The sequence below is a fragment of the Telopea speciosissima genome, chromosome 8 (genome assembly GCF_018873765.1).
Source record: "Telopea speciosissima isolate NSW1024214 ecotype Mountain lineage chromosome 8, Tspe_v1, whole genome shotgun sequence".
Classification (NCBI taxonomy): domain Eukaryota; kingdom Viridiplantae; phylum Streptophyta; class Magnoliopsida; order Proteales; family Proteaceae; genus Telopea; species Telopea speciosissima.
The window spans coordinates 18,290,742-18,362,830 of NC_057923.1; the positions used below are offsets into that span (position 1 = coordinate 18,290,742).

Below are 72,089 nucleotides of genomic sequence, written 5' to 3' on the forward strand. Positions count from 1 at the left end.
GCTCTTGACAAGCTCAAATGCTTCCTTCAAATGCCTCCAGCATCCAAGAAGGTCAATCATGCTAGCATAGTGCTCAGTTAGGGGAACAAATCCCATGGTCTTTCACCATTATACAGAAGTTACAAGCACACAACACACCAATGAAGGTAACTCCCATCAGGTGCAAACCCTTCTTGTTTCATCTTAGAGAAAAACTGGAGAGCTCTCTCACGATATACATCACCAGTCCTTGGATAATGGCATTCCATGACACAACATCCCTCTCAACCATCCCCCTTCAAAAACACAGAATGCTTTGCCTAGGTTCCCACAGTTGGGCAGTTGGCATACATATCAATCAAGCCATTGAACACTTGAGTACTGCATATCAGTCTGCTCCTTTCAATAGAGATGTGAACCCTCTTACCCAAACTATACAAATCAGATTCAGCAGTCTCCATTTCGTTGTACAAGCTAGATGTCTTCTTAAAAAGTCCCTTTTGAGAGTACCCAGGTATAATGATAGTCCATGCAACCAAATTCTTGACCGGCAAGTTATCAAGCAACAGCCTCGCAATGTCCATGTCCCCGGCTTTGCTATAACCAGATATCATGGTGGACCAAGGGACGACGTTTCTTTCAGGCATGTTCTCAAACAACTCAAATGCTATATTCATTTCTCCAACCTTAACATACCCATCAAGGCATCAACGACAGTATTCCAACTGACAACATCTTTCTCCGGAATTTGGTCAAACAGCTGGCGAACTTTTGTCTGATCACTTGATTTTTACCAACCCAACAATCATCGAATTCCAGGAAACGACATCTCGGTATTCCATTGCCGCAAACAATTTCCTCGCGGCTGCCACACCACAGGCCCCGCACTTGGAGTGGGTATCAATCAGCAAATTGAGAAGGAAGATATCGGCATAGAAGCTAAATTTCTCAATGTGAGGATGGATCATCTGGAATTGGCGAAGAGCAAATTGGCCAGTACAGGCCTTGAGAAGTAGATCAAATTGTCAGGCTCACGTCGTTCTTTTGCATGTCCAAGAAGATGGAATAGGTTTGGGAGGAACAAGAGTGTTTTGTTGGAACGGCCTTCTGTTATTGGTTAAGCCTGGTTTCGGTTAAGAAAGTGGTTCAAGAGATCTTCAGAGGGCCGTTTTGATCTCGAAACGACCCCAGATGGCCCAAAAAGGACGTACATTAAAGCCAAAGGCATTGAGTTATGTTGGGCTCGTCAAGACCTTTGAAATGATATATTTTTCGATATATGTTATGTTTTGGTTTGACCCTGTCTGGTTTGGCAATTTTTGGGTCGGGGGCATTTTTGTACCTTCTGCGTTAGGGCTTCTCTATATATTGCTCTTTTCTCTGGGAGGACTAGATGTGAGGGTTTGTAACATTTCAAAGATAGTAAAATCTGTTCTGTTGTTCGGCCGTGGATGTAGCTTCCCATCTTGGGGGTGAACCACGTAAATCCTGTGTGTTGTGCGTTGTGTGTCTTTTCTATTTTTCGTTTTTTTCTGCAAATCACCATTTCTGTGCATTGTTTTCATAACACCTTCGTCTTCAAACCCATGTCGGAGTTCGAATGAATGGACATTGGAAATGTATCTACAGTAGCAGCAGTGTAGAGCACAGATGAACCTAGCTGAAGTTGCAAAACCAATTATATTATATGAATTCTAATTCAAATTTAAATAGTTATGTTGATCTAGGTGAAGTAATCCGATTTGAGCACTGCTTTTTCTTACCCTTCCCTGTCTTGATAGAACAAGAGGAAGATAGGAGAAAAACATGCACAGACCAAAGAAGAAAAAGAAGGAAATTAGTTTAATTCGAGGAAGACCAGCCTCCATGTCGACGCAAACAACGAATCAAGTTTATAAGATTTTATTCGTTGGAGAAGTCATATTCTGATATCAATAGGTTATCAGATCTCAGCAAAAGTATTGCAAGAGATGCCTTCGGGTCTTTGCTTATAAGAATGTAGATCTTTTGCTAAACTTTCTACCCCCTCAAAAAAATAAAGGAGAGGGTTCTCTGCCCGCTGTGTTGTTGGAAAAAATTTTGCTGCAACACTTGTAACAGGAAGCAAGGCAATGAAATAATTAACTTTCCCTTTGGGTTCATAAATACCCTTTAAGATCCCATTTCCTTGGCTGCCAGCCCTGTTCCTGCTACAAGTGTAGTAGCAGTGAAATTTTGTCAACATTGTCTCTGGCACAGGGCCAATTATAGTGTGTACAGTGGCATTAACAAGAGGGGATTTTTCGCATTCATCGGAATGAAGTGGTCATTTCACATCTATTAACGTAACCACCTCAAATTCAAATTCAAATTTGAATTACAACGGTGGAGGCTAATTAAGTCCACAAAATCCTCTCCTCTTTTCTCTCTTGGTCATTAAGATAATCTTTGTAACAAATCCTATCCTTATCTCTACATGTATTTCAAAATTTCAAAATTTCAAATTGTAAACAACATACACAATTATAAATACAGAGTCTCCTATCAAAGCCAAGATACGGAGAATTCAATCACTTTGCTATTCTATCCTTTTGTGTGGGTGCAGTGACCATGCTACTAGGCAAGATTCTTTTCCCATCCAAAAAAAGGGAAATTTACACTTACCTCCCCTAAGGTATCACGTAATTATAAAAACATTTATCAGTTTTGGATAATTACTCATATCTCCTATTTTTTTTAAAAGTTAACAAATGCACCCATGCCTTTAAATTTGGACTAAAAACGTTAGAATTAAATACTATTGACCAATTTACCCTTGCTGATAGGATAGAATGAGCATTCGACCTTTTAGGATTTGAAAAAAAACTCAATTCATCTCCTCAGCGTAAGAATACATCTCCTGCACAAGATCATTTCCAGATGAGATACCTGCAACTCAACTTTCCACCAAGAATTCAATCTAAAACAAGTCAAAGTACCTATTGAGGCTCAAGAGTTGTGAATCAAGATGATCATGTAAAGTGATCATCGTCACGATCGTGGTGGTCATGGTGCTAGCCAAGCCCTTATAATTTGAGATCCTCTTCCTCTGCCAGCTCCACAGGAAGCCTGTTCTTGGACAGACTCATATGATGATGATGTTTCAGACCATGATGGCCATGGTTGCAGTGATTATGATGGTGAAGCTTAGGACTGATAAAAGGACAAGACGTAGAATCTCCTCCTTGCCCTAAGTGGACACTCAATCCAAAAAGCAAAACCAAAAGTAGCACTGCATGACTCTGATCCCACGAGACCCACATCTTCAAAAGCTTCTCAGAAACAAAAACCCGATTAATTAAGAGAAGAAAGAGACAAAAGGGCTTAAAGGGTTTAATCAGGGGAATCTTAAACAGAAGAAGAAGAAGAAGGATTGCGTTTGCAAATGCCTTCAATGGTTATGAAACAAATTGCAGCAAAGAAAAGAACAATGATGGTCACTATCACACCAAAGGTGAGTACATCCATTTCGCTTTCCCTTTTCCCCTCGTTTTCTATAATATATTTTTGGACTTTCTTTCTTTATTAATCCTAAGGTAAATTTAGGCAAATTATAGATATGGAGATTCTAGAATCTGGACAGTGATATGGGTGAACAACCTTGGATTCTAGAAACTAAAGATGTACAGAGTATTTCAACTGGTTGGGATTTTTAGTCTTAATTTGTTCTTGCTCGACAAGTAAAGTAAAGGAATATCCTATCAGCAAGGGTAAATTGGTCAATAGAACAGTTAATTATTTCTAACGTTTTTAGTCTCGGGTTAACGGCATGGGTGCAGTTGTTAAATTTTTTAAAAAGTACGAGGCATGAGTATTTATTCAAAACTGGCAAATGATTTTATAATTACTTGATACCTCCGAAGAGATACGTGTAAATTTCCTAAAATTTATACCACCATTGTCAAATGATTGTGTTCAAATTTGACTGGTAACCATTGCCCAAGTCTTATTGAATTCAAATTTAACTAGTAATATCTACGTACATACCAAATTTAGGTCGTAATTAATGTCTTGTAACGGGGAGTTGTGGATTGAGGAAATTACCTAGATATGCTCGAGATAAGAAAATTAATAACAAAATAAATAAGTTGGACTCTGTTTTACACTCACTTTATCTTGTAAATGGATCGATTCTCCTGGATTGCATATTGTGCCAAATAAAAGGCACCTTTCTCCCCCTCCCCCTCCCCCCTAGTTGTAGATTGTGGGCTTGTCTTAGCCTTCCCTTTAGCTTGTAGTTGGTCTGCGGGCCCTTAAGTAGGATAATCCAAAAAAAAAAAAATCTTTATCTTGTAAATCTATATGTTATGTAATTCCTTTTTTTAATCTCGTAGTTTAAAATAAGGTTCCACCAAAAAAATTAAAAAATATTAAAATAAGGGTTTTTAACAAATGCCCCCCATGAAAATGCTTATTTGTCTAAATTTCCTTTATAATTTTTCTAATTGCAAATGTTCTTTAATTTCAAAACATTGTAGCATTTTGGTCTAATCTGTAATTTGGGATGTTTAGACGTTATTTTTAAGGTATTTACCACAAAAAAAAAATCGTTATTTTTAAGGAATCTAATGACCAAAATGCCCTTCTGATAAAAACCCACTAATAAAATGATCAAATTGCCCTCATCTTCCCCAAATCGTTTAGGGTTTCCCTAAACGATTTGGAGAAGATGAACCCAAAAATCCTACGGTCATACCTTCTTCTCGTGCTGCTGGTTTTGTTCTCAGAGAGCTTTTGCAGACTCGTGTTCTAAGGTAGATGAACCCTGATTCTACAATTTAGGTTTTTCCTTTTTATTTGATCGATTATGCTTCGTCTTTTGCAATCTTGGCAATTCCTTTGAGTACCTCATTCCCCCCCCCCCCCTCTTTCTGAATCTCAGTTACAGAGTAAGATTTTCTTCTATTCTGAAAGAGAACTTGAGAATGAAATAACCCCATCTGTCTCAGGTGATAAAGTAGGACCAAAATGGGCGTCAAAATTTTGTCATCCTATGAACCCATTCGAACCACTTTTTGGATACTTTGGTAGTGTATCTGGTAGCAAGTATAATAATCTGCATTAATCAAAGATTTTGTGCCTCAACACAGAGTACATTATATCAGATTTTAATTTTTGACCCAGGCATAACCCTAAAAGTTTAGTTTCAAATGAACTGTTATTTGATGAAGGCCTGCTCCCAACATGGAAATTTCACATTGTTAAAGAATACAGGAAACAATAGACCTAAACTTCCACTTCCACTGCTTCTTCTTTTAGTTACTGTAGAGGAGTTTTTGAATGCCCCATGAGTTTGAATCCACTAGAAAGCTTTTGTCTTCCCTCTCTTTGAACAGAGTCTCTGCAAGAAGTGGCCTCTGGAAATGCTAATTATTCTATCAGAAACATATATTCTAGGACAACTTCTTCAACAAATGAAGTCCAGAAAGATTTTCCAGAAATATCACCATCAAATGCATCTCTTATTCTTTCTAGATTTGCATCAGTTCTTCAAAGATCTTCATGGCAGAGGTGGGCAACCCAAATAGCACATTTATGCTTCTCCTTTCTTTTACATGAATATGTAATCTGATCTCTCTAATTAATTTGGGAAAGATGAGGACAATTTGATCACTTTGTTCTTTAATTTTGGTGGGTTTTTATTAGAAGAGCATTTTGGTCATTAGATTCCCTAAAACTAATGTCTAAGACCCCAAATTAATGGATTGAATCAAAGTGTTATAATATTTTGAAATTAAGAGGCATTTGCAATTAGAAAAATTGTAGGGAGGCATTTGGACAAATGGGTATTTTCAAGGGAGCATTTGTTTAAAACCCTTAAAATAATTACCCCTAATAGATATTAGGGTTAAACCAATTAATTTGTAAAAGAAAAAAGAGAAAGATTATATACAAACTTCGGATCCTCTGTGCCACAGGGTGCGCCGTTCACAACCTGCGGTACAGCTTTAGCCACATGCCACACATGGTCTCTACTGTAACGCAAGATGTGTATCGTACACCCTGCAGTAGGATTTTTAGACTTATACACCCACTTACCCACACGCTCACAGCTCCTGACCTACTTCCCAACTCTCCACTCACAAGTCACCAACAAAGCTGACGGCTCATGTGAGTAGGTGAACAAAAGGGTAGGTGACTTTTGTTCGCTTGGCATCTACTCTGTTTTCCACCTTTCTCCTAATTATGTGTTTTGATTTCTTTCTTGCTTTCTCCTTTCTCCTTCCTTCTCTGTAGTTCGTTCCTCCGTTGTACTACGTTTCTCGTCTCTGCTTCCGATCTGCTCTCTCAAACATAAAAAAAATGGAGTCGAAGCTCTTAAATTCAGTAAGTCCTGCCGTTTCTACTCCTCGTTCTGTCAAATATTCATCGCCCAACTCCCTTTTCGTCACCCGGAATTGGCTGGATTCCAACTTCAGATGTGCCCGATCATGGTCACCAAGAAAATGTATTACATCTGTCCAAGCTTCTGCGGTTTCTGCTGCCAGGTATCGAAAAAGGAAAATAATGCCCCTTTTTTTCCTCATATGTGACTATTTTGTTTTGGTTTCGTCATCGTTGTTCAGCAAATGCTTGCTTTTTTGTTTTGCGATTCTTTTTTAGTGTTTCAATCTGTTTGTTGAAATGTTAAGCTTGTGATGATGAATTTCGAATAATTTTCAAACTTTAAGTGGTTTGGTAGTAGTAGTACTAGTTGAGTTAGTTGAAAACTTGAAATTGAAATCCCCCTGTTCTATTGTTGTGAATAATTTGCCTTCTTTGTATTCTCGTTTGCTGCTTTCTTCTGATTTGGTATCTATGTGCTTTTTTTTTTTCCTTTAAATTGTGGAAATTGTATGATAAGGGCCGCACAGATCGGATGATAATAATTTAGTCACAAGAGGAAAGTATAAATAACAGTCACGAACTAGTCAGTGGGAGCCCTGCATATTGCTTGTGACGAGCTAGTCGATTGGTTTAACAGTGGTCAAATCCATAACTCAATTGGACGAGGCTAGCTTTGCAACCTAGTTCTAGGATTATAAACTTATCCGGCCCATTATAAAGAAGAGAATGAATTGGTGGCCTAGAAATATATTTCTGTATATGTGAAAGATGGCTTATATACACATGGGGACATCACTAATAACTCGTATCTGAAATCTAGTGAAGTGATAAATTATAATGCTTTGAAGCATATCCATTGTCTGCTTACATGCTTCAGCATGATCATGCATACCGACTGAACCTGTAAATGAATCTCCATGCCCTGTACTAATACAGAAATCAAAGATTAGATAAAGTAAAACAAAGATTACCATATTGTCTAACTGACCTTAAAGTTGAAATAGAAGCTTTTCCTTTTTGGTTGACAGTTGAAGCTTTACCCAAAAGTAAATAAGTAGGTTGCAATAGTTACTGTCTACCCGGTATTTAAAAGGCTTAAGTGCAGAACAAAGATATCAACCAACAAACATTTATGTACTTCCTTATTTTGAATGCTAGCTGTACATGGTTTTAAATAAGTACGCGCGTATACATGTGTCTGTCTATACATCAAAAGGTTAAAACCAGTATCATCGACTTAGAAGGCTTATTTCACCTCATTCTGATATTATGCTTTCTTTGTATATAGATTGGAGAGTAAGAAAAGAGTTGATGAGAGCAAAAGCTTAACCCTGGATACTATAAGACATTCTCTGATCCTACAAGAAGATAGCATAATATTTAGCCTGTTGGAGAGGGCTCAGTATTGTTACAATGCTGATACTTATGATCAGAATATATTTTCCATTGATGGGTTCAAAGGTTCATTGGTGGAGTACATGGTTGGGGAAACTGAAAGGCTTCATGCACAGGTAAACTTAACCTTCCATAAAACAAATGAAAGAAATAAAAAGAAATTGATGCTGATTTCAGATTTTTTATTTGTTTTCCATATGCAATTTAGGTTGGCAGATACAAGAGCCCAGACGAGCATCCTTTCTTTCCGGAAGACTTACCGGAGCCAATGTTGCCACCTCTGCAATATCCACAGGTAATAATTTAGGTTCTGGTGTTAAACTTGAAACTTGGTTGCTGGCCAAACCAAACCCAATCTATTGACTTCTTTGTTGATTCTTCAAGTTTCAGTCATTAAAGTTCTTCTTTTTGTGTCACTTGGAATTGACTTGGGCCTTTCGTCTTCTTCCCAAATATTCTGACTGCTGTTGTGATTTAACTGGAAATAAGAAAAAAGAAAACAAGAAGTCATTCTTTATTTACTGGGTTTTGTTTTGCAACTGATGTAGCCTACGACCACATCTGGATTTAATTCAAGGATGACCCAAGTGTGATTTTCTAGGAACGGATTCAGAATTGACTTAGATAGATGATAGCTTAGATCGATTGGAAAACCTTACAGTGTCACTCCGGAAAACTAACCAAGTCTAGTGAGACCCCTAGTCCTTTGTCTGTTCAATCTGACTTGAGATTAGTTTGAATCCTTATCAAATCTCTAGTTTGTAGGCTTGATGTAAAGATAAATGAATCATTCTTTTCTTACCAAAATTGTTATTTTCTATACTAATTGGAGACCAAATTAGTATCAAACATCAGTTCTGTTTTGTTGTCTTAGCTAGATGTTTCTGATTGGATGTGAGATTTTCATTTCCCAATCAGGTTTTGCATCCCATTGCCGATTCTATCAATATAAACAAGAAGATCTGGGAGATGTATTTCAGTGATCTTCTTCCAAGATTGGTTAAAAAAGGTGATGATGGTAATTGTGGATCAACGGCTGTTTGCGACACAATTTGTCTGCAGGTAAACATTCTATCATTTTTGCTTTGTTCTTTTCATTTGTCCTATTTTTATTTTTTTTAATGGAAACAAGAAAAAATTTCTCTTGAAGTGATTGCAACTGTAGAAAGAGAAACTTTTTTATCAAGAAGTCATGGGAGAGGCCTATCCTGACTCTTTCCACATATGGGAAGTCTTCCATTGCTCAACCTAGCACTATCCCACAGGGTAACGTGAAACAAGCAACCTATTGATCTCTTTCAATTTTATTGGAGAAACCTTCAGGAGAGTAAGACCGATTATTAGGCACATTAGGTTAGAAACCATTGGAGACATGACCAAAGGTTTCACATGAACTAATGAAGCAAGGATCATTTCTGGAAATATCCAGTCCATCTCCCAGACTTCCTGGGGGGAGATTCTTCAGTTAAAGTTGGTGTTTCTTCTGAAAGAATAAGATATGATTCAGAAGAATATTGGAGGCAACAAAATAAAAAGTTTCCAGTGAAGTGGATAGAACCTCTGCAGAGCACCGTCAGCTTTTAATTTATATTCCCATAGATTAATATTCAGTGCCATTTAAAAAAATATATATTTTTGGGTGATCTTAATAGATCCATCATGTTATTTAGGTTCAGACTGTCAAAATCGATTAAATATTCATAACATTGTTAATCTTCCCAATGACACAAACTGGTGGAACTTCTAATTAGCGGTAGCGCAAGTTCAACTTCCTATCGTTGTGTTTTGTAATGATTTTAGTTCATAACTCTTCACCTCAGAGCTGGTTATCTTTTCTGGTGGAACTTCTAATTTGTGTTAGAACTAGTTCAACTTCCTATAGTTGTGTTTTGTAACGATTAAGTTCACTCTTCACCTCAGAATTGATTATCTTCTAATCGTGGTTGTAGGCACTCTCAAAGCGAATTCATTATGGCAAATTTGTAGCAGAGGCAAAGTTTCTAGCTTCCCCTGTTGTATATAAAGCTGCCATTAAAGCTCAAGTATGTTTTCTTTCCTAGGTGTTATGCATCTCATCTTTGTTATTTTTTTGAAAATTCTTCAATGCACTATGATGAAAATGGGTTTTAATACTCTACTCATTCTGGTGATGCTATTTGGTTTTGCAGGACAGAGATCAATTGATGGCTTTGCTAACCTATGAGACTGTTGAAGCTGCAATCAAGAAGAGAGTTGAGATGAAAGCCAGGACATACGGGCAGGAGGTGAGTGTCAATGGAGAGATGCCTGGAGATGATCCAGTATGCAAAATCAACCCTAGCTTAGTTGCCGATCTGTATGGAGAGTGGATCATGCCTTTGACCAAGGAAGTTCAGGTTGAATACTTATTGAGAAGGTTGGACTGAGAGAAACAACCTCCTAAATTAGGGGCTTATATTGTGATGCCAATGTTAATATGTAAGATAGCTATTGTTGAATATGATGCAATTTAAAAAATACAGATCCTAAACTTGTTCTATCAAGACATCAAGGTATTTCCCATTCGAATCCCTAGGAACATTCTGAATTTTTAAAGCGTAAAAACACATGCACAAAAACATCCTCAATGTTGAAATAAAGTTGATTAAAGTGAACCCAAATATCTCCCTGAAACAAAACCTTATTATGAACTAGAAATCAATAAGTAGAGAGACTGAGGCTGTGTTTGGTATGCATTCTCATTCTCAAGATGGAGAATGCATTCTTCACATAGAATGGGAATGCTGAGAAAATGAGAATTGCAATGTATCTGTAATTTGCCAAATCATATGCCAAAGCCAATTTGATGCTGGTGAGACAGTGAGTGCATCATGCTAATGCACACCATTAGGCACCAGGTGGTACATTCGTACTAAAGCATTTCATCTGACACCTTTCATGCAAGCAACAAACAAAGCAATTCCATTATAAGTAACTCTAAACAGAACAACACAACAACCAGTTGTTGTAGTTTTGAATAGGGGCCTCAGACATAGACTCCGAAAAATATCAACTTCTTGAGAAATAGTTTTATAGTTTTGGTGGACCAGAGAAGGGCTTCTTGCTCGATGGATTTGATGGGCAAATCCTTCCCTTCGGTTGATGGGCAACCAGGGTATCTGTTCATGACGATCTGATCTTCTTCTGTTTTCTCTCTTTTATTTGCTATTCCCTGATCTTTGCGGTACTTGTCCCAAAAGTTTTAGCCCCTCGCAGTTCTGAACCAATCGACCTAAGAATCTGGGATTTGGTTCTTTTGCTTAAATCGACTCAAAGGATTGAATATGGCTCTCTATGCTCGGCTGTGTTGTGTGATTAGATTGGAATTTCAGATCTGATTATTCCTTTACCGCTAGATCTAAGTTGATGAATTTATCTTTAAAATATTTTTTTTTTGTGGAATTGGGAGCTTTATATATATATTTTGTATAGAGGGGGGGGGGGATCGAACCGGGGAGGGGATAAGGTACCAGTCAGGAGATTCAAACTCGAGACCTCCTGGTGAGTATGGGCATAAAGCGCACCACGGCTCACCAACTGAGCTAGGCAGTTGTTGGTTTTATCTTTAAAATATTGCTTCTTGTTTTGGTCAAGCATGGGGTGGATTCAAGAGTTTAGGAGTAGAAGCTTAAGTCCAAAGTCTTGTGTTTAGACCGGAGACTGAGAATGCAGAATGAAAAAAAAAATCGCCTTCTAGAATGCAACCCATTCTAGAATGACATGGAACAAGGGTAAAAATGTTTTAAAAAAAAACTGATTTTTTGAAAAATACAGGGGTAAATCTGTCTGATCAGGACTGATACAAACCGATCCATATTCGATACGGATTACTAAAACCCTAACTGTACAATATACGTTTTCAAAGTACAAGATAGAATAACGTAGCGCGTGGAACTAAGGATTCCTCTGGTCTCATAATTAATCCGCTGACTACCCCTCCTCCTGGTCGTTTAAAACACCCATCAACGAACCAACGGCTTTTCAAAATTCTTTTCTGTCCCAACGGTTATTCGCCACTTCTTCGTCTCTTCCTTATTGATGCCTCCCCTTTCCCATTCTCCATTTGTCAACTCAAAGTATAGAGCCTTAGAAGAAGATATTTTCTCTCTTTTATCCGCCTCCACCAGCTTCACTCACATCCTGCAAATTCATGCTCGAATCTTCACCCTCGGACTTCATCAAAACAACTTCATAGCCACCAGACTCGTGAACCTCTGCTCCTCCACCTCTTCAGTCAACCATGCCTGCCTTACCTTCCACCACATCGCTAACCCTACTGTCGGTCTATGGAATGCTTTCATCAGAACACTCTCCCAGAAAAAACTCCCATTTGAAACCCTCAGTACATATACCCAGATGAAAAAAGCCCGAATCCCACCGGATAATTTTACTTTCCCCTTCGTTCTTAAGGCTTGTTCTCTCCTTTCCCCGACCCCGCCAATCGGCCCTGCTATCCATGGTGAGATTATTAGGACTGGGTTTGAATTTGATCCTTACATTCGGAACTCATTGATTGATATGTATTCAAAATATGGCTGTCTTGAGAGTGCATTCTTTTTGTTCGAAAGAATGACTGTGAGAGATATTGTTACTTGGAATAGCATGATTGCGGGGTGTTTCCGGAGAGAAGATGTGGAGAGGGGTAGGGAGCTTTTTGATAGGATGCCAGAGAGGAATGTGGTTAGCTGGAACACAGTGGTTTCGGGTTGTGCACATAATGGGCAAGCTTTGGAGGCATTGAGGCTTTTTAGGAGGATGCAGTCGGAATGGATCCCACCGAATGAAGTAACGCTTCTCAGCGTTATGTCTGCTTGTGCACAGGCAGGTGCAATTGAGATTGGCAAGTGGGTGCACCGATATATTGAGAGGAATAATATCAAGTTGGATGTGTACTTGAGTAATTGCTTGATAGATATGTACTCAAAAGGAGGGAGCTTGCAAGATGCTCGTAAGGTGTTCGATGCAATGGTAGAAAGGACTGTGGTTTCTTGGAACTCAATGATTGCTGGCTTGGCTATGCATGGATGTGGTGAGGATGCAGTTTTGCTGTTTGAGGATATGGACAGGACAGGTGTAGAACCTAATGACATTACTTATATCGCCATATTATCTGCTTGTAAGCATGCCGGATTAATTAAAGAAGGGCGGCAGTATTTCAAACATATGGTGGAAAAGCATGGGATCACACCTAAGGTTCTTTTTTCATTTTTGCAACTCTTATTGTTATGGTTGCTCTTTGATATTATTGCACTAAGATCATGCCTTGCTTTCCTGTGCTCTCAAACGAAACTCTTAGATATTGAGTACATGGAACATTCTTTATTTGGCTTTTCCTTCTGCTGATTCAGTAAATGGATTAAATGTATTTGGTTTTTGTCAAAGTCCCTGTATATTACCTAAGAATAAAAGGGGAACTTACGTCTATAAGAATTTCCGTTTGCCACCAACACTTAAAAACTCAAACCTATACATGGGCTCTCGGAAGGCCCATGTTCAAGCTTGTTTACTACTTTTTTTTACTTGCCCACCTTTTTTCTCTGTCCCTTTCTTTCAACTTGGTTGATTCCTTGGTGAAGTATTTCAGATTTATAAGCTCATGAAATATCTAAGCTTTCCAAGAGTAGTACGTCCCTGGCATTAGTTCGAGCTACTCTGAATCTTGAAAATTCTAGTTACAGTTAGACATGTCTGGTCAACTCAATTGTATGTTATTTGTTACTTTTAGCAAGTTTGAGGTGGTTGATTCATAATACTGTGAATACCTTATCCTAATTTGTTGGCAGTATGAATCTTATTCGATCATCTATCTATATATTTTCAGGTAAATTAGTGCTAATTACCTTCCAATTATTCTTTCCTTTCAACAGGTTGAGCACTATGGCTGCATGGTTGATCTCCTTGGTCGTGGAGGTTGTTTAATTGAGGCTCATGAACTGATAAAAAATATGCCCATCCCGCCAGATGCTGGTATCTGGGGTGCCTTACTTGGTGCGTGTCGAACTCATGGGAATTTGGAGCTTGCGGAACATGCAGTGGTTTGCCTCCTTGAGTTGGAGCCATGGAATGCAGGCAATTACGTCCTTCTGTCTAATATTTATGCAGCAAGAGGTCTTTGGGATGATGTTGAAGAAGTGCGGAAGAAGATGAAAGGAAAGAGGGTCCAGAAAACTCCAGGGTCGAGTTCTATTGAGGTTGAGAGTTCAATTCACGAGTTTATGATTGGAGATAGGTCTCACCCTCGCTCAAAGGAGATATATGAGAAGTTGGATGAACTGGCAATGCAATTGAAGCTTGCAGGCTATGTACCAGAGACAGACTCCGTGTTGCATGATATCTGCGAGGAAGAGAAAGAGAATGCTCTAAATGTTCACAGTGAGAAGCTTGCCATTGCATTTGGGCTCATTAGCACAGCCCCAGGAATGACTTTAAGAGTCATCAAAAACCTGAGAGTATGTAAAGATTGTCATTCTGCCACTAAACTAATATCAAAAATTGTCAGCAGGGAAATAATTGTCAGAGACCGAATTCGATTTCACCATTTTAGGGATGGAATGTGTTCTTGTAAGGATTTTTGGTAACATCCACTGCATTTTCTTTGGAAAGCAGTTAAAACACACAAATGATAGGCTACAATCCTTTGAGCATTTCAATGAGATAATTGATAATTCTTCTTCCGGATTCTTCAATCTCTCACTGCCACCGCATATCAAAGGGGCAAAAGAGATACAGTAGGACAACGAAGTGGGGTGAACGCCGCGAACCTAGTGTTGATGGGAAAATCCTGCTGACACCAGTGCAGAAGGATGCATATGATCCTGGATAGACTCTGAAGATTTTCAGTACTCTTGTATGAACAAAAACACCATCGAACGCAGGGGCCTTTTTACCCATACAAGCCATCAAAGTATCGGCTCTTTACCGAACAGATCATGAAGGACTATGCTCTATTCTAATAGAAACCAATGAACATAAGGTATCTAGACTGATGTAGAGGTGAACCACAGACTTTAGTGTTGAGCACTTCTGTTCTCTCCAATATTTATGAATAATGGTGAAAGTGAAGTTACAAACACTAAACTAAAGCCAAGCACTTGAGATTAGTCAAATTGCAATTCTTTTTACAAATTTGATCGCCAGGCTACTGAGGCTCTATGGGTAGAGGATGTTTTATGGGGCTATTCATATATACATGGCTAAGGGAAGTCTGGTTTCTATAACAAATGCTTTTCATTTCTTGTATCTGATGTTGATGACCTTCAAAAAGAGGAGGAGAAGAAGAAAGAGGAAGTCGAGGAGGATCTCTTGCACAGATGGATCTGCTGGGAGTCTTAACAGAAGTTGAAAAGTTGAAACTGAGCACTAGAGAAAGAGGTAATGACTGATGAATGATATGAATGGCTTTGAAGTATGAGTTGGCAGGCACATGACCTCACCATGTGAGAATGAGGGGATTTTAGATTTTTTTTTCTTTTTCCCAAGGGAATCTTAGTTGTTCACTCCTTAATGTCCGGTTTATTCAATAGAAAAAATTGTGGTGGTGGAATAGGTTTTCTATAAATTTTGAAAATCGAAGTGTTTGTTTGCATGGGGTTGGGTAAAGTAATAGACAACATGATTTTATGGGAAAGGTGGGAATATAGATTATATTATTATTTTATTGGAAAAGAGAATGCTACCTGGGCAAGTGCGATGCACTGCCCCTGCGTCCAGACACAGGGGCAAGCAAAATGACTGCCGTGCCCCTGGAAATTTTCACCTTTCCATCGGGGCACGAAAGTCATTTCGCTTTCTCCTGTGTTTGGGCACAGGGACAGCGCACTGTACACACCCAGGTTCTTTCTCCCTATTTTATTATTCCACTCATCTTTTACTATGGCTTTGTTTGTTTTGGCGTAAAATTTTAATCGCAAATTTTTCTTCATAAATGTAAAATTTTACATGTTGAAAAGTTTTCTAATGTTTGTTTCCATAAAAAAAAATTGCAAGACTTTCCAACAGTCAAAAGTTTACATCTGATTTCTTTTTAAGTGAAAATTTTCAAGTAAAATTTTATTTAAACTGAAACAAACGGAGCCTATTCTTTTCTTTCATTTCCTCTATTTCCTCTTAACCTCATTACTGTTGGGGTTGTGAAAACAACCTTCTCTTTGCAATGTGAGCGACGCATGAAACTGATATGTGCAAGATCAACAAGAACAAACAAAAGAAAAGAAAAAGAAAACAATCACACAAGAGACAAGAGATTTACGTGGTTCAACAATGCCGCCTACATCCACAGAGTGATCGATCTTCCACTAAGAACAAGAGAAGATAAACAATAGTACAACCCTTGAAATTTGATACCCAAACCCAAGTCCCTTGTACACCCTTTCTCTCTTCCCTCTTCTCACTTGGACACTCACCTCCTCTTTCTCACGTCACATTTTTTTCCCTTGGTGTCTCTACACTTCTATCTCTTCACTTTATTATACTTGGCATTTTCTCTCTCCTTAAAGAAAACCCACAAATTCTCTCTCCTTTAACTTGTTGGAGAAGATTTGACTTACTTTCTCTTTAGAGAAAGCCCACTCACACTTCTTCCAAAGAGATTCTTGGAAGACTCCACCAAGCATAATATCTTCAACCACCAAAATCACTTCCATTTTCTTGGAAGTTCCGACATTGTTGAAGATTCAACTCCTCCATTTACTAGAAGACTCCACCTCTTGAAGACTTTACCTTCTTGAAAACTCCAACACTTGAAGAATCTTTGTCTCACATTCAAATGGATGACCAAAACTAGACCATTGAACCAACCCATCAACCGGTCTAGATAAAAGCCAACCAAAAATCCTAACAATCTCCACCTTGGCTTTTATCATAGCCAATTGGAGACTTATTGAACATGAACTCACTTCTCAATATTATCAACAAAAGAAACCTTGCACATGTTCCTTCCAACTTGTGCACTCTGTTTCCAATCACTCATTGGGGTCATAGGAGTACCGTCAATCATTGTACTTCCCAACAATCGATACAACCCTTTACGTTCTTCACCTTTCATCATGACTAGATCTCCACATGAGACCTTCATTGCTCCACCTGCAAATGAAGTCTTAAAACCCTTGGAGTCCAATCGACTAATTGAAATTAGATTTCTACGCATTTTTTGAACATACTTAACATCACCAAGAATGTGAATTATTCCATCAAACATTTTTATTTTCACCATTCCCACACCCTTGATATCACAAGTAGAACCATCTCCAAGTGACACACTTCCTTTGGTCTCTTGGAATTTGTCAAATAATTTCCTCTTGGAGCAAACATGAAAAGAACTTCCAGAATCTAAAATCCACTCATCACAAGAAACAATATTCATACCTTTGGAAGAATGTGCATTCTTCTTTCCTCCTTTCAGACACTCTCTCTCATGTGTCCAAATTTTTTGCACTTGTAGCAACGTATGTATTTTTTGTTCACCTTCGGTCTCGAACTGTGCTTGCCACCAACTGTGACAAGGATCTCATCACTATTAAAATAGGAACAAATTTTAGTCACACTTGTTCGATTTGTATCATCATGAGTCCTCTCCTCTTTTCCTTTCTCTTCCAAATATTTTTTCCTCTCCGGACAATCCCTTTTTATGTGTCCTACCTTATCACACCAAAAACATATAATCTCATTAGTATTTTTACCTCTTGACTTGGACCGCGAGTATCCTTTCCTTGCAAATCTTCTGTCATTATTCCTTCCCCTCTGTTGGTTCCCATCACCAATGCTTGTGATTCTGAACCATTATTGGGCCTCTTGAACGTCTCTGTATCCAAAAGAGCTGTAGTAATTTCATCAATGTTTAATGTATCATTTCCAACAAGAAGTGTAGCGACAAAAGTATCATAAACAATTGGAAGAGAAGACAATAAAAGTAAGGCCTTGTACTCCTCTTCTATTCTCACATCTAAACTTATTAACTGAGTGACAATCTTGTTAAACTCATTGATATGATCAATAATATTTGATCCATCCTCCATTCTCAGTTGATACAATTTTTTCTTAAGAAACAACTTATTTGTGAGGGACTTTGACATATACCTTTGCTCTAAATTTTTTCATAACTTAGTAGCAGAGGTTTCATTCAAAACACTATACTTTATCTCATTTGCAAGACACAAGTGAATGGTGCTTACCGCTTTCATCTTCATCTTTTACCAATCCTCAACTGAGATTTTTTCTAGCTTCTCTCCAATCAACGGTCTGATTAAGCCTTGTTGCACCAAGATGTCTTTGACTGTGCTCTGCCAAAAACCAAAATTGTTCTTGCCATCAAATTTATCCACCTCAAACTTTGTTGATCCTGCCATCTTGTTGATCTCAAATCAACCTTCTCGAAATACCGTATGTGCTTAATGTCTACCAAGACTGCCGACCTCAAACTTGATCACCAACCGTCGACTCTGATACCACTTGTTGAGGTGTGAAAACAACCTTCTTTTTGCAATGTGAGCAACGCACAAAACCGGTATGCGCAAAATCAACAAGGACAAACAAAAGAAAAGAAAAAGAAAACAATCACACAAGAGACAAGAGATTTACGTGGTTCGATAAATACTGCCTACATCCACGGAGTGATCGATCTTCCACTAAGAACAAGAGAAGAAAAACAATAGTACAACCCTTGCAATTTGATACTCAAATCCAAGTCCCTTGTACACCCTTTCTCTTTGCCCTCTTCTCACTTGGACACTCACTCACCTCCTCTTTCTCACTTCACACTTTTTTCCCTTGGTGTCTCTACACCTCTATCTCTTCACTGTATTCTACTTGGCATTTTCTCTCTCCTAAAAGAAGAGCCACTAATTCTCTCTCCTCTAACTTATTGGAGAAGATTTGACTTTTTCTCTCCTTAGAGAAAGTCCACTCACACTTCTTCCAAAGAGACTCTTGGAAGACTCCACCAAGCATAATATCTTCAACCACCAAAATCACTTTCACTTTTTTAGAAGTTCCAACATTGTTGAAGACTCAACTCCTCCATTTGCTAGAAGACTCCACCTCTTGAAGACTCACTTTCTTGAAAACTCCAACACTTGAAGAATCTTTATCTCACATTCAAATGGATGACCAAAACTTTACCAAAAAAAAAACCAACCCATCAACCGGTCTAGATAAAAGTCAATCAAAAATCCCAACAATTACATGTGGGACCCGCAACTTTTACTTTTCCACCTGAGTTTGGGGAATTTGTCAGGCTGTATTTGTCTCTGTTTGAACCTAAAAATTAAAACAAAAAAGGCAATTCTTTTATGTTTTGAAAGTTTTGAGACCCAAACGGTAAAAAGTTTATTTTATTTTATTTTTATTTTTTGTCGTGCATCTTAAGTAGAGGATAGATCACCTACTGAACGAAAATTTACGTTAACCGTTCCTGTAGTTTCAAACTATTACATCTACTACCCTTGAAATTTTCAAAATTACATCTATACCCCTAAGTGTTAACTCTGTTAGTTTTAATTTGAAAAAGCAATTTTACCCTTTTATATTTGTTAAACTCGCCCCACCCAAACAATATTACCGTTGAAAAGGTAAAAGGCTCCTGTCCTGCAGTGGCGGGAGCTGGAGTGTCCAGCCCAATAAAACCACAGCAAAAACAGGGGTGGGGTGGTCATTTCATTGGTGGGTCCCACCTGGACCCCACATGTGAAATAACCACCCCACCCCCTGTTTTTAGGTGGTTTTGCTAGGCTGAACGCTCCAGCTCCTGCCACTGTAGGACAAGAGCCAAATTCGTTGAAAAGATAATTTTGCCCTTTTATATTTGTTAAACTCACCATTAAGGGTATTATGGACAAATATGGAATGAGGTACTATTAAGGATATTATGGGCATTTAGATAAAAATTAGGCGATGACATCATCCCTTAACTGTGCTAATCTAACGGTAGGGGCACGATTGTAAGAAGATTTCAAAATATAGAGGAGGTTTTCGAAATAGATGAAATTTTAGGGGTGGTAGACGAAATGTTATACCCGCACCCCGGGAGTATAATTAATTATTATTTCTCCCTCATGACGTGTAGATACCGCTGCCTTGTATGCTGGTGACCTGTTCTTGATGATGGTCAAACTCAGCTACAAAATTATTGACCATGATACGGGTTTGCCTATGGAGAAAACTATTCGGGGTCATGGGTGACGCACCATGACAATGGAGAAGTAAATTCTAGCCCTTAATGTATTTATTTACCCTTCCTTTCGATGTCCTCGAAATACGGGTCAAGGTTTGGCCACCTGGGCTATTTTAATTATATAGAGAATATTTTGTTTGTGGGTCCCACTTACCTTGGGAAGCGTGTGAAGGATTTATGACCCCTTATTATGTGGACCCCGCCCCTTTAGTAAACTTCTTTCCTATTTAGAATTAGTGGGTTGACCCATTTAGCTCTCATAACCCATATGGTTTAATGACCCATTTAACTTAGACCGGCCCATTTAACCTACTTGACCCATTTGACTAGTTGAACCTAAAAATGGGTTTTTATTCTATTAGTACCCAACCAAATGGACCATAAAGCATCACTTACCTTAAATAGACTAAAGGGCTTTTACTTCTCATTACTATTCTCACCTAACCTAAAACGTGGAGGAGAGAAAGAGGAAGGAGAGAAAGGGGAAGAGGTGTGGAGGAGCTTGAAAGGGGGCTTGAGGATCTTGCTTCTTGGAGCCTCAACGTGGAGTGTCACTTCCTTGAGGTAGGTAAGCCATTATGACCCTCTCCCTTCTTTTATTTTGGATTTTTGGGTTAGGAGATGGGAGAGAATCGATCTAGGGTTTACTTTGGAACCTAAATATCGATGGAAACTCATGGCCTTGATTTTTGTGGAGCTATTTGACTCCATTGGCTAACGTCAAAGATTCAAATCCCATCCCAATCGATAAACATAAGGTTTCTATCCTATTATGCTCTAAATGAAATCCTCTTGCTTTCCCCCTCTTGAATCCTTGGGTTGCATAGGCCTGAGGAGGTCTTACGACCCTAATGTGCCAAGGAGAAAGCTCTCTTGGTGTTTCCTTTCCTCCAATCTACTTGGAAATGGAAGCCTTGGTGAATAACTCTTTAATTTTGAGGTTTGGAGACACGCGATTTTACCTGCGGTTTCAAAACCTACGAGAAACCGCCCCTGCAACCACCCTGAGACCATCCTCTTAAGAAGCTCTCTGTTAAAGTCGATTTTACCTACGGTTTCATATACTTTGAGAAACCACACGTAAAACCGCACCTAGCAGAACCCTTCCTAAGCCCCTGTTAAGGTTGGATTTACATGTGATTTTAAGTTTGGGGATGAAACCACCCATAAAACCACCCTACTTTTAAAGTCTACAATTTAGGTAATTTGTGGGGGACCTTTTTGGGGATCCTCCCCTTTGATATAATTAATCCTATTCTCACTTTTTCACTAGGTTAAATCTCCCGTTTTTGCAACGTGCTACTTAATCGCGGCGACATCTTCTAGCTTCGGGATATAACACCTAGGATGAGTGGGTTTGGTTGGGTTTGGTTGTTTGGGCTTGTTATTAATATTTGCATTATGTATCATGCTATTAGTATAATTTATTAAGCATGTTTGTGTATTTACATACTTTATTAAATGATTCATATGATGATGTTGTGGTTGTTTTTCGTTTCTTATCGGGTTACGGTGTCGGTGAACGCCGGTGTCGGAACCCCGGATTATATATATAATATCTTTGATTGAATATCATATTGAATTGTATGCGCCGTGCCATGCTGGTAACTGGGCACTAAACCAGATGAAAAATTGATGCGTCCGGATTACCTCTCGGGACGATAGGAATTGCATGTAGTATATCTGTGGTTATGACCTGTACCCTTATGCTATGACCCTTACCAACAGGGGTTTAGGTGTTGGGTAATCAGTACACCGGATTCTGTGGAGGTAGGAGAGGGCAGTCATGGTAGTATTGGTTATCGGGGTCTGCCCTTGGGTGGTTTTGGTGGCTTCGACCGGCGTAGGCCCCCTGGTGACAATTGAGGTTCATTGTAGCGATAAGTTAAGTGACCCACAGTGTTTCCCGAGTTGTCACAGTAGCATATACCTTTGACTTAGCTGTGATGATAGGTGAAAAATTTATTTAACATATGCATGCATCATTGGACTATGTGAATTGTGTGTTTGTGCATCTCCATCCCCTCACTGGCTCAGTGGAGCTAACCCCCTCGTGTACACATTTTTTTTAGATTATGATGCAGGTACGGAGGAGTCAAAAACTGTGTTTGAGGAACATGATGATGGGTGTCCTTGTGACGATTGCACCTATGGCGTGAGGATACTTGGGACTTGTTCCCTTTTTGTTATTTTAGGGCTTAAAGCCCATGTATAAACATTTACTGTTATACCCTTGTTGATAGTTATTAGATGATAATGAAAAATGGATTAATTACAGTATTTATCATCTAGGCTTTGATTATCTTGTAACTATTTGATTTTATATGCTGCCGCAAAACTATTGATCTTTTGGAATGTAATATTCCCTTTCCGTACTCTAATATTATATGACTTTAATATTGGTTATGATTGTGCATTGGGACACTGTGCCAGTAACCCTGGTAGCTTAATGGAATGACACGCGTCGTCCTAGTCACCCCTTATATTATATTATATCCCTTGTCTGGGATGGGGGCGTGACACGTAATAGTTTAAAACTACAGGGGTATAAACATAAATTTCCCCCAAATAAATAATTATTTTATGGGGAAAAGAATGCTACATGGTCTGTAGTGCGTGGCTCCTGCGTCTAGATATATGGTTGCACGAAATGACTGATGCGCCTGTGTCTAGGCGGAGGAACTTCGCAACGCATGCGACTAGGTAAAAGTGTTCTCTATCGCTTATTTTATTAAGGGCAACAGTTTCCTCGATACCCCCGTTGAGATAAGCATTTCTTAACACCCAAATATTTGTTGTGTGATTGATCGAATGAGGACCAATAACCTTGCCTCACATGGGTACCCTCCCCTGGATCTCACATTGCCCATAGGTGTGGGACCCACCTTTGGAGTGCAAGAGCCATACCCCATGAACAGTATGAGACCCAACAGAGGATCCTAACTTTCGCTAAGTGGCAAAAAAAAAAAATTTTTGAAAATATAAGTACGAAAAGTGCATGGCCACAGGCCACTTAGAGTGGTTGAAAAGAAACAACCAAGATGCATGCCAACACATAGAAAGATATTTAGTTAAGGGATAGGTATTCGAGGAGAAAGATAAAAAATAGAAATGCATGTAAACATAGGGAACGTCTTAGGTTAAGAGAGTCTTTTTCCTTTATTAATTTAGGTTCTAAAATTTAACATATGGCTGATCCAAAGATGCATATGTCTATCTATCTATAAGAAAAGCCACATCATCCTACCACTGCCACACGTGGCTCAAAATGAACAATTGAAAGAAGTTATCTACATGGGGTTGGGAAGATATTTTTGTTTTTGGGCAAGAGAATGCTAACCGATCGTGTAGCCCCTGCACCAGCATAAGTAGGTAATGAAAGTACACACAGAGGCATTGGTTCGGATGTGAATTTTTATTGCATTGGAGGCTGAATGGTCTTTTCATGTACAAAGGCTTTGGATTGTTTCTAAGTGAAGGAACCATGCTAACCACGCAACGGATTAGGTTGACGATCTTTATCCCTTTTTGCTTTTAATTAATGATGAATCAAATCAATCACCCCATCCCTTGATAGTAGTTTTGGAATTGAAGATAGCTGAAAGGTTAAATGTTAGATAATACCAATAGAAAAATTAAAACTCCAAAGCCCTCTTGAGGCATTCACCCACCAAAAAAAAAAAACTTGAGAGTTGAGGGTTTTCCAAATTCCCTGCTCTATTGCTTTCCAAACAAGCAGGTTAGCGGTCTCTATGACCAGGATAGAATTTTTCTTTGTTTAGGAATCTCTCTCTCTCTCATAAGCTTTTATGTATGGACCACTTAGGTTATGTTTCGATGTCAGGAAAAGAAAATAAAAAATTCAAAAATTTTGAATTTAAAGAAAGATAGATACATAAATCAATCATTGCATTATTATCCCGATTTTTATCTCATTATATATTTTTTTCTTGACATTCAAAGATATCCTTAATGAAACAAATTTCATGTAGGTTAATATTTCATTTGGAAGAGTGATTTGACATTGGATTCCAACAACATGAGTTGGGTTGGCTTTATGTTAATTCTTCTGCCATTCATTTGTTTTTCTTTTAAATTTAAGGGAAATTTACGCATACCTCTCCTGAGGTATCAATTTATTATCGATGCATCCATCTTTTTTCACTATTTACACTTATCTTCTCTAGTTTTCAAAATAATTAACAAGTTAATCTAGGCAGTTAACTTAGGACAAAAAACGTTAGAATTTTAACTAAATTGATCAATTTTAATGTTAAAAATCTAACATTTTTTTGTCCCATGTTAACGACCTGGATTAACTTATTAATTATTTTGAAAAGTCGGGGAGTACGTGTAAATAGTATCAAAAGATGGATGAATCGATAATAAATCGATACCTCAAGGCAGATATGCGTAAATTTCCCTAAATTTAATTTTGGGAGGGGATTTATGCACGGTCACATATGGGAAGCAACCATTCGTAAAATAGAGGGATTTTGACAATTTTTGACTCCCTATGTCCCATTCTACATTTTGTGCGCAAATGTTCATAATGCACGGCCTTGAACAAAACCTTTTGGCTTTCTATTTTCATAACAATTCTCCAAAGCTTTGTATGTCCAAGTGACAAATTCTGATTGGTTTGATTTTGACAAGTAATTGAAGTACCATAAAGGGACATCGGTCTTGGACTGATGATTAGGACCATTGATCATAGTAGTGTCTAGGGTATGTTGGTGTCGAGTTCGAGACCCCTCCTCCCCTATCGTTTGTAACAAGGCAGGTCTCTGGAATAAGTGTTGGTCCTTCGTGGCCCCCCTAGCCCTTTCGACTTTCGTGAGTCTATCCCTTGTGGGTAACCCTTAGTGGCTAAATTCTAGCACCACCCACCCCCCCCCCCCCAAAAAAAAAAAAACTAGGTTTTTTGATTCGATTCATCTTTGACAAAAGCCTAGTGACTCAGCCTTGTCAAACCCGGTCAAAGCTAGTCATTTTTTTTTAAAATTTTTAATGCAATAAATATGTATAAATTAGTAGAAAATCAATAAAAAAATACACAAAAATATGAAAAAATCAAAAAAATAAATAAAATTAAGGAATCACATATTAATGCATAAAATTGAATTTATACCATTGAACAAGAGAAGGGAACCGAGGAGTTGAGGGTTCTTATTGTTTTAGAATACAGATTTACTATTTTACTCAAGTTAGTTCATAAGTGAACTGGTTTTATGGTTTTTTAAAAAACAACTAAACTCGTCAAGTTTGTCATGACTCGGGTAAAAATACCGAGATTTGTTTGACTCAGACAATTTATGGATCGTTATCCTCTGTTGTCCGCTGCCCGAACAACACCTGTTGTCCCCTCACATGGGGGCGAAATGACGACTTAACCTCCCTGCCCGAACACATTGCCTGAGGGAGGTTAAGTCATCATTTCGTACCCCATGTGAGGGGATAACACTGTGCTGTTTGGGTAGCGAATAGCAGAGGATAAAATTTTGATAATTTATTACCTAGTCTCGTCATATTTTATCTTAACCTAGTCTATACGATTTTTGACCATGTTTCCTAGAATTTTGACTCGTCTCAAGGAACTCACCCTAATCAAAAACCCAATTTTCCAACTACGCTGACAAGCCAACATCACATACTTGCAAAATGGACACACCATCACCATCACCACTAAATCAATTAGTACTCAATAAAGGACCAAGTCCCAAAGCTTATCGTTCTTAATTTTTCCCACATGGCATCTAGTTCTTGTTGTGTATACTTGAATTTCCATAGAAGTTATTCATGAAAAACCAAGGAATAGCTCTCCACAGTCCACACATGATGATGATGGTTCACACAGTTGACATTGGCCAATGCCCACCAAATAATTAAGACGTGTAGCATGTTCATTAAGGAATTCTCCTTCTCCTTGATGTGAAAAAAATTTATTCCAACGAGGAACATGCAAGGAATCCTTTTCCTTTAAAAATAATAATAATAATAATAATTATTATTATTATTCGTTGAAAATTACGGACCGAAGCTACCACGCCCAATTAATAATTTATTTACCCTAATGGAGCTTGGAAATCTAATCATTTTTGGGAAAGTATCACATACCTCCTCTGAGGTATGAGGAGGTATGACTTATGTACCTTCCCTGTTTTCCAAACTAAGTAACAAAAACACTTCCGTTAATTGTAGACGTTAAATGTTAAAATTTTTATTTAAGTATTCAAATTGCCCTCATCTTCTTCACCAAATCGTTTAGGGTTTCAAACCCTTCAATTCTAAACGTGAAAACAGGAGCTGATTCCGGCAATTAAGGAATCCGGCCAAGGATCTGAATGAGGCAGAGAATCGTCACAGTGGTTCCAACCTCTGTGCCCCAACCCTTTTAAAAAAAAAAAAAAAAAAATTTCTGCAACTTGCAGCCACAAAGCCAAAACAAGAATCGTGAAAAACACTATCGCGCAGGTCTCCGGCCACCATTAATTCGGTAACGTGTGCAGTTACCAGCATCTCAGGCCAAGGTTTTAATCGCCGGAGAGAAGGCTGTGACTCTGTCGCTGCAGCTCCAACTTGTTGCGCACTAACAGTACTCTCGACAGTTCGAACCCCAGATCTCAAAGGCCCAGAGTATAGACTATAGTTAGTTTATAACAAGAAGTAAAAAACGGCGATTTTGATCTTGATAAAGATACGGTAAATTGGTTTCGTTTATTTGTATATCGATTTTGGCTTCTGGGTTTTTTTTTTTTTTTTTTTTTTCAAAGTTGATAGTTTATTACCAGGTGGAGGGTCGTATTTTAAGTGAGTTTTTCAGTGGTTTCGGAAGGATTCAGCTTGAAAAATTGATGCTTTTGTTGGATCTTGGGTACTGGATTATTAGCAACTTTAGGGTTTTGCAATGTTAGAGATGCTGGTGATGATAAACTCTTGTTACAAAAGATAAAAGAAAAAAGAAAAAGGATAAGGGTGAAGACCACTGCAAAGGCAACGATACATTTCTTAAGTTGTTACTGTTGTCATCATGAACTGCAAGAACTGCGGGACATGGTTGATCTGGTGGCGTAACCGTTGCCGTCCACTTTCACGGGGATCTGATGTCGGCATCCCAGTTGCCGGAACACGGCAATCCTTCGCCAGTAACATCCAGGCCGTTGGTCCTTTGGTTTGGCCGCCGCTAAAGGGTGGGGTTTTGAAACCCTAAAATGGGTTTAAGGTTTTATGTTTTGGGGAAACCATTTGGGGAAGAAGATGAGGGCAATTTGGCCATTTGAATCAAAATTCTAATGTTTAACAAATTGGATGTTTTTGTTACTTAGTTTGAAAAACAGGGGAGGTACATGAAATTTCCCAAATCTTACAGGGGAAAAGTATACATAAGTCATACTTTAGGGGAGATACGTGATATTTTCCCATAATTTTTTAGATGGCAGGAGTATTACGTTACATTAGATAGAAAATAGCCGCGTAATTTGGAGATCGTCAATTCTCGTCTCAAGAAATAATTTAGAATTTTCATTCTTGTCTTGTCTATTTGAAAAAACTCATACAAATAAGTTGCTCAAACGATTACAATTTACTTGATTACGACTTACTCGTTTACTACTACACCCATATAAGGGTGTCAATTTGGGATCAGAACTAGAAACCGTCCCAATACCGTCCTGCTAAAACTCGGTATCGGATCATTCTATTAGTAAATGGGACGGTACTGGTATTTGATTTTGATACCGAATGATAAATGGGACGGGACGGTTTCGGGACGAGATTCCCAACGGTACCAGTATCGAAATACCAATTAGGTACCGGATGGTATTGAAACTACTAGTACAGTTTAAAAGAAAGAGTATATAAGATCCAAAAAAAAAAAAAAAAGGGTATAAGAATTACGACTCATTAGGGTTTCACTAATTGCCTTTTGAATACAAAGAGGAACAATAGGTCAACAGCCGTAGCTTGAAATCTTTCCTCATAAAACCTACTACAGTGCTACTGTCTCTTCCCTCCTCCCTCGACCAACTACATCTACAAGGTTCTTCTTTTTTGCACTTTGTACTTCGTACCATACTACCATGTGACATGTGTGATAAGTAGAGTTTTGATTGGAAAAATCAAAGAGGAAACACAACGGAATTCTTCCATTTTGTAGGACTTCTCTAGATTTAAAAAAAATGAGAAGCTTATTACATGTGATCCTAGGGAGTTTGAAAAAGTAAAACTATGATTTCATGATTTAAGTTGCCTTATAAAAAGCAGTAGACAACTTAGATTTCATGATAGTGAAAAAATTCCACAACATTAATAAACCCACCTTGTTAGAAACAATTAAACTCCTTCTCCCTTTTTCTATAATGCCTAAAACCGTTTAAGAACCGGTATCATTCCGTCCCGCTAGTAATTGGGACTGGGATCTAGGTTTGGTCCCGTTAACTAAATGGGACTATACTGGGATTGGCACTTTTGATACCGGTACCGGTATCGTCCCATCCCAAATACCGGAAACCGTCCCAATTGACACCCTTACACCCATAACCCTTAGTTATCTAACCGCACTTACATCTTACCCTTAGAATAACCGCATTTAACTCACGCGACTAATTAACCCATACTAGAGTAACTTCTCATGCAAATCAAGTCATGTAGTTTGAATCTTCAAAGGATTATTTGTTTCTCTGATTCTATGGGTCTTGTTGCTTGCTTGAATGATATCGCTTCTTCGCTCGATTGGGCCACTATTGTACTAATGAATAAATTATCACCTCCAATTTACGGGTACCTCCAATTCCTCCAATTCCTTTAATAGGGGGTAGTGGACTCCACCTTGGGCAGCGTTTTCGGGCAGAGGATAAGGTGGTCATTTTCATCCCCATGTGAGGAATTGGAGGAATTGGAAGGAGCAGCCCTTATGTGAGGAATTAGAGGAATTGAAGGGAGCAACGAATTGGAGGGGATAGCGATTCTGTACTAATAGATGAAATTCTTTCAATGTGTAGATGTTTTGCTAGCTGTAATTTTTGGTTTGTTTCTCGGGATTTTATTAGTGAGGCCCATATTTTAGCTCGGGTTGCTGTTGTACTTGGTTTGTTTAAGGTGTGGTGGGTTCGACTAACAATTTTCATTGTAAATCCTGCCATTCTCTCAGGTAGGAAATCACATTCTTTTTATCCTTCGTTGTTCGAATAAGATCGCTTGATGGAGGAGTTTCTCTCCACCTTTTCTTGACCACCCTCTCCCCTCCCCTCCCCTCCCTCCCCCCCTCCCAAAAAAAAAAAAAAAAAGCTAAGCTTGTCAGGCCGTTTGGTTTCGAGTATTCAGTTCAGTTTTGGTTCGGTCCAAGGGAGTGGTAGTGTGAGCTGAACCAAATCAATATAGATTCAGTTATAATTAACTTTTGATACTCAAATTGAATCTGCTCGGTTCGATTCGATTTTGACTTGTATTCAGTTCTACCTAATTGGAACTGAATTTTGATTAAATTTATTTAGTTCTTACATTCCATAATCAAATTTGAATATAATTTATTCGGTTTGATTTGTTTCGACTTATTCAATTTCAACGCCAATTTGACACCCTTACGCCCAACTCCTACCATCCCTCAATGTTCATTCCAATTAATAAGAAAATTTCAAATGTTCCAATTCCTTTTTCTTTTTTTTTTTTTGGGTAGAAGAAAATTGTTCCAATTCCTACTAACAAGAAAATTTTAAAATGATATCACTAGAATGGCAAGAAAAATCTATTAAGAAAGAAATTGACAATAAATTTACTCAATGGGCTGAAGTTGATACGATCATTCTTTACTTTATCTTGTCTTGCTTTTCCACACTTCCATTTTTATAATACCGATTTACTATTTTACTCAACTCATTTTCTAAGTAAATCGCTTTTATGTTTTTTTTAAAAGCAACTAAACTTGTCGAGTTTGTCATGACTCACGTAAGAATACTGAATCTTATTCGACTTGGATGATTTATGATCTAGTCTTGTCATTTTTTACCTTGGTCTAGTCTACACGACTCTTGACCAAATTTTTTAAAATTTTGACTTGACTCGAGCAACTTGCCCTAGTTAAAGCCTGATTTTTTTACTCTAACTAGATATATCTATCTAATTATATAAAAATTTATCTATACAATATGATAATGAGTACATATTTTTGTGTTAGATAAATAAACGGGAAGAACCTCGCCTGACCAATGGGGAACCTTTTCTTGTTCACACGCAAGTGGATATAGAGTGACCGTTACAGGGGCTCGTGTCCCACGCTACTAGCGGTTTACCATAAAATGGAAAGAAAAACTTCGGGCGCCACATCAGTTTTCCAGTTACGGTGGCCTGTCTATCTCAAAAGGTGAACTGAGGAGAGTGGTGTGGTGAAATTAGGTGTTGTAGAGCTCTTCTCTGTTATCTCACACGGAACGGTGGAGAGGGAGAGAGAGAGAGAGAGAGAGGGGACAGTAATGGAGAAAGCACTAGTAATGGAGAAAGCTCTAACGACAGTGGGAAGCTTAAAATCTGGGAGCTTTTGGATTTCCAAGAAAGCCAAGGAGGAGATCTCCAGCATTACTGGAGAGATCACTGTGAGTAATGAGTCTATCTATCTTCTTTCCTTCTTCTTTTATTTTGCTTGTCTGTCTCTCTGTAATTTCTACCTCTGAATTTATCTCTGTTTCCTGCCATAATTTTGGCCTTTGTTTCATGCAATGCTGTTTGTTGGTACACTACCCATTTGAGAATTCTCTCAATCTTATCTTGATTCTACAAAACTACCAGGTTTAAGAACAGAGTTCTATGGGAGACGGAAGAGGATTATAAGGTCGTCCTTATGTTCTTGTTGTTTGTGTCTTTCTGATATCTCCAATTTGATCTAGCATTCTTGTGTTTCTTTGGTCATGATCTGTTCATAGGATTCTGCTAACCCTTCGGTTCTAGTCCAAATAGTTTACTGGATCGGTGGTAATGAACAGCATTAACATGGATTGGGTGCATTGTTTGAATATCTCTTTGTTACCCTTCTTTCTGATGTTTTCAAGGCTGTTTTTTTTTTTAATAGTTACCCTAGTTCAGCCCAATCTAATTTTCTATGAATGGGTGTGTAAGGTTTGTTCAACCAATTATTTTATTATCTTCATCTTATTTCCTTGTAATTCCCTCTGTCTTGACACATCTGTTTTGATAGTTTTCATTCAGTTGGTATTTGTTTCAAGCTTTGACTTGTGTATTGCAAGATTCTTCGAAATTAAATAAAACTTATTAATCAACTGAAGATCAATTTGTCTCCTTCATTGGAAACCTTTGGGAACCTTAGTTCTACTACCTTATATCTCTCTTTTCATTACTGGTGTTGATGGCTAACAAATTGCAGTTCCTTTTAAGAGAATTATTATGGAATAGGATGGATGACTTAAAAATATGAGCTGGTGGTGAATTGGGGAGATTTGCAAATCTAAGTAGAAGGGAGGCCTTGGATTCAACCTTTTTCATAGAGTTGGAAATTATTCTTTAAGTAAATGGTTATGGCAATACAGGAAGGAAAAGATCATGTACGGTAAAAAGGCCAAGGGAAAAACAAATCAGTTTTTGGAAGCCATTCTTCCTGTTATATGCTATGGCATTAGTATCTCTAAGACTCTTGTGAGAATAAACTTCTCCTCTGTTTTCTAATAAAAAATAATTTAAAATTGTTGTCAATGTGGGATTTGTCCCACAATCTCCACTAAAATCCTTTACATGGAAGGTTTGATCTTTAGGCAACTAGGGTCATTCCTGGAAGGCTTATTGGTTCCTGACTTTCAAAGAAAAATCTTAAAGTGGGTCAAGGTGTAGGCTTCAAGAATCTACGGTTAGGGAGGATTTTGTGAAAATTATAAGAAGTTCTAGTAATGTGTTTTAACCAATATTTATGATTAAGAGAAAACAAATTAATATTGGGATCAGGGTGGTTCAACCTGAGTGATGATTGTGCTTTTTGATCATGATTCAAACCGCAGATTTTCCCATTTCATTTTCAATAAGGAAGATCATCCAGACTAGGAAAAGATTTAAAAAACCGTTTTAATTCTCAAAGATGAAATAACTATCAATATGTAGAGAACAATAATATCAACACCAAAGGCCAAACTCCTAATTTTGTTGATCCACACTATGACCTCAAACTACCAAACTGCAGGAAAAATGCTTGTAGGCCTACATACTAGTTAGCATCCAACACTTAAAAAAATTTAAGAGCTTCAATTCTTACGTGTTGGAATCCCATCAGGTCTTTATCAATATAATGGCTGAACAATGTTCTTACATGCATGTATTGTTTCATAATGCTTCTGGGACACCAAAAGGTTTACATTTTACTCCTTTTGTGTGTTTCTAAATTGTATTCCATCTCCAAGAGTGACTCGCATTTTGCTCAACATTTAAACATTAAATTTGTTTGTGGGCCACCAAAAGGTTTACATTTTTACTCCTTTTGTGTGTTTCTAAATTGTATTCCATCTCCAAGAGTGACTCACATGTTGTTCAACATTTAAACATTAAATTTGTTTGTTGTGTATGGATATGAAATATATAGAGGATCTTAGATATGATTTTGATATTTTTTGCAGAACTAACACATTTATGTATGGTTAACATTAGAAAATTTGAAACTATATTACTTAAAATAAAATAAAGGTGAAAGAAAAAGTCCTGCTGAGAGGACTAGGAACTATATAACTGTTCTAATAAAAATATGCACCCATATCTTAGTTATGTTTCCACATGTGACCAAAGATGCATTATCTGCACAGGTAGCAATTTATGTGTAGATTTCTGTACTGTTAGCTCAGTAATTTGAAAATTTGAAGGTATGGGTCCCTCCACTGGCAAATTTTAGAATTTCCTTCCATCTCATTTACTGAACTTGCGAAAGGGGGAAGAACTATGAAGTTAAGAATAATAAAGTCTTCATAAAGACACTTTATAGATAATCCATAGCAGTGTGATAATTGGATCCAGATTCCAGATATTGTACTCTGATACATTTGACATTTTTCATTAAGTACCTGACACAAAATTTAAATTGAAAGTAGAAGTATCTTACATAATTAGGTAGCCATGTTGAAGTATCCTGATGGGCTTGGGCAGTGCATGTTAAAGTATCCTCAGTGGATGGAAATTTCTGCTTCTTTTTGAATGGTTTTCTGATAAAGCATGGAGTAAACAGAGAAGCTACATTACTGCAACATTTTGGTCTTCTGATGCACATTCATTCTTAATTTTTTCATGATGGAACCAAACACATGATTGTATGTGGTGGAGGTTTAGTGCTCACCTGGTGTTATCTTAAATACATTTGTTTCTGCTGTTTTTTCCCTCTCCTTGGAGTCATTTCTTCACATATTGAATGATGCTCATTATTGCAGTCTTTATCCAATACTGTTGAAGAGAAGACTAAATGGATCTTCAACAGACTAAAAGGTTTGGACCAATTTCCTTCAATCTGCTTCTTTTGTTTAAGTGAATTCAAGATAATGATAATACTGTTCATCATATAGATTAATCACTTAAAATGCTCATCTCAAGCTCCTTTTCTATTTAATTTTATTACTGCCTCTGTTCCTTAAAAGGCTAACCACTTTGGACATTTTATTTGTTCCACTATGTTTGTCTATTTCAAGAATTTATTTAATGTGTAAATTTTGGGTTTTTCCCCCCTCCATTTTACCATCATTACACTAATGCAAACTTGGAGTCTGCTTGTTTATGGAACTACTCCTGTAGATATTTGTGAAAATTTTGTCTTTGGGTAGAGATGATGAGTTTTGCATGGGTAGACAGACCCAAGGAGTTGCAGCAGAGTTTGTATTAGGCCTTGGCAGCAAGCTGGATTTGGATCATTTTTCAACCTACTTGTCATTCATAGATTTTTATTGAGAAAGCATTGAAATAGTTTATTGCTTAGACCAGAGCTCCTTTTAATGTTAATGGTCGTATTCTTTGAGGATCTTTCTTTTTTATGTTGATTTTGAGTGAAGATAATTGATGGGAATAGTATTAGAATGCTTACAATCAATAGGCCCAAGGATTTAAGTATCGGTGTCAGGTATCGGAGGGCTGAATTTAAGAGACATATCATAGCGTATCGTATCGTATCATATCATAGGGATGCAAGAAACGTTAAAGATACAGATGGAAATGGTCAAGAAACGCATGAATGTACTTATGGTTTGAAATTTCGTCTCTTCTCGCCATTTTGGGCTGGTTGAAATTTGCGAAATATTCCAAAATTTTGGCGAAATATGGTATTTTTTCTGCCATATTTCGGCACTCCATCTCGGTGGGTTTTTGGCCATATTAAGGCATGATACTTCATGTATACCCTTATTTAAGATAAATAAACATATTTAAACTTTCATATTGCAAAAAAATGAACTCAAAGTGGTGTTTTGGGTTTTCACCCTTGATTGACAGTATACGGTCGGACCCTGATGTATAAATAGTTAAATACACATAGTTTAAGTAATATACCGAAATTTCACGGAATATACCGAAATTTGAATATTTTTCATTTCGGAAGCCAATCTTGTCTCGGTAGTGTCAAGATTTCCGAAATATGCCGATATATCGGCGATGTATCGCGAAATTTTGAACCATGCTTATGATACATATAAAATACAGTTTTGAAGCAGAAAACACCTTATTATGCAATATGTAAATATTCGTCATCTTAATGCAAGGATTTGAGTCGCTTTTTACCTAACCTAGTGATGCATAAAAAAAAGGTTAAGAAAAATAGAGATTTGAGCACCAAAAAACAATAGAGATCTGCAACTTTACCACTTTTTTACCAATAGAGGAGAGCTGGACAAGGGGAGCATTGAGTGAGGGTTGCGGGGCATGTAGCTAGGTGGACTCTCTTTGCTTCATGGTATCTGTTTCGATTGAGCACTGTAAGTCCCCAAAACTTGTTGAAATGGTGAAGATTAGGGTCTTTTTTTTTTTTATGTTAGAAGCATCATATAGATAAACTCAGTGTAGCGGAGATGAGGATGTTGAGATGGATGAGTGACAAAACTAGGAAGGATAAAGTAAGGAATGATCATATTAGACCTGGTTTGGGAATAGCTCCGATACATGATAAGCTACAAGAAAGTCGTTTGTGGTGGCATGGTCATGTTCAACGGGGGCCTTTGAATGCTCCAGTACGGAGGAGTGATTTAATTCAGATTGAAGAAACTAAAAGAGTCAGGGGCAGACCTAAAATGACCTTAGGAGAAGTGGTGAGGAAAGACATGCATGGCTTAGGCCTTGTATCAAGTATGGCCTCGAATAGAACTGATTGGAGGGCAATGATCCATGTAGCCGACCCCATTTAGTTGGGATAAGGCTGAGTTGTTGTTGTTTGTGATTTCCTCCAATCATATCGAAGAGTAAAGCAAGTTTTCAAGGCCTTCGGTTGTGTTTTGCAAGTTTAAAATAGTCGTATCAGGTGTATCTTACCTGTATCGGACCGTATCGGTCGATACAAACTTTTTATAGGCCACCGAAACCGATGCGTATTGGCCAATATGATACGATGCCTACGGATACTTAAAACCTTCATAGGCTGCTTTACCCAATAATGGTTGAAATAAATGAAATGAAATTAGAAAATCTTGATGGAGTTTGAACTGAAGTCTTGACGAGAAATAGGAAGAATGATGTTGGTCCATTTGTGTACCTCTTTTTGTGTGTTTGTGTGTGTGTGCATGTGTGTGTACATGCATCTGGATGTTGTTTTGAGTAGGGCTACAACAGGGTCGTGTTGGGCCCGGCTTTTTAAAAGCCCAGCCCAACCCTAAGTCCCCTTAGCTAGGCCCAGGCCCAACCCGACTTGACTCAGGGCCTGAAAAATCAAACCCTCTGACCCGCCCTCAAGGCTGGGCCGGGCTGACCCATATTGGCCCTGACATTGAACAACATTAGGCATGAGGAGTACTGATCTTGACCTTCTGAACTGGCTAAGCAGCCAGATTGGTTGGTTGATTAGAACTGGCTAACTCAAATAAAGGATTAACCAATTACAAATGCAAAAATATTGGCACTCAAACATCTGCTAAAAAGATCTACGCACCTCATGCCCACCACTCTTCGGACAAGCAATACATATAGACCATTATACGCTTTGAGACATCATATCAGAATTCAACCGGAACAGTTGAATTGAAATTAAAAGCCACTGGGCAGTGGATACCCATGATATAGTTCCTTGTCCATCTCAGCCTTCAGCATTATGCATGGCACGGGTGGAGGATGAAATATAAATTTCTGGTCCAACTCTTTCAGGGAAGGGGGAAGGGAGATGCAAGGGCTGGGCCAGGCTGGGGAGAAGAAGAAGACAGGGTTGCGCTGGGCTGGGCCTGGCTCAGCCCAAAGCCTCAATCCTGGCCCAGCCCGGCCCTGACTCAGGGCCAGAAATTCCCAGCCGTGACCCGCCCTCAGGGCCAGTTTATCTTAGCCCAGACCCTGATCAGGCCAAGGTGGGTTCGGGCCGACAAGGCCAAACTTATACCCCTAGTTTTGAGGCTAGTAGACTTGTCCACACACAGCTGGCTTGAATTATTGTTAAATTTAGGAGTAGATTATACAGACCTCCTTGTACTATAACCATAAATACAACCTACTATATGATGTAAAAAATTACTTACGTACCCCTTTTGGCTGATGGTGTTAAATATTGTAAATAGAAAAAGAAATAGAAGGAAAGAAAGAAGAAGGAGAGGAGAGGAGAAAAGAAAAGAGTGAGAGAAAGGCTGGACTCTTAATAATGATTTGAGAGGCCAGATATTATCATTAATATAGGGGAACCTTTACAGGTGTAAAATAGGAAAAAAAGAAGAGAGAAGACAAGTCCAGCGCCATAAGGCTGACGCTGTTTCTCGAGAATGGGACTTCCCATTTTTCCCTTTACAGGATACTTCTAACACTCCCCCTCAAGTTGGAGCATATATATCAATCATGCCCAACTTGTTACAAATATAGTCAACCCTCCCACTTACTAGAGACTTGGTAAGCATATCAGCAAGTTATTCTCCAGTCTTGACATACTTTGTAGAGATTACGCCCTGTTGGAGTTTTTCTCTCACAAAGTGACAATCCATCTCAATATGTTTAGTTCTCTCATGGAATACGGGATTTGAGGCAATGTGTATTGATGTCTGGTTGTCACACCACAATTGCATTGGTGTAGAGCTCTCAAACCCAAGCTCAGTCAACAACATCTTCAACCAAACTAGCTCACAAGTAGCATGGACCATGGCTCGGTACTCGGATTCTGCACTTGATCTAGCCGCTACACTCTGTTTCTTACTCTTCCATGAGACAAGGTTACCTCCAACTAGTATACAATAGCCTGTAGTTGACCTTCGATCCATCGGTGATCCAGCTCAATCTGCATAAGAAAATCCCTCAACTCGTGTATGACCATGATCAGTGTATCCTAATCCTTGACTCCTCGTCCAGGAGCCTTCTTGAGATACCTCAAAATCCGAATGACAGCATCCCAATGAGATGTCCTAAGAGATGACATGAATTGACTTACAATACTCACCGGAAACCAAATATCAGGTCGAGTGAATGTCAAGTAATTCAGCTTTCCAACCAACCTTCTGTATCTTTCTGGATCATCAAAGGCATCGCCCTCATCTGCAATAAGCTTGATATTTGGATCCATTGGACTATCAAGGGGTTTACACCCTAGCATCCCAGTCTCCGTAAGTAAGTCAGGGGTATACTTACGCTGTGAAAGAGATATTCCCTTCCGAGATTGAGCCACTTCAACTCCTAGGAAATAGTTTAACTTTCCCAAATCTTTAGTTTGAAATCTCTGTTGTAGATGTTACAACAGAGATTTCAAACTATCAATGCCTGTAGAGCCATCACCAATAATCACAATGCCATCAACATATACAATCAGAAAGATTCTTCCAGCATTTATTTGGCGATAGAAAAGAGAATAGTCACTATTGCATCGTGACAGGCCAAACTCAAGGACCACCTCTGTAAATCGGCCAAACCAGGTCCTTGGAGACTGTTTCAATCCATACAAAGATTTCTTCAATTTACAAACTAGCCCAAACTCCCCCTGAGCAACAAAGTCTGGAGGTTGCTCCATATACACCTCCTCATGAAGGTAGCCATGGAGGAAAGCATTATTGACATCGAGTTGATGCAAAGGCCAGTGATGTGAAGCAGCAAGGGAGATCAAGACTCGAACAGAGGAGAGTTTGGCAACCGGAGAAAAGGTATCCAAGTAATCGACACCATACACCTAGGCATGGCCCTTGGCCACCAATCAAGCTTTTAGGCGAGCAAGAGAGCCATCAGCATTAACTTTGACCGCATAAACCCAACAACAACCAATAGCAGACTTTCCAGGTGGTAGAGGAACAAGATCCCAAGTGCAGTTATGCTCTAAAGCCTGTAATTCTTCTTCCATAGCTGTCCTCCAACCAGAAATAAATAATGCCTCTGCAGTGGTCTTAGGAATAGGATGAGATGCAATAGTGGAAAGGCAAGTGCGAAAAGTAAAGGATAAACCAGAATAAGAAACATGAGAAGAGATTGAGTGTTTAACACACTGACGAGTACCTTTCCGATGAGCAATGGGTATATCCAAGTCAGAAATTATAGGACCAGAAATAGGATCCGCAGACGATACAGGTGTGGCAGCAGGCGGGGCAGCATTGGGGACAACAGCTTCTCTCCGTGGTTCATGGTGATAAACATGAATAATTGGAGGCTTTGCAGGAGGTGGTGCAACAGGCATCTGCAAAGAAGGCTGAGTAACACAAAGACGAAGGTCTTCATCCAAAGAAGGATCCATAATAGACGCATGCACATAAGGTTGAGACTCAAAGAAAGAAACATTAGCAGTAACAAAATACTTGCGAAGAATAAGAGAATAACATTGATACCCCTTCTGAACACGAGAGTATCCCACAAAAATGCATTTAATGGCTTTGGGGTCTAACTTCGATAACCCTGGAGTATGGTCTCGAATGAAACAGACACACCCAAAGACACGTGGTGGCAAAGGGAATAAGGGCTCAGAAGAAAAGAGTAAAGCATAGGAATGCCACCACTAAGGACAGAGGAGGGCATACGATTGATAAGGTAACAGGCAGTCAACACCGCATCAGCCCAGAAAGACTTGTCCACCTTCATTTCAAAGAGAAGGGACCTTGTCACTTCCATCAAGTGACGATTCTTCTGTTCTGCCACACCATTTTGTTGGGGTGTGTCAGAACAAAAAGACTGATGAATGATTCCACAAGTGGTCATAAAATTAGAAAAAGGTGCAGAAAAGTATTCCCGTGCATTGTCACTACGCAAAACTTTAATTGTAAGATCCAAATTGATTTTTAATTTTAGCAACAAAGAAGAAAAGATAGAGAACAATTCAGATCGACATTTCATTAAGTACAACCAAGTGACATGAGAGTAATCATCAATAAAAGTAACAAAATAAACAAAACCCAACTTTGAAGGCACACGACAAGGACCTCATACATCAGAGTGAACTAAAGAAAAGGGATGTAAGGCCCGTTTGTTGATACGAGGGGGATAACTCACACGGTGAAGTTTCCCAAAATGACACGACTCACAATTTAAAACTGAAAGAGAACGCAAACTAGGAAACAGTTTCTGCAAAATCTATAAGGACGGATGAGCAAGCCAACAGTGAAGCTGATGAGGGGAGGCTATGCTCGAACAAGCAACGGAAGAGGAGTCCTCAAGAAGATACAGTCCCCCAGGTACCCGACCTCTACCAATTGTCCTTTTCGTCTGCAAATCCTGAAAGACACAACAATCAGGGTAAAAGGTTATTGAGAGGTTGTAGGCAGTGGTAAGTTGGCTAACAAACAAAAGGTTAAAAGGGAACGTAGGCAAAAACAATACAGATGATAGGGACAAGGAAGAAGTGGGCCAAACAGTACCAGTGCCTCTGACTGTAGCACGAGAACCATCAGCTAAAGTAACATTGGAATGCAAAGGTTGTAAAGAGGAAAAGATACCTGAGGTGCCAAACATATGGTCTGAGGCCCCTGAATCAATAATCCAGGGCCTAGAAGTGGAGAGACACGCAGTGGCATTACCTTTCTAGACAAAAGTAGCAGTGGAAGAAAGGTCCTGAGCAGCCTTGCTCTGGCTGTAGCGAGCATATTCCTCCTCTTCAAAGTCACACGACTGTCCTCAACAGGTACAAGTGGGGGTGCAGGATCAACACTGGCAGTGTTAGCTACCTTAGACTGTGGAGGTTTGCCATGCAGTTTCCAACAATAACGCTAAATATGACCAGATTTACCACAATGGTTGCAAGTCCTTGGAGGACCAGATCTCTCAGATAAGTCAGGAGTACTAGCAGAAGGTGCAGCTGGGGGGGAACTTGGTAGGCTAACAACCCCCACTGCGGGCACCACTCATAGGAGCAGTGCTATAACCAGAAGAGACTCGAGTAGTGTCACGAGACACACGAAGAACTCGAGAAAAAGTGTCTGCAAGAGAAGGAACTGTAACACCTCCAAGAATCTGAGACCGTACGGAGTCAAAATCAGGGCCCAAACTGCCCAAGAAGCTCATAATTGCTAGTTGCTCACGCTGTTGCTGCATCTGGGTAACATCAGAGCTAATGGGCAACAGAGCATTCAACTCCTCATACATCCTCTTGAAATCAGCAAAGTGTTGGGTCAGGAGTCGACCCTTCCTATCAACCCGATAAAACTCTTGGGAGAGTTCATAAATCTTGGAGAGGTTATTGTGTCCAGAGTAAAACAAGCCAGATAATCCCATAGATCCTTAACAGTGTCAATATGGGTCACAAGGTCTACAATATTACTATCCATGGAGTTTAACATCCGACCCAAGATACGAGCATCGGCAACCTCCCAAGCATCATTATCCATGGTAGCAGGTTTCTTTCCAGTCAAGTGAAGTTTCTCACCCCTTCTGTGAGAACCAAGGTCACAATCTTGTGCCATTGCTGAAAATTCTGACTCCCTTCTAGCTTTTTAGATGTCAGAAAATTTGGAGATGAGGATACAACCTTGGGCACAGCCTTGGTATCCTTCGATGTCTCTCCCATAATTAGCACCAAAGAGGAATCCAATAATAGTAGCTCTCAAGCCAATGCAAACAGCACTCAATCTTCAAAGAAGCACCCGAAAGTGCATAACAGAGCAACCAACAAGCAGTAGCTTATCAACACAGAAAGGCCTTCAAACAGTAGACCAGTCCAATAGGAGTAATCCGATAGTACAGCAGTAGCTCAAAGAACACTTCAATAGCATAACAGCAGCCAACACAAACAACTGATATCATAACAGCAGCTCAACACAAGCAAAATGACCAATTACAGACCACACAATCGATTAAGAAATCGATATCTATGTCAATCTTTATCCAGCAGCACATTCATTCCAAAAGAGTAGATTTACAGCAATGAAAAAGTACCAAAATATCCCAGAAATATATCCCAATCAACCACAAAGCACTATAAAGGACATCGAACCTGATATGATGTCCCTAAACCATTGCTGCAATCTGTCCAACACCTTCAAGGCATCAAGAATGGGGTAAACTACCCCCTACGGCAGAGAGGATCCTTATAGGATCTTCAAAATCTGATGGAGGTTATCCCACCGGCTTCTTTAGGTTATGGAAATAAGAAAGGGGGTGAAAGAGGAAGTGGAAGCCTGCCTTCTTGAGCAGACCAGCTCTGATACCATGTAAATAGAAAAAGAAATAGAAGGAGAGGAGAGGAGAAGAGGAAAGAGTGAGAGAAAGGCTGGACTCTCAATAATGATTTGAGAGGCCAGATATTATCATTAATATAGGGGAACCTTTACAGGGGTAAAATAGGAAAACAAAAAGAGAGAAGACAAGTCCAGTGCCAAAAGGCTGACGCTGTTTCTCGATAATGGGACTTCCCATTTTACCCTTTACAGGATACTTCTAACAAATATGAAATGCAAAAGACAATTTTAAACCCCCCCCCCCCCCACTAAACCCATTTTAACCGTTAGGGCCTCCCATTTTGGAAACCCTTTCCCTCCCTAGTCCCTACCTTGTTCCTCTTCTTCTCCTGCGACCTGCAAGACCTGCAACTCTCCGGTGAAGGTAAGTGAACCTCTTCTCTCCATTCTCTCCCTTTCCTCTTCCTTCCCTTCCCTACCTCGTTCAAGGTTTGTAGCTCTCTCAATATTGAACCCCTCATCTGGGATGTGACCTTTCACTGTGCCATTGTGTTCATTGCACTTTACTGTGCTGCGACATGTTAGGGCCTCTTATCGAGCATAGCTAGGACCAACCCATAAGGGCATGGCCAAACTGTACCTTGAGTATCATACTCCTATTTGTTTTGGTTAAGCATCAGTCTCGTTTCACACCTTGGCTGAACAAGATCCATGTAAATTTGAGCACGGACAGCTCATTCCTGGCTCCTCCTCCAATACTCAATTTTCTGTCTTCAATTCCCAAGGCCACCTTCTAGTGCACCCCTAAAAACCCAGACTCAATCACTCAAGCTGTTATGCTAATCGATGAATTTTTGTCCACCTGAACTAGAGCATCTTGGATCTCTTCATGGGGAGAGTCAAATTATAGATCCATTGCCTTGAACCTTTTCACTCTATTCAAAATAGAGTTTGAGACACCCTTCCCTTTGTTTTTCTTTGTGTTGGCTTACATCAACGTTTTAAGAATCATCGTCTGATATTTATTTTGTGAATTTTACAGATAAGACGTCATTATCAAGTTTAAATGACATCAACTTATTAGGTTCACTAAATTTTGTGAACCTAAAATGTAGATGTGATAGAAGAGCGGCAATCAAGATATGGGAGGCTCAAAATAATAAGCACAGGTTCTACTATTGCTGTAAAGAAAACAAATGTGGATACTTCTCCTGGTGTTTTCCTATGGATGAACCAAGAGAATTGTCTCCGACCACAGATCCACCAAGAAACAACCCCATGACTGATATAGTTGAAATAAGTCCTGAATTGCAACAGTTGAAGGAGGAGGTCCGCAGTCTGAATAATAGATTGAAGCGGTTGGAGAAGTTTGTTGAAACAATGAAGATTGTGGGTCATATTGTATTAGCTTTACTTATTGTGGTCTTTGTATTGTTGATTGTAAAAGATTGATAAAGGTTTACGAAGTTTGATGACCTACTGTGGCCTGAATTTTTGTACTTGCGTGGAAGAACCTTCCTTGTTATTAGTAATGAAATGGTCTTCATTTTATAACTTGGTGTCTATGAGTCATTTTTTATCTTCTTACTTGAATCAAATCAAGGACCTCATCATCCATACAAGGACCTCAATCATCCACACAAATTAAACAAAGACCTCAAATGAAATCCACAAAAATTAAACAAGGACCTGAAATGCATCCACACCTCTATAAAATTGTTTCCATACAACATATAAATTAAACCCATGACTTCTCTCTTGCCTAAACAAGAAGAGTCAAAGCTGCTGCTGTCAAATTGTTCCCATGACATCATTCACACAAATTAAACATACATCAAAGCTATTGTTGTCAAATTGTTCCCATGACATCATCGATACAAATTAAACACACATCAAAGCTATTGTTGTCAAATTATTCCCATCACATCATCGATACAAATTAAACATACATCAAAGCTGCTGCTGTCAAATTGTTCCCATCACATCATCCATACAAATTAAACATACATCAAAGCTGCTGCTGTCAAATTGTTCCCATGACATAATCCATACAAATTAAACATACATCAAAGCTGCTGCTGTCAAATTGTTCCCATAACATCATCCACACAAATTAAACATACATCAAAGCTGTTGTTGTCAAATTGTTCCCATGAAATTCAAATCCATGAAATAGATCCAATACATGATCTACATCAAAGTGTTTTAATACATGATACAATAAACAAACTTTTTCTGCTATCAAATTGTTCCCATGAAATTCAAAGAGTTTCAACTCTATTTGCTTCTCTGCCAGACCTCAATCATCTACACAACATGATTGCCTAGGCACCATCCTCTCCTTTTCTACTAGCAAGCCTTCCCTTTCTCTTTGCTAGCTTGACTGCCATTTTTGCTCTTTTCTTGGCTTGAACACTCCTAATTGTGGCTTTAGTAGAATACTATGATCCGGTGAGTCTCTGAGAGGTTTTGGTATCATCCTGGCTGTCCTGAAATGCATTAAAAAATTATTTTGCATCTCTTTTTATATGAATGTGTAATGATTGTTTGAGTAAGCATTTTGGTAACAAATGAAAGATATCATTTTGAATGGTACATTTTATATGATCAACAAAACAGTCATCTTCCTAATGGAGGGAGGAAAAGGTCGATGATTCCTTGGCTACATTTCTCTTTATTTGTTTCTAATGACAACTGTGTATAATTTGTAACCGAATTTGTAATGGTTGTTTGAGTAAGCATTTTGGTAACAAATGAAAGATATCATTTTGAATGGTACATTTTATATGATCGACAAGATAGTCATCTTCCTAATGGAGGGAGGAAAAGGTCCTTCAAAGATGATTCCCTGGCTACATTTCTCTTTATTTGTTTCTAATGACAACTGTGTATAATTTGTAACCGTATTTTCGCCATTCACATAACCTGGAGAACACTTGTTCCTCTCATGATGATGACTCAAAGCAACTTATTCTGAAACCTAACATCTTTCACTTTTTTCTTTTTTTAATCATTCTTGACCAATCTTTCCAAATTATCAGTCTTTTGCTTAATGTAATACCAGCTCTGCAGAATATCAATGGATGTTGTTAAATGGAATGTAAATTGTTTTACTTCCCTGTGGAAGATGTTTCAGACTTTCAGTGTTCCCTTATTTGTGTGCATCTACTTGTCCCAATCAACTAGCTGTCTGTAGCCGCAACCAGGTGATTTGGCAAACAATTTTTTATACTCTACAATGCTTCTTCATGTATACCTATTCATGTCAGGATATTTATATGTATTTTTTAATGCACATAAATTAAAGCATTGCAAATTTTGAGAAACCATTGTACAGGAAGCTTACTGATCTCTTTTTTTTTTTTCTTAAAAAAATAAAGGCAAGCCACAAAAGGCCCTACCAGATCTCCTTCGAGAGTATAACCTACCTCCTGGCCTCTTTCCCCAAAATATTACTTGTTATGAGTTTGATGAATCAAAGGCTAAGCTGATTGTGTACCTGCCCTCTACCTGTGAGATCAGCTTCAAGGACTCCTCTGTTGTAAGATATGCTACTCGTGTCAAAGGAGTGCTAACAAGGGGAAAGCTCAGTGGGATAGAAGGAATGAAGACCAAGGTCCTGGTATGGGTTAAAGTTACCAATGTGGCCGTCGAGAGCTACAAGTCAGACAAGGTTTGGTTCACGGCTGGCGTTAAGAAATCAAGATCAAAGGAAACATATGAGATGCCTCGTGAGGCCATTAAAGTGGAAGAGTTTTGAGGACAAAATATCAGATACCTTTATCATCATTGCCATAATTATGGCTTACCATTTACGGTATTTTCACATCCTGCATCGTTATGTGTTGTGCTTGACCTTATTCATTAGTTCATATTCATATTTGTACACATTAGTGTTAGATTTCTATTCTTTATGGAGAAGATCAATGGAAAAAATGTGTTTACGTTTTTTTTGTTTTCTTAATTTCTTTTCCCTCTTCAATGATGTGTTGCCATATTCATATGCTTCTCCCTAATCAGCTGCTCTCATCAGATCTGGTTGGAATTTTGTGTGAAGGAACTACATCAATGGGGCTACTGAATGTGCTTTTAGCACTGTAATGCTATTAAGTTACAATCTGTGCCATATATCCAAATACTTACCAAAGATGCTTTGTTTTGAGCCATTGTTGCTGTCACTGCTGGATATATTGAGATTCTGCTTATGCTTAGAGTGGATATCTCTTCTTGTTATTCATTCCTGTTGAAGTAGATTATGTATGGTTCTACTACATTTTAGGTTAGCATGGCAGCTTCCTCCATTAGATTGTGACCCTGTTGGACCTCTACCTTGCCTCTAGAGCCACCATCATCATCATCTATGCTGACAGAACCAACCATTTAATCGATTTGGGCATATTTTACTTAGCTTATGAACTCTAGAAGCTAGGTTTAGGCGATTAGGGGGGGTGGTTAAGAAGGCTGTTCCATATGAGAACAATATATTTGGAATATTTATTGTCAAAAGCTGGAAAAACCTCAAAGCGGGTAGAGGAGATAAAGACTTCAAAAGGGATGTTCTTATTGGGTGTGTTCTTTTTAATCCCCCATAATCAACAAAAACTAGCTTCTAAAAACCCATAACAGAAGCCTGAGAAGCTTAGCCAAACACGCACCAAGGTTGCCTTTGGTTGTCTACTCCATATCTTCGTTTTGGAATATCTTGCTATTTAGACGCTCTAAAATACATTCGTCTTGGTACACTCTGAGTTCCTCCAAGCCCAGCAGCCACCTAGACAAACTCTCCTCCACAACCGGTTGTAGTGAATAGAAGCTCTAAGCAGGGTTGACATCCTCCTCTCTCATTTTTGTAAGCTCAACACTAATGCCTCTAGGGGAAATGATCATCGTATCAGGGGTCTGGGAATTATTATTCGAATTTCTCATGGTCAAGTTCATCTTGCAAAGTTTGAGAAGACAACATTTAGCTCCATTCTGGTGGGAGAAGCAATGACGGTCAGAAGTGGTTTATTGGAAGCAATTTCTGATTGTATTGTGGACCTTTACTGAAATCGGACTGTCGTGAGCTTGTTCAATACTTGTCGGGAGCATTATCAAATGTTCCTTTAGTGGCCCAACCATTTGTGGAAGACATTTTACATTTGTCATCGTATTTTAGAGCATGTTATTTTCCTTGTATTCCTAAGGAGATCAATTATGTTGCTGACTCCTTAGCAAGGAAGGCCCTATCGGTAATGTGTATGACAGTTTGGTCAAATTTCACTCCATGGAAGAGCCAGGTGGCCTTCCAACTGTGCATTCTCCACATTCAATTAATGAATTTTGATTTACAGAAAAATAAAAGACAAAAAAAGGAATGACATAATGACAAGCTACTTTCAAATCATTTTAAAAACTCTTTCTAACCCTGATTTAAAAACTTTTGAGAACAAAACAAGGAGTCAAAGAAAAAAATGGTTCCGTTTTTGGGCAATATTTCTATTCCAGAAATGACTTTTTGTATTTCTGTTACTGGGCCAAATTTCTGGGCAAAAAAACACCTTTGGTAATGCATAATAATTTATATTTCTTGGCCAGAAAAGAAATAGAAACGCATTTATTATGCACACTCATTTATGTTTCTAGAACTTATATAAAATTTTAGAAATACCATTAAATACCCAAAAATTTGGTGGCGGTGGATGTGGTAGTGGTGGTGTTGTTGTTGGTGGTGGTGGCAGTGGAGGTGGAGGTAGTGGTGGCGGTGGCGGTGGCGGTGGAGGTGGTGGTGGTGGTGGTAGTGGTAGTGGCGGAGGTGGAAGTGGAGGTGGCAGTAGTGGTGGAGGTGGTGGTGGTGGTGGTTGAAGTTGCATTGGAGGTGGTGTTTTATTTTGAACATGAAATTATTGTTTTGCCCATCAAATTAAGCATGTGGACATTAAAGAGCAACTCCCTCCTTATTTCTTCCTTTTATTTCTGGGATAGAGAAGCTTCAAATTGGAGTTTCTTTTTTTCTATTTCTCAGCAACTTTTTTGTTCGGGTTCATTTCCAGGAACGAAAAAATGAACCGGTGTTAACAAACGGATTTCTCTTATTTTTTTGTTCCCATGAACAAAAAAACAAAGAAATAAAGAAACATAAGTATTATCATGGAAGCTCTAGTTCACCACTTTGGTTACAGCCAAATGCACCCAGTTATATTTGCACACATTTTAAAATTTTCTGTCAACGAAGGATCAAAGTATGAGTTTCTTTGAAGTGCAACATGAATTTGTAGTTTTGAAAGTCATGGTGATTGACATGTAGATATTCAAAAAAAATGAGGATGATGAATTTCTTTTGCCCTTTCAAGGAATTTTTTTCTTAGACTATTCACTTAGGGGGCTTCTTGAATGATCTAATATTTATCACATGGCAGGTTAGATGGGTACAATATTTTGTAAGATAAGAACCTAACGTCCTCTACTCCTCTCTTCACATGTCAAGGTTTAGTCCGAAAGAAATTGACCTTGTGGTAAAATGAAGCTTTAAACATCCACTAAGAAAAAAAATCTTTGCAAAAATAGTTGAAAACAAATGAACAACTAATACATAGAGAGGCACATGATTGGATTTGCTTGGAGATTTGATATGTGAGCAATCTAGATCATGCCTTATCCACCTAATGGGCAAAGTTTACCGCCCCCTCCCCCCCCCCAAAGAAAAAAAAAATTCAATTGAGAGTATTGATTGAGAGTCTACATCACCTACCTGTATGTATACGCTTCATGTATATGTAGGTGATCTGGGTTCTTGATTGAATCTCTCGCTCATAAAACTAAAGGTATTTATGAAAAGGCAACATTTTCGAATAAACACATAACCCATGTGCCCAAAATGCAGAGGGAGAGCGAAATGCGCACAATATTCTATAAAGCCAAAAGCAACTTTAGAGCATGTCTATATGTACCCATGGATGTACAAGCCTTAAATCTTCGTTGAATTGAAAAATGAGGATGTTGAACAATTTTTTGAGTGAAAGATCTTATTGAATCAAATTTGATCCTCGAATCTAAGAAATAGTGAGAATTCTTGATCTCTCTCACAATCTTATTGGATAAGAAACAGTGAACAAACGGTATAGGTGAGCAAAGCAAACCAATAAGAGGTAACAAAATGGTTTTGTAATTAGGACAAAGCAAAGCAAACCAATAAGAGGTAACAAAATGGTTTTGTAATTAAGACGGAGAGGCACGTATGTTTTCTTGCTACGCATGCTAATGCATCAAAGCATGTTAATGCACAACAATGCTCATAGATCAGCTTGACCACCAAGGTCATTTATTGTGAAAGGAGAGATATAGAGAGAGAGATTGAGATCGCTAGCATACCCTCCTCCGCTTGCGGATTAGAAATATTTTTCATTAAGATTTTTTAAATTTAGAATTATCCATCAAGTCCAAAATTTAATTTTACCCTAAATACACTCTTAAATATAAAGTGGTTACCTTATGAGTGCACACTAAAATATTTGAATTTGAAAATTGAACGCATGGACAACACTCACTTTTAGAGCGTGAATTGGAGGATTGAGAGTAGTACGGCTACCCCAACTAAATATAGAACTATAATTTTGAAATGACTACTGCACCTCTGATAATTTTCAGGGCTCTAGGGGTTGCGGTAGTTATTTGCGTGCCCCTGTGTCAGGGTGCAAAGGCTGCATGTGCTGCATGACCAAGTGGCATTCTTTTTCCCTTATTGAAATTATCTCCACACATAGGTGCATTCTCTTCCTCAATTATAAACCCAAGATCCCAAAGATAGCCATTGTGGGTGAGAAAATTTGAATGTATATGAGAGAGAGAGAGAGAGAGAGATCAGCAACACTAATGGATAGCTCAGTTGGCAAGGACCAACACCTCAGAATTAAGAGGTCATAGTTGAACTCTTACAAAAACAGACCCACCTTGATGTAGGGATGTTAAACAGGTGATTCGGTCCATTCTTGATCCGGCTGAATTGGTTTCGGTCTGTGAATTAGAGAGACCAAAACAAACTGTTAAGGAACTTTGGTTTTTAGCTTGGTACGGTTTCGTTTATTTTGATTTTTCAATATTGTACTAATACCGGTTTAAATTGATTTGTTTTCGGGCTTGAACCACAATGAAATCTTACATTCATAATTAGTAGTGAGGAAGGATTCGGTACAAACACTTTAAATCATCTTCCCCAAGTCAAACAAGTAAACAATCAAAAATAGGGAGATTGATTTGATGTAAACGGAACAAAGAAGAATAAAATTGTAAGGGATAGATAACTAATATTGAAATAAATAGATAAATAATTAGTGAGAAGATAAAAAAAAATCACAAAAATAAATTCACTATCAAATCATTCATTTAATGTCTAACTAATTTTGTATAGTGAACAACAAGATCAATGGAAGCATTGTTACAAATCAATTTACATATTCATAACCTCATACTCATTGATTTGGAACAATTTCCCTTACAACTAGAAATCTTTTCACTAATATTGAAAAGAAATAGAAACGTATAATAATTTCCATTTCTTGGTCAGAAAAGAAATAGAAACGTATTTATTATGCACACTCATTTCTGTTTCTAGAACTTATGTAAAATTTAAAAATGCCATTAAATACCCAAAAATTTGGTGGCGGTGGATGTGGTAGTGGTGTTGTTGGTGTTGGTGGTGGTGGTGGCGGTGGAGGTGGAGTTGGCGGTGGTGGTGGCGGTGGAGGTGGAGTTGGCGGTGGTGGAGGTGGTAGTGCCGGTAGTGGTCGTGGCGATGGAGGTGTTGGTCGAGGTGGAGGTGGTGGCGGTGGCGGTGGTAGTGGTGGTTGTGGCGGAGGTGGTGGCGGTAGAGGTGGCGGTGGAGGTAGTGGTGGGGGTGGCACAAGTAGCAGTGGTAGAAGTGGAGGCGGAGGTGCAGGTGGAGGTGGAGGTGGTGGTGGTGGTGGCAATAGTGGTGGAGATGGTTGAAGTTGCATTGGAGGTGGTGTTTTATTTTGAACATGAAATTATTGCTTTGCCCATCAAATTAAGCATGTGGACATTAAAGAACAACTCCCCCTTTATTTCTGGGATAGAGAAGCTTCAAAGTAAAGCATCTTTTTTCTATTTCTCAACAACTTTTTTGTCTAGGTTCATTCCTAGGAACGAAAAAATGAACCGGTGATAACAAACGGATTTCTCTTATTTTTTTGTTCAAAAAAACAGAGAAATAGAGAAACAGAAGTAGGGGTGCAAATTTGGCCCTATTGGCCCGAACCCGCCCTGAGCTCGAACATGGCCTGGGCTAAAGATTTCTAGCCCTGAGGGCGGGTTAGGGTCAGAAATGCCTAGCCCGGAGTCAAGGTTGGGTTGGGTCCGGGTTGAGGCCTCAGGCTCAGCCCGACCCTGATTTTGGCCTTGATTTTTGGCCCTGATTTTGGCCTTGCACTTGGCCCTAATCTTGACCCTGATTTTGACCCTGATCTTGGCCCTGATCTTGACCTTGATCTTGGCCTTGATCTTTGCCCTGATGATGATCCTGATCTTGACCCTGATCTAGACCCTGATTTTGAACCTGATTATGTATAATGATAATATGATATTATATTATATAAAAAATTATTAATGTAACAAATAACAACTAACAAGGGTTCATAAATTAGATTTTTACGTACATTATATATATTACATAATCTATAATCAGGATTGAGAAAGATTAACGGTAAATTCATTGAACAAATAAAAGGCTGAGAGAGTGAGTGACTGAGAGAGTTTTTCTATACCAGTTAACATGTAATGCATATTGTTATTTGATAATGAAAATTTTATAACTTTATATCATAAAATGAGAGAGTGCTACCTGCTTGTGTGAAAGCATGCGTGGTCATGACTTATAGATATAGTCTGTTTGCACTCTATACAATGAAAGCATATAGTCTATCAGGGTCAGGGTCAGGGTTAGGGTCAGGGTCAGGGTCAGGGCCAGGGCTAGGGTCAAGGCCAGGGTCAGGGTCAAGGGCAGGATCAGGGTCAAGGCCAGGGTCAGGGCCAATCAGGGCCAATCAGGGCGGGCTTGGGCTGGGCCTGGCCCATCAGGGTCAGGGTTTTTAGGCCCTGAGTCAGGGTCAGGGCAGGTCTGGGCCGAGCTAAGGGGACTCAGGGTTGGGCTAGGGTTTTAAAAAACTCGACCTAACCCGACCCTGTTGCAGCCCTAAACAGAAGGATTATCATGGAGGCCCTAATTCACCACTTTGGTTACAGCTAGATGCACCCAATTATATTTGCGCACATTTTAAAATTTTCTGTCAGCAAAGGACCAAAGTATGAGTTTCTTTGAAGTGCAACATGAATTTGTAGTTTTGAAAGTCATGGTGATTGACATGTAGATATTCAAAAAAAACATGAGGATGATGAATTTCTTTTGCCCTTTCAAGAAATTTTTTTCTTAGACTATTCACTTAGGGGGCTTCTTGAATGGTCTAATATTTATCACATGACAGGTTGGACGGGTACAATATTTTGTAAGATAAGAACCTAACGTCCTCTCTTCACATGTCAAGTTTTAGTCCGAAAGAAATTAACGTTGTGGTAAAATGAAGCTTTAAACATCCACTACGAAAAGAAATCTTTACAAAAATAATTGAAAACAAATGAACAACTAATGCATAGATGCACATGATTGGATTTGCTTGGAGATTTGATATGTGAGCAATCTAGACCATGCCTTATCCACCTAATGGCCAAAGTTTACCTCCCCCCAAAAAAAAAAAATATCTCACTTGAGAGCATTGATTGAGAGTCTAGATCACCTACCTGTATGTATACGCTTCACATATATGTAGGTGATTTGGGTTCTTGGTTGAATCTCTCGCTCATAAAACTAAAGGTATTTATGAAAAGGCAACATTTTCGAATAAACGCATAACCCATGTGCCCAAAATGCAGAGTGAGAGCGAAGTGCACGCAATATTTAAATATAATATAAAGCCAAAAGCAACTTCAGAGCATGTCTATATGTACCCATGGATGTACAAGCCATAAATCTTCATTGAATTGAAAAATAAGGATGTTGAACAATATTTTGAGTGAAAAATCTTACTGGATCAAATTTGATCCACGAATCTAAGAAATAGTGAGAATTTTTTCTCTCTCAAAATCTCATTGGATGAGAAACAGTAAACAAGCGGGTATAGGTGAGCAAAGCAAACCAAGAAGGGGTAACAGAATGGTTTTGTAATAGGGACAAAGAGGCACGTATGTTTTCTTGCTACGCATGCTAATGCATCAAAGCATGTTAATGCACAACAACGCTCATAGATCAGCTTGACCACCAAGGTCATTTATTGTGAAAGGAGATCGAGATATATATAGAGAGAGAGAGAATGAGGTTGCTAGCATACCCTCCTCCGCCTGCAGCGTAGAAATATTTTTCCTTAAGATTTTTTAAAGGGAAAAGGTTTTGTACACGGTCGTGTAAACCGTGTACGAAACTTTTCCCCCTCCTTAACTTTTTGCTTTTCCCCTAAATTCCCCAAAATTACTTTTCATTCATTGTATCTCTCTTCTTCCGTCTCCGATGAAGCCTAGCCAATCCGAAGCAGCTTCATCGTCGTCCACAACAATCAGTAGCTGAGAGAGAAAAACAAAAATCAAAACCAAAATCAAAATGAGGAACCGAACAACTCTGCAATTCCCATCCCCGTATCTCTCTTCTTTCATCTCCGATGAAGCAAAAAAAAAAAACCAAACAACTTCCGTTTGTTTCGTACTCTGCAACTCCGTTTACCGAAAAAAAAAAAAAATCTCTGCAATTCCTTTTTTTCAAATACGTTCTTAAGAGGCTGTGATGGTTTTAAAAGAAAACTTAAAGAAAGAGAGGATTACTAAATAGTGAATCGCTGTTATTCCTAAATTGTTTTCAATAGTTTTTTTGATAAACTAAAAAACCTGGAGAAGAAGAGAAGAGAAACATAATTGGATTCCTAGAAACACAGAGGGGGAAAAAAACCCAACAATTTTTTGTTTGGTGTCAATCTGACACTCTAATTTTTGTTTTATGAAATCACCCAAAATTCTGGATTTTTAATCTCAGATTCTTATTTGAGAGATGAAAAATCAGGGTGAGTGGGAAAAAAAGAAAACGAGAAAGGGAGAATAAGAAATCAGGGGTTTGAGAGTGAAATCAGAAAAGGAAAAGGGAAAGAGATCGAGAAGCATCTCCAGCGTTTGGGTTTCTGAATTCCTCTCTAATGTGGACATCATGTGGGGCACCGCTTGGCCAAAAACGGGAGCTCAAGCTTGATTGCACCGTTCCAGAGGTGAATTTTTCATCGGAGGTCGCAGATTACAATTACACATATTTGGATAAATGGTTTGCTCTAATCATTCCAACTTAGAATATTGAAATTTTGTGAGTCACAGTCTTCTTCATCGTCATCCTCGCTGGTCGTCGCAGGTCCTGTTTCTGATGTATTGAGTGGGAAGTTCACTTGGAAGGTTCGTGAATAGAGGAGAGAGAGAAAATTGTGAATGAAGATTAATTTTGGAGAATTTTGAGGAAAAGTAAAAAGTTAAGGGGGGGAGGGAAGTTTCGTACACGGTTTACACGACCGTGTACAAAACCTTTCCCCGTTTTTTAAATTTTGAATTATCCAACTAAGTCCAAAATTTAATTTTACCCTAAATACACTCTTAAATATAAAGTAGTTACCTTTTGAATGCACACTAAAATATTTGAATTTGAAAATTGAACGCATGGACAACAATCACTTTTAGAGCGTTAATTGGAGGATTGAGAGTAGTAGGGCTACCCCATTAAATATAGAACTATAATTATTGAAAGGGAGAAGGAACGGCACCCGATCGTGCAGCGCATACTGCTCTTGTACTTTGACACAGAGATGGGTGAAATGATCGCTACACCTTTGGTTATTTCTGGGGTTCCGGGGGGTGCGATAGTAATTTTGCACGCCCCAGTATTACGGTGCAAGGACAGCGTGTGCTGCATGACCAGGTGGCATTTTCTTTCCCTTACTGAAATTATCTCAACACATGCACATACGTACCCACGCGCGCACCCACACATACCAAAAGAGAGAGAGAGGATGGGGGCTTATGTGCATTAAGAAGTGTAAAATAAATGGCATTTCAAAAAGAATCTATCATGAATCATAAAAGTGTCCATCAATTCTGATTTGGATCGAATTGGAATTGGCTAGGGATTAGATGGAATCAGTTGAGATCGACAAAAACCTTAGAAAATGGAATGGAGAAGATGCACCTCATATATATCAAATGTCATGGATGCGATTGCCACCTTAAAAGATGCACTTATTGGAGGGTTCTCTTCTCCTATTATAAACCCAAGATCCCAAAGATAGCCATTGTGGGTAGGAAAATTTAAATGTGTATGAGAGAGAGAGAGAGAGAGAGAGAGAGAGAGAGAGAGAGAGATTATCAACACTAATGGATAGCTCAGTTTGGGATAGATCAGTTGGCAAGGACCAACACCTTAGAATTAAGAGGTCATAAGTTGAACTCTTATAAAAAAAAAAAAAAAGACACTACCTTGATGTAGAGGTGTCAAACAGGCGATTCGGACCATTCTTAATCAGGCTGAATTGGTTTCGGTCTGTGAATGAGCGAGACCAAAACAAATCGTTAAGAAACTTTGGTTTTCAGTCTGGTACGGTTTCGTTTATTTCGATTTTTCAATATCGTATTAATACTAGTTTAAGTTAATTTGTTTTCAAGCTTGAACCACAGTGAAATCTTACATTCATAACCAATAGTGAGGAAGGATTCGGTACAAACACTGTAAATCATCTTCCCCAATTCAAATAAGTAAACAATCAAGAATAGGAAAATTGATTTGATGTAATTGAAACAAATGTAATCGAAACAACAAAGAATAAAATTGTAAGGGATAGATAACTAATATTGAAATCAATTGATAAATAATCAATGATAAGATATAAAAAAAAATCACAACAAATAAATCCACTATCAAATCATTCATTTAACTGTCTAACTAATTTTGTATAGTAAACAACGAGATCAATTGAAGCATTGTTACAAATCAATAAACATATTCATAACCTCATACTCATTGATTTGGAACAATTTCCCTTACAACTAGAAATTTTCTCACTAATATTGAAATCAATGAAAAATCAATTCACCAATTCACAACCTCATACTCAAATTTATTTATTTTTTAATCGAATTCATTAGATTCGATTTTCGGTCTTGATATCAGTCAGGTCGATCAGTTCAATGTGGTTGCAAAGTGTCCCATCATTCTGTTGTCTAAAACCAGTCTGATAAAAATCGGTTCAATTCGATTTGATATTTTTAGTTGATTTTATCGGTTCGGACTAGGTTTTAATAGAGTTGGGATCAACTACCCACATGGGGAGCAGTGGGGACAGATCCCAACCCTCCATGGGCTATGGGACCCATGCCACATGGAGGGTTCGGATCTGTCTCCACCGTCCCCAGGTGGGGAGCAGATCCGGACTCGTTTTGACACCCCTACCTTGATGGTCCTCGGGTCACCGTAGATATCTGTTTGGAGAAAAACAATAACCCGGGTTGGCATCGCTTGGAGTGTCTGTGCTGTGGACCGGAAAATAATCATTTGTTTCAAACCTTTTCCCGTAAAGTAGACAATAAAAATTAAACTAATTATCTCATCTCAATATAAACGAAGGAGATCAAAAATAGAACTTGAGTTGAGCATTTTTCTGAAAAGAGTGGGAGAGAAGCTTAAATTTTGCTAGAAGTTGCTAGAAGCGTAGAAGAGATTTTTGAGTCTTGAGAGACAGAGGGAGAGAGGGAAAGAGGTCTGTGACTGTGTTTGTGAGATTGTAGAGCAAGCAATGGAGGCTGGGGGACGAAGCATTGCATCGCCAAGGGCGGTTCTGATGCTAACAGTGGCGGTGCTGTTGGTGATGATATCGGGAGTTTCATCCACAAGATTCATCGTTGGAGGTAACATGGGATGGACTACCAATGTGAACTACACCGTTTGGGCCAAAGGCAAACACTTCTACCTCCAGGATTGGCTCTGTAAGCTCTCTTCTCCTCTTTCCCCTCTCCGTCTCTTTCTCTATGTATGTGTTCGTACGTTTTTATCCACAGATCTACTTTCTAAGCTCTGTTATCCACTATTTTGTGCTTTTTCTCGCCATTGTTAAGTAGATCTCTTTCTATATCTCTTAAACATTCCTCTGTTTATGCTGCTTCTCACTGCAACTTCTGTTTCTAGTTCTTTCGAATATAAATCTCTCCTTGTCTGAAATTGATGTCAAATTAGTCTCTTCTTCTTGTTTTTTTAGATGAATTTTATCGATTTCTGCTATTGAATCCCTTTTTTTTTGGTTTTATTTTTCACACATACCTTGTGTTTGAGATTTTTCCACAAGCAACTTCAGACTTTTTCTGCTTGAATTTCGTGCGAGACGAAACTCTCACTTCTATGTTTTTTTTTTTTTTTTCTCTCTTTGAATCTGGTTGCCATATTGCATTGCTCTGTGTTTGCAGGAAATAAACCAGATCTTTGATCTTCACACAGTAGTACAGTTTCGTAGGTCTTAGGTAGTTAAACTGCTTTGATTCGACACATTTCTAATTGTTTCCTAGTTATCACGAAAAAGAAGGATTATTGATTCAACTATTTATCAAACTTATCCATTATTATCCGAACAAATCGCTACTCCATCCTTTAACTCAGCATATTAGATCTCAATTAAGTAAAAGTAAGTAGTCAAATTACCTTTCTTTTGCTTCCTTTACTTCTTATTTTATTATTTTGAGTTCTGTCGAATTCAGAGCGTTTGTTTTTTCCATTATTTTTTTCCTCCATTACTGCAAAACAGCTCAGATCTTCATACTTTGGTCGGACCTGTTTTTTGCACTTTTCTGTTCTGATAAGTAAAACTCAGACTTCATGTTTTTTCAGGCTTTCAGGTGATCTCTCTCTTTCCTTATCCATTGTTAACTATAATATTTCAGGAATTTCAATCTTTTCTCTTGTTTTACTTGATCTTTGTCGAATCTCGAATTAATGATCGTGTCCGATTCGACTCACGATCAGGCACTCAAGAAAGCTGGAATGTGACTCGGAAGCTTTTATGTGTTTGATTAAAGAACTGAACTAGTTGTGAACTGCTTATGATGTGTTTGTATTGCAGTTTTCGTGTATGATAGGAACCAGATGAACGTGTTGGAGGTGAACAAGACAGGTTACGATCAATGCATAGAGGATCATCCAATCCATAACTGGACAACAGGAGCAGGTAGAGATGTGGTTCCACTCAATGTGACAAAGCGTTACTACTTCATCAGTGGCAAAGGTTTCTGCTACGGTGGCATGAAGATCTCCGTGCTTGTCGAAAACGCTCCACCTCCTCCATCGGCATCTCCACTGAACGAAAAGAGTGGATCTCCTCCATCCTTTAGTAGCTACAGAGGCCACATTGTTTTACCAGCTGCGTTCGCCATTGCTGCGGTTTGGGACTCCTTCCTCCGTTTCTGGTAGTAGTAGTAGTACTGGCTTACTGAACCCTCTCGTCCCTTTCACTTCCCATTTTTTTCTTATTTTCTTTTCTTTGGATGAGAGATTTAAATCATAGGGAGAATTTGTGCTTGTCCGCCGCAATCAATGGCGGTTCGTGAAGTAGTCTGGTGTGATTTTTTCTTGTTATCTTCATTCCACGAAGAATCTGAGATTAAAAAATTTAAAAATACAAAAGTAGATTTATGATTTTCAAAATAGGGTTGCAGTTCTGAAACAAAATTCTGATGATCAGATTCTGTTGCCGCGTGATTGGGTGGGTGAATTCATGGGGACGAGGGTCTGCAAGGACCGAAACCATGTGAGCATGGTAGTCAAAGATAATAATTCATCAAAAAAAATAAATTAAAAATAGTCAAAGGTAATTTAAGAGAGGAGATCATGATGATCATGGATTCATGGGTGTTATTGGTGGCCCCCCTGCTTGCCCATGTGTCATTGGTGGCTCTGCCTCAACCTCATGCGAATGTTTGTTTTTTTTGTTTTCCTGTAAACACCCCCAGTCTCCCTAGTGGGAGGAAGGGGGAATTTTATTCATATTATGCAATGCATGGAATAGTCATGGGAGGAGAAAGACACATCCCCTGAATCCATGTATCGGAATTGGGTCAAATTGTCCTAGTGCCCTCTTGGTGGGGAGTCAACAATGATGTTATTTTCCTTTGGATTTGATATGAACAATTTCTCATTGTTCAATCCCGTGAAGACACGTGGTCAGTAGGATCATGAAAGCGAATAGTGGACCAGGAGATTGAGAAAGATGGCCTAGAGTGGCCTGGTTCACGTGACTCGAGGGACATGAGATCAAGATCTAGGAAGGATATCGATCCGCTGTAGCATTACCCACTTAAGTCCAAGGGTAGGAAATCAAGATTCTAAAGGGGTATTCTTGTAAAATCAGCAAGACGACCAGGAGGCGTAGAAAAGCTATAAATAGAAGGTGCTGGAACGGAGGAAGGGGATCAATCTTTTCATTCGCTCTCTTGCTCACACTCTCTGAATTATATTAGAACTAGATCTGATTTTCCCCATTTTCTCACCTTGACCTTTGTATCTTGGTTCGAATGGATTATGAAGTAATTAATCGAGATCTCAAGATCTCCAATTTGTGAATTGAAGTGGTTATCAAAGGATTCCCGCAATTTTCTTTGCATAACAGGATTAAAATTAAAAACATAAGATACAAAGTAAGAAGACAAATACACGATGTCCTCTAAGAAAGGCTTTAAACACAAAGGCGATGCTTCAATTCCACTTTGCAACAGAGAGATAATACTCTTGTTATCATTCTCAATGATAATAAACTCAAAATCTTATGAGATGGCCTCTAACATAGTTTCATGGATGCAGTATGCTTCACCTATTGTTGGATCCTGAAACTATGTAAGGCTAGAGACAATTACCAAGGCTGCACGAAATGACCACGGCATTTTCAGGGATTTTCACCTTTTTATGGGTGTGGTGGTTATTTTGTGCGGCCCTGTGTCTAGGTACATGAGTGGCGTGTCGTACGTGACTAAGTAGCCTTCCTTTCCCCTTTATTTATTTAGTTGTTTTTTCTTTTTATTATTCTTAGCCAAGGTTTTTTATTTTTACATTTTTACCCTTGGTCTATACTGAATAATGAGGAATCGTTGATCGATCTTTATCGATACCGATAAGAATCAACCGATCCAATACTGATTCCTCAAACCATGGTCCCAGTTCGAAGAGGATAGGGTGGCCATGGGTGGAACGTGTGGTGGGGGACAAAGGGGGAATAATATGATACCAAGCATCCTGTGGAACGATCAACCTTGGGAAACCAATATGGATCATCTGGGATCGGATGGTTTTCCCTAAAAATTGTGTGTGTGTGTGTGTGTGTGTGTGTTTTTTTAAGTTTTACCCTTGGTTCGTATCGTTTTACTGATACGAGATTGACCATGCATCAGAATCGACCTGCACCGATACCTCAAACCATGCTAGATATCATCTTGTAATAAAAATATTATTTGGTTTAGTTGGGTTAGTAATGTATGGGAAAGAGATTGTTGTTTGGTTGTGTAGTCCCTGCAACGAATTAAAATCCTTTGCAGTACCGGCGCGGCGGCAGTGCATATCCTACAGTACAGCAGAGGCCATGTGTACCACCTGGCCTCTGCTGTGCTATCGGATATGTGCATTGCCACCCCGCCGGTATTGCAGAGGATCCTGGTCCCTTTGCAACAACATTGGGGCCAATGAGAGTGCGCACATGAACATCAATATAGTTGGGATTTTTCAATTTCATCGGGGTCAGATGGTAATTTTGTCTTGGCACAGGGGCCACGCGAGATCCGGACAGGCAGCGTTCTTTTTCCCTTCATATATTCAGTCATACAAATCCAAAACATTTAAGGGGTTAAAAAGGAACCCTGATTGGATGGGTATAAGGATGTCAATGTGTATTGAGTATTGTATATCAATACCGTTTTCATACCAAATAATCTATATCGAACCGTATTGAATAAATTCGATATTGTATCGGTATGAGATATCTATTTTGAGTCAATATTTGGTATGGGATCGAAACATAATACTAAAAATACATCATACCGAATACCAAATCGATTCCATATGGTATCGGTATGAGATACTTATACAGAATTGATATTCGATGTGATATTGATATGGAATATATGTGCAATGTACCGCACCATAATCGTACCAATTGATATCCTTAGATAGGTACACGGTAGACCGTGCGATCTGCCCAGTTCCTACTCCTGACCACACAGTGGGATATGGATCAGATTGGTACCATAAAGTGCACTCTCACGTGAACTGCATACATACATACATACATACATACATTGATACTTACTTTCCGTGCATAGGATGGTTGCTAAGCATTAGGTGACCTTTCCTAGCCTCACTTTTGCACTTTGCACTCTTGCACTCTTGCTATATGACTAAAAAGTTTAGAAACAGAGAGATGGGGACAAAACGATGCATGATTTACAGGACCTCAATCTAGGGATGTAAACGGATGGGATTCGGCTCGGATAGTGCTATATCCGCATCACATCCAATTAGTTGTCGGACGGATTTTGATAGTATTAAACGGAATACAGAACGGATATTTTATCCATTAACATGTAAATATAGCTTTTTGGATAACTATAGCCTATCTGTATCCGCATCTGTTTAACTTTTGGATGAATTCGAATAATACTAAACAGACACAAATGCATATATAAAAACGGATTTCAACTATTTATATACACCCCTAACCTCAATCTCAATCTATACACAAAAAGAAAAAGAAAGAAAAGAAAAAAAACAGGAGAACCTTTTTCCAATAAAATAAAAGGGTGGATAAAGCTGTTTAATTGTTGATGGAAATAAAAAGACATTTTGGTGCATCCACAGACAAGTAAATAGTTTCGTGGGGACAAAAGCACTAATGCCAGCCGCGGATTACGGACCTTACCGGCTTTAAATTTTGTAACTTGAAGGGGGGGGGGGGTGTCTTAATATGTATTTGGTGGTAATTGGCTAACCTTAGCTTACGTGGTCCCCTTTTGCCTTCTACCCGAAAGGGGCTTCTACCCAAGCAATTAAAGTCACCCATGTGACTGTGGGTGGAGAAAATATCTTTGAAAAACAATTTTCAAACAATTTACATGCACGAATTCACTAATTAAATTGAGATTTTGTAATCTTTTTAGCTTTTTTATGTCATTTTGTTTATTTTATTCGTTTTTTCTTCTTATTTTCATTTTCTTTTGTGAGGATCTCAGTTTTTCCTACTTCGTTTTTTAAAGAATTTACATAGCCGATCCCATTTAGTTAGGATAAAGATGAGTTGTTGTTTCAATTGTTTTTAATTTCTTCTATATACTTTTTGTGCAAGAATTCTTTCAAGGAGCTTGGCCTTATGTGTGCACGGGCTAATGGGAATGTGTGTGGCAGCATCAACAGGATGGTTATTATTGTCTTTCATGGGGGCATCGATCATTTCGCTCCTCATGTGTCTGGGCGTAGGGATCCACAGAAAACATTTCTCCCTATTTTTTTTATTGATTTTTCTTTCACTTCGTTCACCATCAGGGTTTTAGTAATCTGTACCAGAATTGATATCAATCTTGACTAATACTAATTCAATTTCGATCCAGATCAGTCTCTATCAGGATGAGAAAGGCAACTTTTTTGGGATCGATTGTTGGATCAGTCTATATCGTTCCAAAAAAATAAAAAATATATAAATAAGAGGGAAAGAGATCTCTACTTGGTGGTGTTTCTTACGCCCTCTCACAGGCACCGTGAGATGACGCTTTTGCCTCCTAGATAGATACCCAGGCGTGCTCATCCATTGGCCTATACGCATGTGTAGAGACCATGCAATCAAGTAGAGAAAAAATTCTTCTTTTTGTTTTTTGTGTGAAATATTGTACAAATATAAATAATTATAATAAATTTTTGCTTTTCATTTTTCTGTGCCAAAAACCCTTTAAAGCACCAAAAGTCAAAAAAATTAAATTGTAGATCACATTATTATCTGCGACCAAAGAAATTTATTATCTAAAACAAATTATAATCTCATTTCCATATTCAATTTATTTTTTTATTATTATTTTTTTTTTAAATTAAAATTTTACTATAAAATTACCCAAACATGTACTTTAGGGTTTTCTTGATAGAAAATTCCACCAAAACCCAAACTTAATCACGACTGTTGGATCTACAACATATATTAAACCCAGCATCATATAATAAATATATTTTTTATTTTTATTTTTATCTTTATATATAACCGAATATGAAAAACATGACTCATATAAAATTTTAACAATATATAGATATTCATTTCATGCAACAAATCTACACTCTATACTACAAATTGGCAGTAAAGGTAGCGTGATTCATGGGAAAAATGAAAAGAAAAAAAAACCAGAAGAGTAAAAGATACCTCAAAACATTTTTTAGAGAACAAGTGGATTTAGGTTGGTGTTGATCTCTTAATCTAGCTCAAAACGAATTAAAATCTTTTGTAGAACCCGGCGAGGCGGCGGTGCACATCCGGCGGCACAGCTGAGGCCATGTGTGCCTTATCTAGCTCAAAACAAATTAAAATCTTCTGCAGAGGCCACGTGGCCTCTGCTGTGCCGCCGGATGTGCACCGTCGCCCCGTTGGTACTGCAGAGGATCCTGGAGAAGAAAAAAAAACAGTAGGGGAGATTGTTTTTTGAAGATTAGAAGAGAGTTGAGGGAGATCAGTAACATGGAATGAAAAGGAGTCGTTTTTATACAAAATAGGGTTTTTGGTGTTTAAGTGCTCCGAATCAGGCGATCCCAATTCCTGACCCAGGATTGGTCAACAATCGATACCATCCCTTGCCTTGTTGATATCAATACAAATTGGCCAATTTGATGCATATTAATTCAACCGTGTTCACCATAGGGCATCGATGATGTTCAGGTTGCCAAAGAGGAGGATAGTTTTGAGCTTGTAAATAGGGGTGGGCCTAATTTTTTGCCTCTTTTTGTAAAGTTGTGCACAACACCCGTTCGAAATAAAATTGCATACCCTTTCAAATATCACTATTCATGTGAAATGATGATATATGTCATAAATGCCTCTCCCGTTTTGTCATATTTTAAAAAAGGTCTTATTAACTCAAAACTGCACTCGGACAGTGTAGGAAACCCTCTATGCTCAAATATGTAATGTTCTACCTACTGCCATCTACCAACTACCAACCTACCAACTACCAACTAAAATGAAAAAAAGTAAAACAAAAATATTGAGCTGCCAATAGATTTGAAATGCTATGAAGCAATGTAAAATTAAACCATAAACAATATGAAAATTTCTCTTATCATTATCAACAATGATTTTATAACGAATACAAAATCTGCTCTATACAACTATTTTTTGTGAGCTTGGTTCTTGTATGTTTGAGGTGGGAATCTTTTGTACACGCGCACTTTAAATGCTAATTACTATCACATGACAAATCACAATGAGGCCTTTGCGGATAGGTAGATCATAGGTCCCTTGCTCAAATGTCAAGTTCCAATCCCATCAAAGTTTTTATATGGCAAAATAAAATTTTTAAAATCAAGGGCTTTGGGAGAGTGGATAATCGTGTTTAGAATATTATAAACGTGCATATACATACTTGGTAATGCGCACACAAGAGTTTACCCCCCCCCCCCAAAAAAAAAATGCACACACAAAAGAATATTTGGATAAATTAAGGACATACCCAGTGCACGAGGCTACTGCCATTGCAGGGTTTGGGGAGGGTGATAGTGCATGCAGCTTTACCCCTGCTTTCATGGAAAGACTGTTTCTAGAAGAGTATTTGAAAAGATTAAACTCTAAAATTTGACATGTGGCTTATTTACACTATAACCTTTATACACAATGGTACGTAAAAAACCCAAAATAGCTGCATCAGCCATTCATCCATGAATACTTTCTTAGAATGAAAAACAATTTGAATAGGCCACATGCTAGATTTGATAGTTTATACTAATTATAAGATGAAGTTTTCCTCCACCCATGGTGAATGGGATCCCATTCACTGAGAGATGGGAAAGGGTATTGGGAGGATATTTTGGAACATACTAAAACCCTAGGATGGTGGGTGAATCGAATTCTATGGGTGGAGGAAAACTTTGTCCTTAATTATATGTTTCATTATGTATGAAACTTTTCCCATATGATATTAAATTTCTTATAATGACACATGAATGTATGTCAGATTAGCTTATAATTTAAAGGGAAAAGAACGCTGCCAAGTTGCACAACATACATTAGCGCCTCTCTCTCTCTCTCTCTCTCTATATATATATATATGAAATGACATATCTGCCTCTTACTATGGGAGGAGAGAGATAGAAATCGAAAGGTGCTAACATACGGTATGCTACGTAGCTGGACAAAAAACCTCAATCCCATTATTTAATATGGGAAGCAGTTTTTTGTTAGGGAGTGTGGCCTGCGCCAGCACTCCCGTGCTTCTATAACTCTCCTCCTCAACAAGTGATCCGAAGTGTCTTCTTATATAGAGAGTAGAGAGATTGACTAATCGGAGTGTTGGCGTAAGCCACACTTACATAATTCTTTTTCCCATTTAATATGCAAAGGCATGTGAGTACCCCCAGGAACTTCATCCCCCAAAAAACGATGTTAACTACAAAGGACAACAAACGAGTTTAAAGAAGCAATGGGACAGGTAAGGACGGATTTTTGCTGGAGATATGGACCTATTTGTTATAATGTTACACCAAGTCTAGGCCCGGTACCATAACACGGTTCATTAATTAGGCTAAGTAACCCATTTTCTTCTCATTAATTTTTTTTTTTTGTAATTTCAAAATATTTGAAATGAAGGATATAGTAGGTTGTAAATGGATATTCGAAAATTCGAATTCAATTTGCATCCATATTTGTTTAGGGGCATCCATATCTGTTATATATATCTGGAAAAAAAATTCGAATAATCTAAAAAAAATTTATCCCATCCGAATAGATGTCCAACTAATAATTAAAAAATTAAATAGGTATCTTGAGGTTTTTTATGAAAGACACGGACGAGAGTGAAATCATATTTGTTGGGGGAGGAAGGTGTGGCCGTGTGGGTTACACAAGTCTAGGATGTAAACGGATAGTCAAAAATCAGAATTTAATTTACGTCTATATCCATTTAGGGATATCTGTATTCAATCATAAATATCTGGATACGATCAAATCCGATCATCTCTAGATGTAATAAAAATCTTCTATTAAGGAGTGCGGTGTACATCCTGCGGCACAGCAAAGACCATGTGGGTCACGTATACAAGCTAGGCTACTAAAACCTTGGAGAGAGAGAGAGAGAGAGAGAGAGAGAGAGAGAGAGAGAAAGAGATCCGAAACTAGGAAGGGCGATAGATGAGAAGAGATGGAGGTGTGGGGGCGGATTGTTGTGATTCTGTTGTCGACAATGCTCTTCTCACTAACCTGCTGGAGCGTTTCGGGCGTTCAATTCCAAGTTGGAGGATCACTAGGGTGGAAACCTTTTATTAACTGCACAGAATGGTCCACCAAACAACATTTTCTTGTCGGCGACTGCCTCTGTACTCTTCTTTCTCTCCCTCTCGTTTTCTTTCTTCTTCTCTTTAATTTCTCCATTAATTTCTCTTACTTTTCGCTGAAAAAGAAAAGCCCCTAAAATTTTACTTCTTGAAATGCGTCGGATTCTTTTACCCAGATTTCTCTCTTTGTCATTTTTTTCTGTTTTAATTTGTTGGTTAACTGTTAAGGTTGTTTTTGAATCCTCTCCAATTTCTTCTTCTTCTTCTTCTTTAGACTTCAAGTGTGATAAGGATAAGCCAGCATACAAGGTTAAAGAGGTGGGGAAGGAAGACTACGAGAGTTGCTTATCGAGTAAAGCAGTAAGGAATTTGACGGGCAGGAACGGAAGGGACGAAATTGAGCTCTCTGAGGCTAAGCATTATTACTTCATCAGCGGTTTTGGGTATTGCTTCCTTGGGACGAAACTCTCTCTTCTCGTTGAACAGAATCCGATCAACATCCGACCATCTCCGGTACAAGCACCGGCTGATCTGCAGACATCTTATACTCCTCCTCCTCCCGCACCTGCACCGATAAGGAGATGTCATGAACTTGGTAGATCTGTTCAAGACAATCTTCCCTGCAGGGAAGACAACCTTTTCTTTCCAGAGAACACTTTGATTCAACACCAAAAGAATACGTTTCTATTATTTCCAAATGCCTATATCAGTATATGTGCAGATCACTTCCAGCTGTCTAACTTGAAAGGTTACAACTGAATTAGTTACAAAACTCTAACAAACTATTACTAGTTGCAACAGTTACATTCCTAACATTCACCACTTCTTCAAATGATCCTTGTCCTCAAGGATCAAAATTAGGAAAGCGAGAAGCAATTGTCAACTAGTCCTCCCAAGTAGCATCCTCCTTGAACCCATTGGTCCATTGAATCAACACCTAAGCTACTGCCTTATTATTCTTCTTAACCATCCTTCGTTCCAGAATGGCTGCAGGATGCACCATTGGAATCCCCTCAAGATTTACGTCTGGCAAAACAGTAGAAACTGGAATGTTGTGCCCCACATGTTTTTTGAGTAAGGAAACATGGAATACAGGATGAATTCGCGAACAGGAAGGTAGTTGAAGCTTATAGGCCACCTTGCCAATTCGAGATATAATCTGATATGGACTATAGAATTGATAAGATAGCTTCAAATTCTTTCTATTCACCAAACTTTGTTGTCGATAAGGTTGAAGCTTGAGGAAGACCCAGTCACCTTCCGCAAATTCTCTCACTTCTGTGTTGATCAGCATAGTGTTTCATACGGTTCTGGGCTCTACTTAATTTCTCCTGCAACAACTGCAAAACAAGCTTCCTTTCTGTCAAGAGCTGGGCTACGACTGCCACCTTAGAAGTTTCTAGTGGAATTACCAATGGGGTAGGAGCATAACCATATAGAGCTTCAAAAGGAGACATTTGTATTGCAGAATGGAACGAAGAATTATACCATAGTTCTGCTAGACTCAACCAGTTCGCCCATTTCTTTGGCTGAATACCAGTCATACACCTCAAATAACATTCCAGACACTGATTCACCCTTTCGGACTGCCCATCACTCTGAGGGTGATAAGCCGAACTGTGGCATAATGTGGTACCCAACAAATGAAACAATTGGGTCCAGAAGTTACTGAGGAAAACTGTGTCTCGATCACTAACGATACTAGAGGGAATACCATGTAATTTCACAACTTGATCAAAGAATTTCTGGGCTACTTGTCTAACTGTGTAAGAGTGAGGCATGGCGATGAAGTGAGCATATTTACTCAAACTATCAACCACCACCAAAATAACTTCTTGGCCAGCTGAGTTGGGAAGACCTTCAATAAAATCCATGGCTATATGGTGCCATAATTGTTGTGGTACAGGCAGAGGTTGTAAAAGCCCAGGCACTGCCAAATGTTCGCTTCTACTTCTTTGGCAAATGTCACATACCGAGACCCAAGTCTTCACAGCAGTTGTCAATCCAGGCCAGTAAAATGACCGCTGTAATTTTTTTGAAGTAGCTTGGGTACCAGAATGTCCGCCTATACCAGCCGCATGAAGTTCTTGAAAGAGGTGTTGTCTCAATTGAGTGCGCTCTCCAATATAAATCTTTCCCTTGCACCTAAGAAACCCTTGGGAATAAGAGTGGATATGAGGACCCATCTTAGTCAAAATCAATTCTGCAATGACTGCTTGAGCATGATCATCCTCAGGAATGCTTGCTTCGACTTCCTTCATCCAAGTGGGAACTAACGAGGTTAAGGCATAGCAAGAATTTTCAACTTCTTGGAGTCTAGATAAACTGTCGGCCGCCGTATTCTCAACTCCCTTTTTGTAATGGATCTCATAATCGTAGCCCAAGAGCTTAGCAACCCATTTTTGTTGAAGAATAGAGCAAATCTTTTGATCTAAGAAGTATTTGAGACTCTGGTGATCAGAACGTATAATGAAATGTTGTCCAGTGAGATACTGCTTCCATTTAGAGACTGTGGTCACAACAGCCATGAGTTCTTTTTCATACGTTGAAAGCCCTTGGTGTACTGAGCTTAGTGCCTTACTGAAATAGGCAATGGGGCCAGAATCTTGCATGAGGACTGCTCCAATTCCAGAATTGCATGCATCGGTTTCCAAAATAAAAACCTTTGAGAAATCAGGTAATGCCAAAACAGGAGTAGTTGTCATTGCCTCCTTTAATTTTTGGAAAGATTCCTCAGCTGCATCATCCCATTTGAAGGCATTTTTCTGTAGTAAACTTGTTAAGGGTTTACTCAAAATACCATAGCCTCTCACAAACTTGCGGTAATAACCAGTAAGACCCAAGAATCCTCCCAATGATTTGACAGAATGAGGTCTTGGCCAATTCTTCATGCACTCAATTTTGGATTTATCAGCAGCCACTCCCTCCCCAGAAATCACATGACCTAGGTAGTCTATTTCAGGGATAGCAAATTGACATTTAGATCTTTTGGCATAAAGTTGGTGTTTTCGGAGGATATCAAGTGTGGTTTGAAGATGACTAATATGAGAAGTTTCATCAGGGCTGTAGACTAAAATGTCATCAAAGAAAACAAGTATGAATTGCTGAAGATGTGGGGCAAAAATAGAATTCATAAGGGCTTGAAAAGTGGCAGGAGCGTTTGTAAGTCCAAAAGGCATAACCATGAATTCATAGTGACCCAAATGGGTTCTAAAAGCAGTTTTATGGATATCTTGATCAGCAACTCGAATTTGATGGTAACCTGCTCGTAGATCAAGTTTGGAAAACCATTTAGCCCCATATAACTCATCAAGGAGTTCATCTATAATGGGTATAGGAAATTTGTTTTTGATGGTAGCTTTGTTGAGCTCTCTATTATCCACACAAAACCTCCAAGACCCATCTTTTTTCTTAACCAAAAGGACTGGAGAAGCAAAAGGACTTTGGCTATTTCGAATGACTCCAGAAGTTAGCATTTCTGCTACCAGTTTTTCTATTTCATTCTTTGGGATGAATGGGTATCGGTAGGGTCGAAGAGTTATAGGTTCCACGCCATTTTTCAGAATGATATGGTGATCAAGGTCCCGATGAGAAGGAAGGCTGCTGGGTTCATCAAAAATGTCTTGATACTGAGATAACATATGGTCAATGGATGATGGAATGGGATGTGAAGTTGGATTGGCAGTAGCTGTGATTAAACATAGTTGAGCCATAATACCATAAGAGTTATTTTGCAAGTACTTTTGCAAGGAATTACCTGACAACATACTCAAGCTTGCATCACTGTCAATCCCCGCAAGAGTAAGCTGTTGATTCCCTTTGTTGGTCATGCTCAGCTGATGGAAATCAAACAAAATTGGACCTAAAGTCTTTAACCACTGCACACCTAAGACCATGTCACAGCCCCCCAATGGCAAAATCCTCAGTTCTGTAGCAAAGGCATTTTGTTGCATTACCCAAGCGAAGTGATTACACTTGGAGTCACTAATAATCTGTTGTCCATTAGCTATTGCCACCATCATAGGTGTTGTAGGTTCTAATAAGCACCCTAGCCTTTGAGCAGTGACAGGATCCATGAAATTGTGCGTACTCCCACTACCCACTAAAATAGAAAATGACTGCTTACCCACAAACTCCTGAAGCTTGAGAGTATGTTGGGTAGCACTTCCCGTTAGGGCATAGGATGATATCTCCACTACTGGATCACCTCCTTGGTCCATTTCAAGATGAACAGCTGACAGTTCCTCTTGAAATTGAACAGATGAAGTTGTTAACTCCTCTTCCCCACAGAGCATAAAGATATGGGGTTGCTTGCATTTATGCCTTGGAACATAAAATTCATCACAATAGAAGCAGAGGCCCTTGGATTTCCTTTCTTTCATCTGGTTTGGGGTTACCTTCTTGACGAGAACAGGTTTAGAGGGATTGATGAAGGATTTTGAATGAAAGTTTGTTTGGGAGGAATGGAAGGAAATGGTTTAGAGTAAGATTGGGCTTTATTGGGTCTAGGAAGGGTGACACCAAAAATCATATTCTTAATCCCAATTAACCTGCAGCCCATATCTTCTTAGAAACTCACAAGATAAGAATATATGCCAATCAATTTCTACATCCTTGTGACACAATATACAGGTGGTATCATTATTTAGACACTTAAATAGTATAGCCCGTCCTCCATTACTCGCCAAAGGAATACTTTAAACTTGAGGTGAATCCGAAGTGTTTCTTAAGGGTCTTCCACAACAACGAATCATTACTAGATGCATAGAATGAAGCAACCTCGGAGTTCAGAAATAAATAAGATGCAGAAAACTTAGTTGTAAGAATTCCCATTGATCCTTGTAGGAGTAACACTGAGGAATTTTCACAACAAAATCAGAGATAGACATTGTAAAAATAGTGATTTAATGATCAATTCTTTAACTTTAACAAACATTTGATTCACATGGGTTGATGGTGGAACATTAAAGCCTTTCTATCTTATGAATCCAAGGATCCTTCCAAATATCAATGGACCACTACCATCACCGATTCTGCCACAAACAAGTGTTTTAAAAGTAGGCAAAATGCTGTTCCATATCTTAGACACCTTAGAAGATAAAGTAGGTTGCAACAGAGATTAAGGGCACTGGGTACTACTCAGAATACCATCTAATGCACACATTATGAAAAATTGTACCTGTCCAATGTTAGATGGATTTTAGAGGCCATCCAAGGGATCTCTACAAGCCCAGATATCGGTCCTGGAAGAATGGGGAAGAAGCAAGGAAGTAAGAAAAGATCATGGAACCAATGGTGAAACAAGATCCAATCCTACGAATGACGCCCTTAAATATACCTCCCAGGCAAAGGAACTAAAGAATTTTGCACTCAAAAGAGGATATGCTCAGACGTGGATTTGTTCCATAGTAAATGTCCAGGCAGGAGATGACTCCTTCAAATTCCAGTGCATGATAGCTATTTTCATGAATTTATATATATATCAACCTTTCTTTTTTATATTTTAAGGGTTTTTTTTTGCTTTCTTTTTTTTTTGGGGGGGGGGGGGGGGGAGAGGAGTTGGAGGAAGAGAGGTTCTATAAGAAAATCTCAGTAAGGCCTTTGCATTGTAAGGCAAAAAATAGGGTGCATATTGGGGAACTGCCTTTCAGAATCTGATGTAGGCATTCTAACAGTAGTTTATTTGGCTGCAAAAAAAAATTCCCTTCTGCTTTATCAGAGAGGGGCTGCAGCTGATTCATGGACAATTTCATATACTGCTATTACATTTTCAATACTCAACAGGACGATTATACACCACTCCAAGAGATCTGATCTTCTGTTCTGAAGAACTTCTTGAAGAAAATGAATATTGTGCTGCAAAATAAGAACC

General features: G+C 38.6%; 5 protein-coding genes across 6 annotated transcripts in view; 4 read left to right on the forward strand and 1 right to left on the reverse strand.

The window, feature by feature from the left end:
- Nucleotides 1-6,195: 6,195 nt before the first annotated feature.
- On the forward strand, nt 6,196-10,310 carry LOC122671090 (chorismate mutase 1, chloroplastic). The gene is made up of 6 exons (XM_043868186.1): nt 6,196-6,485; nt 7,613-7,835; nt 7,928-8,014; nt 8,638-8,781; nt 9,669-9,761; nt 9,888-10,310. Exons 1-6 carry the CDS (start codon nt 6,301-6,303, stop codon nt 10,122-10,124), a joined length of 969 nt encoding a protein of 322 aa, XP_043724121.1. The 5' UTR covers nt 6,196-6,300; the 3' UTR covers nt 10,125-10,310.
- Nucleotides 10,311-11,709: 1,399 nt separating this feature from the next.
- Nucleotides 11,710-14,546, forward strand: LOC122671089 (pentatricopeptide repeat-containing protein At3g62890-like). The gene is made up of 2 exons (XM_043868185.1): nt 11,710-12,930; nt 13,605-14,546. Exons 1-2 carry the CDS (start codon nt 11,776-11,778, stop codon nt 14,313-14,315), a joined length of 1,866 nt encoding a protein of 621 aa, XP_043724120.1. The 5' UTR covers nt 11,710-11,775; the 3' UTR covers nt 14,316-14,546.
- Nucleotides 14,547-30,331: 15,785 nt separating this feature from the next.
- On the forward strand, nt 30,332-45,502 carry LOC122638307 (uncharacterized protein At5g01610-like). Its single transcript, XM_043831208.1, has 3 exons — nt 30,332-30,489; nt 33,307-33,361; nt 44,997-45,502. The coding sequence occupies exons 1-3, from the start codon at nt 30,370-30,372 to the stop codon at nt 45,374-45,376; spliced, it is 555 nt and encodes a 184-aa protein (XP_043687143.1). The 5' UTR covers nt 30,332-30,369; the 3' UTR covers nt 45,377-45,502.
- Nucleotides 45,503-56,445: 10,943 nt separating this feature from the next.
- On the forward strand, nt 56,446-58,157 carry LOC122670647 (lamin-like protein). The gene is made up of 2 exons (XM_043867602.1): nt 56,446-56,661; nt 57,786-58,157. The coding sequence occupies exons 1-2, from the start codon at nt 56,472-56,474 to the stop codon at nt 58,130-58,132; spliced, it is 537 nt and encodes a 178-aa protein (XP_043723537.1). The 5' UTR covers nt 56,446-56,471; the 3' UTR covers nt 58,133-58,157.
- Nucleotides 58,158-71,796: 13,639 nt separating this feature from the next.
- LOC122638384 (protein RETARDED ROOT GROWTH, mitochondrial) overlaps nt 71,797-72,089 on the reverse strand; it is a 10,382-nt gene continuing 10,089 nt past the window's right edge. The window contains exon 7 of one of the 2 annotated variants that reach the window (XM_043831311.1): nt 71,797-72,073. In XM_043831311.1, coding sequence (XP_043687246.1) covers nt 71,933-72,073 — 141 coding nt within the window. In that variant the 3' untranslated portion in view covers nt 71,797-71,932. The other variant, XM_043831312.1, reaches the window with a different exon arrangement.

Excerpts from the sequence above, each read along its gene's own strand:
- LOC122671089 (XM_043868185.1), top strand. The coding sequence starts at position 11,776 with ATGCCTCCCCTTTCCCATTCTCCATTTGTCAACTCAAAGTATAGAGCC. Across the intron at positions 12,931-13,604 it reads AGCATGGGATCACACCTAAG|GTTGAGCACTATGGCTGCAT; the intron begins GTTCTTTTTTCA and ends TCCTTTCAACAG.
- LOC122670647 (XM_043867602.1), top strand. The coding sequence starts at position 56,472 with ATGGAGGCTGGGGGACGAAGCATTGCATCGCCAAGGGCGGTTCTGATG. Across the intron at positions 56,662-57,785 it reads CTACCTCCAGGATTGGCTCT|TTTTCGTGTATGATAGGAAC; the intron begins GTAAGCTCTCTT and ends TTTGTATTGCAG.
- LOC122638307 (XM_043831208.1), top strand. The coding sequence starts at position 30,370 with ATGGAGAAAGCACTAGTAATGGAGAAAGCTCTAACGACAGTGGGAAGC. Across the intron at positions 30,490-33,306 it reads GCATTACTGGAGAGATCACT|TCTTTATCCAATACTGTTGA; the intron begins GTGAGTAATGAG and ends TCATTATTGCAG. Across the intron at positions 33,362-44,996 it reads GATCTTCAACAGACTAAAAG|GCAAGCCACAAAAGGCCCTA; the intron begins GTTTGGACCAAT and ends AAAAAAATAAAG.
- LOC122671090 (XM_043868186.1), top strand. The coding sequence starts at position 6,301 with ATGGAGTCGAAGCTCTTAAATTCAGTAAGTCCTGCCGTTTCTACTCCT. Across the intron at positions 8,015-8,637 it reads CACCTCTGCAATATCCACAG|GTTTTGCATCCCATTGCCGA; the intron begins GTAATAATTTAG and ends TTTCCCAATCAG. Across the intron at positions 9,762-9,887 it reads AAGCTGCCATTAAAGCTCAA|GACAGAGATCAATTGATGGC; the intron begins GTATGTTTTCTT and ends TTGGTTTTGCAG.